At 42.0% G+C, this 72,089-nt stretch overlaps 4 protein-coding genes across 4 annotated transcripts; 3 read left to right on the forward strand and 1 right to left on the reverse strand.

The window, feature by feature from the left end:
* Positions 1–454: 454 nt before the first annotated feature.
* On the reverse strand, positions 455–5,512 carry cnpy4 (canopy FGF signaling regulator 4; the record flags this gene model as incomplete). Its single annotated transcript, XM_080742253.1, has 6 exons — positions 455–564; positions 1,760–1,877; positions 2,272–2,394; positions 3,258–3,354; positions 4,077–4,203; positions 5,422–5,512. 6 exons carry the CDS (start codon positions 5,510–5,512, stop codon positions 455–457), a joined length of 666 nt encoding a protein of 221 aa, XP_080598379.1.
* Positions 5,513–14,770: 9,258 nt separating this feature from the next.
* Positions 14,771–27,586, forward strand: LOC308298192 (calpain-5; the record flags this gene model as incomplete). Its single annotated transcript, XM_080741747.1, has 12 exons — positions 14,771–14,935; positions 17,471–17,602; positions 18,595–18,800; positions 21,110–21,302; positions 22,179–22,372; positions 23,952–24,034; positions 24,792–25,243; positions 25,475–25,597; positions 25,972–26,168; positions 26,416–26,534; positions 27,066–27,202; positions 27,410–27,586. The coding sequence occupies 12 exons, from the start codon at positions 14,771–14,773 to the stop codon at positions 27,584–27,586; spliced, it is 2,178 nt and encodes a 725-aa protein (XP_080597873.1).
* A 13,866-nt stretch (positions 27,587–41,452) lies between these two features.
* Positions 41,453–44,104, forward strand: LOC308298611 (transmembrane protein 272-like; the record flags this gene model as incomplete). Its single annotated transcript, XM_080742254.1, has 3 exons — positions 41,453–41,534; positions 42,135–42,341; positions 43,884–44,104. 3 exons carry the CDS (start codon positions 41,453–41,455, stop codon positions 44,102–44,104), a joined length of 510 nt encoding a protein of 169 aa, XP_080598380.1.
* Positions 44,105–52,891: 8,787 nt separating this feature from the next.
* On the forward strand, positions 52,892–55,635 carry LOC308298612 (transmembrane protein 272-like; the record flags this gene model as incomplete). The annotated part of the gene is made up of 3 exons (XM_080742255.1): positions 52,892–52,916; positions 53,575–53,781; positions 55,376–55,635. The coding sequence occupies 3 exons, from the start codon at positions 52,892–52,894 to the stop codon at positions 55,633–55,635; spliced, it is 492 nt and encodes a 163-aa protein (XP_080598381.1).
* Between the last annotated feature and the right edge of the window lie 16,454 nt (positions 55,636–72,089).

A 72,089-nucleotide genomic window follows, 5' to 3' on the forward strand; every position in this document is an offset into this window, starting at 1 on the left:
ATAAAATACTAATCAAAAAAAAAATCTCCACTATACGATTATTTGTTTTCTATCACAATAAACGATAATAACGATTATCGTCCCATCCCTAGTTGCCATATCTAGTCCTCAGGAAACCCTTACACTGCTGGTTGTCTACCCTATCAGCATGCAAGCTGCCTAACAAGACAGTCTGTGGTACCAGGGGTCCCTAAGGAACAGGGTTAAGAACCACTGTCATAAAGCATTGTGTCACACACATCTAGGAGTGTGGCACTCTGGTGTGAACTATAATTTAAAATCTCTCCTGTAGGCCTTTGACACGAGTTGGCACCAAGAATAAAGAGCACAGTAAATCACAGAGAGATTTCAACTGTTTTCCATTGTGGAGTTATTTGCCTTCTACTCAGCCTGGGGTGAGTTAACAATGAGGTCTTCTGTTGTGGGCTGTGGTTTCTTTGCCGCGGCATTTGGCTCATAGTTCCCCAGTGTCGTGTGTCTTCCCTCCTTCAGCGTTGTCACTCGTTGCCTCCTTGAGCTCTCCTTTATTACCCACGTCTCCTTTCCACACCTCCTTTAGACATTCTGAATGGTAGAATGAGAGAATCATCAGCAGGACCCGAGAAACAGGTTTGAAAACATACAATCCATTCTGACTGGAAAGCAGAATTCAGCTTATATGGCTTGAGTGTTTGCCTAAGAACAGGAGTCGACAGACGGCAGTCACACTTGTCCACCTCCTTTTTACATTTTCTTTTTTTTTTGGCTAACTGGCTGGAGTGTCAGGTGGGGTTTGAGGTTTGTGTTCTCTAACACTGAAGAGCCCAGAGCATAATTTCTTAGCCGTGATACGTGAGCATCACCCAGCCAGACATTATAATGCAGTATAGTTAGATTTACATTGTCTGGGGATGATCTCCATTTGATGTGCGCGTGTCGTTGATGGTTGATTTTGCCTTATTGCCCGCTACCGCTAGGCGTGCTGTTCTGCTCAAATGGAAGGATGCTGCCCTGCCCGTGCTCTGCTCAGCCAGTGCACGGGAGACTGGAGATGTTGCGGTTCTCAATTGCCGGCTCTGAGAAGAAATTCTATAAGACCTGGGGTCTGTTTATGACATTCTACCACAACACACAAACTACATAGTGTGGCGTACTTTTGCTCTGAAACTCCATATATATATATATATATATATATATTCTACATTTTAAGATTGAGGGTGGGGGGAGGAGGGTAGCCTAGTAAACTGACTCCTCCCATCTTCTGCCCTCGCATTCGAATGAAGGCAGGAAGAGACTGGTTTACGAGGCTAGGAGGAGGGTGGGATACAGGAAGGAGTTTCTATTTCTATTTTTATTATTTTTATTTATCTTTGTGATATCTTTTAAAACGTTGTGTATACTCACCCTGGGTTTTGTCAAAAGAACGGAATAAAAATATTTGAAAACAAAGAGATTTCCATTGTCTATCTATTCAATTGCCCAATATGCAGCATGTTGACAGTTATGGACAAAATATCAAAGAAATACAATTATTAACTATAATCAGACTCCTGAAAAACACACTTTCAAGGGCAAGCAACTGGAAGATTGTGTGACTTATTTTACCATACAATGTAAAATGTTAAAACTAAGAAAAAATGTTGAGACCTCAATATTAAATACTTGATATTATTACTCATTATATTATATTGATAAAATTCCCATGTCTACTGCATAAGCATATACTGTATTACGAACACATACTGTATACACTGTGTGAGTGTGTGTGTATCATTCATACCTTGCTCAGATGACTTGAGGACGTGTTCCTCACAGAGGAATCTCTCCAGCCTCTGGTCCTGATGGTGGAAGTACCAGTCCTCTACCAGGTCCTCATACTGCTCCAGCATGGTCTCACACTGCGCACGCACGCACGCACGCACGCACACACACACACACAGTTTATGACACGTAAGTTGTAAATGGAGATTAGTAATGATAATAAAGATAAAAAACACACGCTAGGTTTGGGCAATATGACTTCAAATCAATATCACGATTATTTCACACTTTTGTCTTCATTAATGATTATGTAAAAAAAAAAAGGAAGAGTGAAAGTAGCTGTTGGTCAAGCTAACAATGTATTGCGATGCAACGCGTTGTGAGCTTGTAGATCGCCTATTTTCTCTATTTTGTACATCCCCATTGTACAGCCAAGTATCATACAAGGTTATGTAGAAAAAGTCGATTTGTTAACATACCATACATACAGTATGAGAAAAAAATGCTTCACGCACGCACGCACACACACACCTGTTTCTTCATATCTGACACCTCCACAGAGGGCTCGTCCCACAGCTCATATGGAAGGCCCATATCCACTTTAACTCCCTTGTTGACCAGGTTCTTCAACGTGCTCATGGTCTGACTGGTGCCCTGGGTTGGAACAAGAATAGAACACACAGCTATATAACCATAAAATACTCAGTTATATTATTGATAGTTAGGAACCAAAATGGACCCTTACAGGTCTGTAACTCCGAGAGCATGCGAATGGAAACAAATGGTTCCAATGTACGCTCTCTGCGTTGTGCGGGTCTGTGGCCTTAAAGCCTTGAACCAAGAGATTTTATTTTAATCGGATGAATCTAGGGTTGCAATACCTCCCATAGGGATCCAATGCATCAAAACGTTTTTTTTTGCTATCTGATTGTATTAAACGACTTCAAACTCACCAATATTGTGGCTCTATGGAAAGCTTGGAATTTACTCTTGCTATCTGCAAAGTATTTGTTTCAGAAAAATCCACCGTAGAATTGTTAGGGTTAGGGTTAGGGTTTGGGTTAGGGTTTATTTTCTGTCAAGAAATCCGAGCAGACATGGTTTATTTTCTAAGTGTTGAACTTCGGAAGCGCTCGTCTTCTATTTACGCAGTGTCCCGCTGCCTCCTGCATTATGTGACATTTAGAACCAGCTGGTACACAGGACCGCTGAGTGACTTCCCACAAGCGCTTCCAAACTCCAGCACAAAAAAATAATCACCCGAAGCCAATTTCTTGAAAGTAGCTCCTAACATGTCTACGGTGGATTTTTATGAACCAAACACTTTGCAGATAGAAAGAGGATACTCCAAGCTTTCCATACAGCCCCAATATTGGTGAGTTTGATGCCGTTTAATACAATCAGATAGCAAAAAACTGTTTTGATGCATTTGCTGCCTATGGGAGGTATTGCAACCCTAGATTCATCCAAGTATAAAAAAATCTAGTGTTGCAATTTGCGGCTAGCTTTAACCTTACCTTGGCATAGCGCAGACTGCCAGGTCTCTCTGCGTGGACACTATACTGCAGGATGCCTTCACAGATGTTATCTACAGCCTCTGTCAGCCGTGTTTCCCTGAAACCACAGCAAAGGAGCTCCGATCACTTGACTGATTAAAATGGGTTCTAATTACAAAGTGAACGCTATGGCAAACTAATTACTACTAACAGTGGACCGCAGTCTGAGAGGTGAGAGTAAATTACGGTAATACATTTATTTCTTTAGCGTAATTGTCTATTTAGAGTCTAGCATGTTCACCGAGCATACTCCTTCAAACTCATTCAGTAATACATCTTCACACCAGCTGTGCTGTCAAAATCATGAAATGTTACTTGTTACATTGAACACTAGAACATGTAAATAAAAATAACATTTCTGTTTGGCTTTTAGACTTTGTAAACCAAAAATTGCAATAGGCTGTATGATAAATAACTTAAATTTACAAAGCAATTACTGATATATTTAATCATTTTATACTTTCAAATATTGTTTAGAGTAGAAATAGCTAATCCAGGTGAGATTGTAAAAGATAGGCTATTTCCAATATATTTTCAAATGTTTGAAAATGCATCTCATCTTGGTTCTATTTGTACACTATCAGAGTTGAGATGCTGTCTGCTGTGTACAGAACTTCCCCAAGCACCAGAACCCCTTCTTTAGAACGGATGGAACCAAATGGACATTTGGCTCCATTTGTGCACGGATGCACGCTCATGGATTAGGGGGATCCTTGAAATTAAAATAAAGTTAGAGAACCACTGCAATAAAGTACTATTCCTTGAGGAGAGGCAACTTACGAGGTGTTGTATTTGATCTTGCGCTTCCGTCTGCCAGTGTCCAGAACCTCCCCCAGCTCCAGAACCTCTTTAGAACGGCCCGTCTTATCCAGCGCTGCCTGCAGCTCCAGTGTCAGGAACTTACACACTGTGGACACATTGAGAATATACAAAGCTTTAGTTTAAATATAATAATGAATTGCATTTTTATAGCACTTTTCTAAGTACTGAAAGCGCTTTACAACGGTTTGTTCATTCCTACAGTACGTTGGGAGGCGAATCGGTGAACAGTTGACACCAGCGTCCTCACTTCCCACACCAAAGGTGGCAAGCTGAAACCAACCGAAAATGTGGAGGCAATGTGTGTCTTGCCCAAGGACAATTCGACATGTGACAGGAGGAGCCGGGATTCAAACCGCCGACATGCTCTACCTCCTGAGCTACTGCCGCCCCATTTATACACTTTTCTTTTTACATTCCTGATCATTCAATATTTAGTTTATTATGTGAAAATGGAAATCCATTTTCAGTTTTACAGCCCATTATGCATGAATTAAATCATGTAACTTTCCTCTTCTACCCTGGATTTGAACCCGGTGCTGATTTTCTTTCTTTTTGTGCCATTGAGATAATAGAGCCTGCCTGCTTGCTCAGGGGATAAATTGAATCTTGACCATCAGGTCAAAATCTGTGTCTGATCCTGTGTCTAAGGTGAGACATGACCTTTGACACAATCTAAATCCCTCAATAGAAGAGCAGGGAGACAGACAAAATACAACCACCCCTATAAAATATTGTATCAAAGTACTCTACAATATAGATTGGACAACATTAAAAAGAAGAACAAGAAGAAGTAGAATCAGTTTGAGTTAATTAACTTTCTGTGTAAGATGTTTTATGAAATACTTGAATATTGTTTTAGGAAAGTAAATGTAAGCCACGAGGAAAATACTAATTCATTTGTATGAAATTGAGTTTGAAAAACATTTTGGTTGCATTATATATCATATCACAGCCATTCATTCAATATAACGGGTAATAAATTATGCATGCACTCTTCCACTACACCCCCCCCCCTTACACACACACACACACACACACACACACACACACACACACACACACCATCGTAAAAGCAAAGACACCACATTGATACAGCTCAGCTGTTCAGCAACATAGTTGAGGAAACCATATAACTAATAATAGGCTGCAACAGCAACGTCAGGTAGCCTTGATAAGTTGATATATAAAACTGTCATGACCGTCTGTATTCTTAGTAATAAACGCATTTAGCTGGTGATAATGTTACCATGCATGCAGTTACATACATCATACATGCACAACAGGATCGGCACGTTCCTCATACCCTCGCATTTGTTCGGCAGCCTCTCGTCCTGCTCTGCGAACGTGAAGCTGCAGCGGCAGAGCGAGATGAGAACCAGCAGAAAGAGATCCATTGTGTCGCGTTTATTAAACTTTGGATCAATGCATTTAAGTTTGATTAAAGTTAAGTCAAAGTGGCCACATCATCATCGGCATTTGTCTGAGGGACCAGCCGGGCTAGGACGCATGCGCCTCGCATCGCATCCCCTAGGAGCAGATTGATTTGGGCTGGTGGTTCGATTGAGGATGATAAGTCGATCGTAGAACACATCAATAGATACAAGTCGTTGTTTTTGCTCGATGTAATACTTTATTATCAATTTGCGTCGCATTGTGAGCTTGTATAATCAATGGGATATTCTGCATAATGAGTATTTTTACTTTTGGTACTTACATTTTGATGCCAAACAATACTTTTGTAGCCTACTTTTACTCGACTTGAATTCCAGACCTTTACTTTTAAAGAACATTATTTCTATATTGCAGTATTGATAATTTTAAAGTAAAACATTTTAGTACTTTTACCACATTGTTAGAATCAAACAACTACAGGCCAGGGGAGCTTGTTTATTGTGTTTATGTTGCTCCGCTGGTTCCGCCCACCTGACGCAGGCCGCGATTACGTCACACAGCGCGGGCCGTTTGCGTACAGTACACAAAAGCAAAAGTCTTGTGTACGCCTGACGTCACATAATATAGCATCAGCCAATCACAGGGCGAGGTCGGATCAGGTTGTGACGTGGCGACCATCATAAAAGCTGCTGATGGGCAGGTAGTGTTCATTAATGTTTGAAGAGCATTAGTAGCAGTTGCTTTGATTTTTGCGAACCTACTTTGCACGATTATGGACCAAGGACACAGTTCCAGAACGGAGATGGTTGATGAAGTGACTGCTGCAGCGTCCTTCGTGGCGTCACTTTTGAAAATGAAAGGTGTTGATGAACATCAGCTCCAGATGTTCCAGACATGTCTCCAGGACTCCATGAGCGCCCGCTACCAGCACCACTGGTACCCTGACAAACCCACCAAGGGCTCCGCCTATCGTTGCATACGCATCAATAAGAGGGCGCCTATGGAACCTCTCTTGACCCAGGCAGCAAATCGCAGTGGACTTGCCATTAAGCCTCTGTTGCCTCTGGAGCTGACGCTGTGGGTTGACCCCAACGAAGTGAGCTATCGCATTGGAGAGGACGGCTCTTGTGGCATCCTGTACGCTAGAGCTATCCCGAGCGAGGCCAAGAAGGCCACATCTAGCCCGGTAGCGTCTCCAGTCCCTCAGACTGACCTGCCCTATGACAAGAACCACTTTGTGATGATGTACAGCGGGCCCATTGGAGCCCCCATGAACAACAACCAGAAGGAGGTGTACTACGGACCCATGACCTGCTACCAGATGGACCTGTACTACAGACACTGCTGCCAGATAGACATGTACTATAGACCCAGGATCTGCATCTGCAACTACCAGATGCCCACCATGTCCTACAGACCCTGCTACCGGAGGATGCCCATCTACTAGATCCTGCCATTCAGTCTGTGGTGGGACAAAGACAGGGAGATTCAATTCAACAAACATTTAGTTTATTTCGCTCCTCAGAAACATTATAACAAAACATTTCCCATTGTAATCCAAAATTTGATTCTAGTTGATCGAAAAGGCATATAGGCTGAAGCTCAAAGCTTATTATTGAAATAAACCTAGCTGGCGCTGGGGCCATTGGGCAGGACTTTTGAAAAAAAGCAAAAATAGTGGAAATCAAAACAAAACAAAACAAAAAACAAAATTTTGCTTCTCAAAATCCAACCCTATACGTCCTCGTCGTGAGAGGTGGAAGCAGGTAACGCTGACTAACAGGGCTCTGGTGAAACTTACAAAAAGTAAACTTGTAAATGTAAAAATTATTCCTATTTGGTTTAGCTCAAGTAAATCATGGTTGTTATTAAATACATTTTCAATATGCCTTTCACTAACAATAACAATCTTACTAGTAGGACGGCAAAAACATATTGAAAACTAGTAAGACACCCTAAGAGAGAGAAGCGTCCTTGCCCTAGATGTCTTACGTCATAGAGTAGACCATGAGACTACACTATATGGGCAGTCCCCATATAGACCACATGAGACTGACACAATATGATATAGGCATTCCCAGATTCCCTGTTAGGGCAACCACACTTATACAATCCCTTTTATGCCCATATATGGAGATCCCTGATGTCATCAAAATTAAGCCTCGTGTGGTCTATGACATCAGACATCTATGATGCCCAGCCATATTGGAGAGAAGTTGTCTCTTCTCACTTCCTTCAAGGTGTTACCAATGATACTAGGCTCTGTTCCATTTCATGTAGCACAGTGGTTCTCAAACCTTTTATTTCAAGAACCCTCATAACCCTCAGAGTGTACAAATGGAACCAAATTTGTACACTCTCAGAGTTACATACCTTTTAAGGGGTCATTTGGAACCCCCAAGGAACGATGAGGGTCCCTGGACCACACTTTGAGACCCACTGGTGTAGCAGAGTGTTTCCAGTGAGCCAACATGCACGATATCAGCATCCTGACTGTTTGACCGGAATGGAACACAGCCTTCATTAGTATTATTTGGTAACACCTGAAGGAAGGAAGTGAAAAGAGACCCAACTTCTCTCCAAAATGGCTGCTGTGCATGCAGCCTATCCTAAGGTAAGTTTGCGCTCCAAAAATATCCGATCTACAAGCTCACAACATCGGCAACACAGTCCGTACAATGAAGTCGCTACAAATCAGGCTGAATTGAAGCCATACTAATAGCTGTGGTTAATTTTAATGTGTCAGGATGTTGTGTACTTCTGACCATTTTTATATAGCTCTATATGCTTCTGACTTTTGCAAAAATACTCTTTTGCACCCTATCTAGGTGACAGCCTGACAGGTGGATTACTTTATCATAACTTAAGATATTTGACAAGATGAGTTACTAGACTGTAGCCCAGACCCTGATTGAATTTTTATTGCAAATGCATACGGGAAATTGGCATAATAAATCACTAATCACTGTGACACTGAGGATTTACAGGCTTTCAGGGTGACATTGTTCACAGGTGGGTATGCAGGCCAGATGGTTGTTGAGAGGCCTGTGTGTATGGACAAAGGTGGCGTTTATAAATAGGCATTGCCGTGCAGGAATTTAAATTCAAAGGATTAATACCCTATAACCCTCGCCATTTGCCTTCATTGCTATTTTGCTCTTGTGTTTTCTATTCTAAGATCCCTTTAATAGGTCCAGTGTGTAGGTGTGACAATGATATATGATACAGTATACATATATATATATATATACTGTACGTGTGTGTGTGTGTGTGTGCGTGTGCGTGTATCTATTATGGGGACTGTTCATTGGTTCGACATCCCGTTGGTCCAACCGTCCAACCACGGTTAAGGTTGGGTTTAGGGTTAGGTTTGAAAGTTGAAAGTTTGTTTATTTGACAGGGACAGTACTCATTAATGGACATGTCAGTTTTCACTTCAATGTAAATGAGCCAGAGTTAGCCACAGGCTAATTTTCATCTGTAGTCCCTGGACCTTAGTGGTGATCAACCCCCCAATCCAACCCTTGATGCTGAGTGCCAAGCAGGGAGGCATTGGGTCCCATTTCTATAGTCTTTGGTATGACCCGGCCAGGGAATTGAACCCCCGACCTCCCAGTCTCAGGGCGGACACGAAATGTAATGCCTCAATGCCTGTAATGTCCCCAGTTTACTTTATGATTGTTCTGGTGGGGTCATAGCTTGAAAAGGTTGAGAACTACTGCTCCAGACTAGAGTGTAATAGAAGAGGATCGTTCATCTGATGTTGACAGTGAAGGGGGAGCTCTTTCTTTCTCAGATGCAGGGCAGGAATTTCATGCTGTTGCCCCTCAGTTTGGCCTTGTGCCCCTCAAACCAATGGCATGTCCTGAGGCCTTAATGCCCCAGCTGACTGTACCAATTTCTCCTCTGTCTCTTTCAATATGTAGACACAGTAGACTCTGGTGTCTCTTTCTTGTCATGTAGACACCAGTGTCTTTTGTTGAGAATCTTATCTCCCCGAAGTCCCTATCTTTAAACCAATCCAGTGACTTTGATTGGTGCAGGGCTGAGCATGGACCAGATTGTAAATACCACCATTTATCTATTTCGCTGCAGATTAGGTTATCATCCCTAACACTTAAATTCAACAAATTATTTCAATAGACTAAAATATTGTTTTATTTGATGGCCTTCCTGCCCTGGCATTTGGCCTTTGTGCCCTCAAAAAAATTACAACACCAAAGGCCAAGTGGCCTTGCCCCTCAATTGACAAAATTCCAGACCTGCTCAGATGTCAAGAAACACACACTTGATGACAACATAGCATAAGTATGAAAGAGGCAAGAATAGAGGCAATGAGAAGGAACAATTAGGCAGAGAGGTATTAGGAGAATGGAAGACAGGATTGGGAGGAGAGAGAAAGTGAATGGTGCTTATCGTGTAGAGAGAGAGAGAGAGAGAGAGAGAGAGAGAGGGAGCATGGGAGTCAACCTCATCAAGTTGTTGGAAAGAGAGGAGAGGAGAGGGGTCAGAGAAGGGACAAAATACGCACTGCCTGATAAGCAGAGCCAGCAGTAAGAGATACACACATGCGCCCATGTGCGTGTGCACGGACGCTCATTAACACGAGCACCTAGACACATAATCTCTCACATGACACTCCTCCTCTCTCCCTCTCTCTCTCTCTGTGACACACTTAAGAAATCATCAAATTCATTAAAAGGATCAACGCGGTTGCAAGGTGACTGCCTCACTGCTTATTTTTTGTATAATGCATTTACATGTGCATACAGCACATTATGAACTAATGCATGACACATTACTGCTTCTAATGCCTATTAACCAGTTTTTCTTGTACCCTCTCTAAACACGTTTACCAGATGACACATGGTGTGATGTTGACCATGTTTGTAAAAGGGGACGAGGGGTTTGAAGTAACGGTGTGTATTTAGCAAGCTTTCCACTGCAATGCTATAATTGTGCGTTATGTCCAGGGACGTGCTGGCCAATGGGAAAAGCGGGACAACTCCCGAACGTCTGGTTCATTCCCGGCCAGTCCAGGCCGGCCATTAGGAAAAAATACAAATAAAATGTCGGCCTTCGTTCCATTTTGGGGGCGGGGCGGCCAACAAATTAAATCGTCACTGTCGGGCAGAAACCTCGTATCTTCAAGTTTCAAAGCAAAGCCCTGCTTCATCATACAAGGCCGTTGCACAAAAGTAGTGAAAACAGCAGATCTACAAGCACACAACGCCTCGCACCGCGAGGCGTTGTGTGCTTGTAGATTGGCTGTTTTCACTAGTTTAAATCATTTTTAAAATGATATACAAAACAAACGGTTTTGGACATACAAGATTTTCACCCGACAACGACGAAATATAACTGGCCCACTGTGGCTTCACTTCTCATGATCTGAAATGGCAAATCAGCGCTATAGAGAGATCTCTCTCTATAGCGCGCAATGAGGGCCTCTAAAACTCTTTTTTCCCGGGCTGAATCAGGGGCCCAGCACGTCCCTGGTTATGTCACTCACCGTGGTTCCTATCCAGCTATTGTCTGTCTGGACAAATCTAGGGTTACAGACAGAGGCACTGCTACACACGCACGCACGCACGCACGCCATGCATCATGTATGTATGTAGCCGCACAGCCCGAGGTCACGTGTGGAATCTGACACAGCCGATGTGTTTTTCTCTGTTTTCAGGGTGTTATTCAACTGTAAAAGCTGTTGCATAATACAACTGTACTGTAGACGACTTACTGTTGCAGTTTGTGTACACTGTATGAGAGAAGACCTCAGGAGGACTCTACATTGTAGCATTAAAGGAGTACTTCACCCAAACATTTACTTTATTTCTATAGTTAGTTTGTAAAACATTCCTTAAAAACCCTAACCCGAGAGATGTTATGAATGGAATGTTCAGGGACCTGTGATCAGTTCCAGGAAAACGGTATCAAAAATTTGCTGAAAAAAAAAAAAACGTTTCCAAAATATCACCACAGAAGACAAAAATAAACTTTTAAAACACTTATAGGGACCTATTCATTGTGTTCAACCTATGAAATGCACACTTCTTTTACGGTCATATTTTGGGGAAGGCAGCTGTCCTTTGGGCTTTATGGACAGATATTTGATATAGTTTTGATGTTGTTAAATCATTTTTGGATTCTTCCTTCACCATTAAGGAATATTTTACAGATGGAAATGGACTGTGATTCAAAGACACCACTGGGTAGGTAAACGATAGAAATAGTAATTTCGTGGGTGCAGTAGTCCTTTAAGATAGAATGGAGAGTCGATAATAGTCAATGTGTTGAGTACTATAGAGTAATAGTAATTTTCTTTCTTTTTTACTGCATGTATCACCCACTGTTTCCTAATATCCATAATCCATAATAAAATCCACTTTGGATGTATCTTTTTCATTCAGTGCATTTCGGTTTCAAATGTCACTCAAATTCTTTGTACAGGATGACCCTGACAGCAAGGAGGGAGGCACAGTATGGACATTAGACGGCAAGTCACCTGCTCCCAACACGCGTCCGAGGGGAAGGTAAGGTCCTGTAGCTCACCTTTCCTATCTGATGGAGGAACCAGAAGTGGGGTGACTGTTTCTTTGTTTTGTTTTCCCTCTACGTTCATTCATTTGTCTGGCCTGCTGTGATGTTGATGTGATGTACGTGCTCTTTGTGTTATGATTATTTTGTATTCTTTGGGGTTTTGTTTTTGTGGGGGTTTTTTGTTTGTTTATTCTTTGCTTTTATTGTGATGTATATATTGTTTTGAATGTAAAAATAAAAATAAACATATTGTTAAAAAAAAAAAAAAAGAAAAGGTCCTGTAGCTCCTCTGTGCACCACAGCCTGTCAGCAGTCCTTTAACTGTCGCTGTAGAGACACCGGAGACAGACAGCCACAACAGAGGAGAAAAGGAGGGAACACACACGCTGCTGTATTCACTCACACCTGCTGGCTCTCCGACACTCACAACTGCATGGAGGGCTGTCTGTCAGTGTGTTCCTCATCATAAATAGGACCCCCGGAATGCTTTCCAAGACAGTGGACCAAAATGATGGCGCGGCATTGTTAAAGACCAAAAGGGGGACATATTACTGGATGCATCACCGTGGCGAGGAGGAATTGTGTCTACCACAGAGAGCCAAGAGAATACACAAGTTCAAGTTCAACATAAAGGTAGAGTTTGTATGTTGTTTGTAAACCATGACATCCTTGTGTTACTAAAAGAAGAGGTCTTTTCCAAATGAAGATCCATAATACATGCACATATTCACATATTAACTACACATAGTTACAGTTACATGTGCTCCAACAGTATATTTTTCCTGACAAGCAAAACAGGGTTTATTTTTCTGTTGACCGGTACGGTATCACCTGCATGTGTTCCTTCTGCACAGCAAGTCCCTTTAGCAGACGCCACCCTGTGCGCACACACGCGGGCGCTTGCACACGCACGCACGCACACGCACGCACGCACACACCCCAGCACCTGCTGGCACACACACTGACACAGAATCGCACTGCCTCGTCCACCACTTGATACAAAAACAACATGCACATTTACAGACACGGGCATGCACGCACGCACGCACGCACGCACGCACGCACGCACACATGCTGACTCAGGGTCCTGGCAGAGTTCATATCTCTAATGACTAAAATGGTACCATCACCTCACTGCACCCCTCTGACCTCTCCTGACCCTGTACAGCACCCACTTACCTCTGCCAAACGGTTAACCTACACTTCATGCAAATGTATCTTGTGTCAGTTGGCAGGACTTCACATTGATTCATGTTCTGTACACTAGTGGTTCTGAAACCTCTTCATTTTAAGGACCCCCTGGTTTGGGTGGGGGGGGGGGGGGGTATGCTTTAGGCCACAGACCCTCAGTTACAGGTCTAAGGGCCGATGTATACTCCACGTTTAGAGACGAATTTATTTCGATTCGGCTCAGTCTAAACTACAATATGACATACTCATCATCATTCCTTTCTTTGACAGACTTGCATGCTTAGGTGTTGCAGGGCATCTCTTTCAAAACAATTAATGATCTGGGAAGTTACAACAGTGGACCTAAAGTATTTGATTGATGTATCGCTCCACACGTCCAAGCCTCTTCTCGACTCATGCAGTCCAGAGGACTGCAGACTCTCCCCATCATCCACCAGTCTATAAACTCACCTCTTCACACTCCACCGTACTCCTCATTCCTTGTGTGCTTTCATGTTTGCCTATTTTGAGTTAGACAGACAGTTATAGTTGCGACCGAAGGTCACATTTTAGTATGTGAAACTGCACATGCTGACTGTCTGTCTGTCTAGACGACGTGTACACTTTTTTTTCGGTCTATGGGTTTGCTGCTTTGACATCACGCTTTGACATCACTGTGATGTCATGGGAACCACTCAAACAGAATCCCTTTTATGCCCATATATAGAGATCCCTGATGTCATCAACATTAAGCCCATATCTAACAGGACTTCATATAATATAGGAAAATTGGGAATGCCCATATATGGAGGAAGACAGCCCATAGCTGTGTGTCTAGTTCAGACAGGGATCTCCAAGTATGGGCATAAAAGGGATTGTATGTTGTGATGTCATGGGAACCACTCTAACAGAATCCCCTTTATGCCCATATATCGAGATTCCTGATGTCATCAATATTAAGCCCATATCTAACAGGACTTCATATGGGAATGCCCATGGAGGAAGACAGCCTATATTTGTGTGGCTTGTTCAGACAGGGATCTCCATGTATGGATAAAAAGCGATTGTATGTATGTCAGATGTGATAGATGTCATAAGATTTTCACATAACAAATAACTGAGTAAGCATGTTATTGTTTGGGCTCTCACAGCATATCTTCATATACAGTACATGGATATCCATATATGGGTACCAGGGGTCTCCATATATGGATAACTGGTCCGATATACATCACTGGCCAGATGGAAAAGACATGGCGCGACCTCGCCGTCTTACTAGTTATACTATGCAGCATTGCGGATGTTACTTGGTTACTTGTTTACATGTTATGTTTTATTTTTTGCTTGACCACAAATACAATGTTTTTTTTAGATAGCTATACATAGACTATTCACACAGGCCTGGCTTTGCAATCCAGCCTGGCAGAGATAGGCACTCAGAGGAACGCCCTTTTCTAGTTGGAATGGTAGTCAGGGACTGGGAGTATTGAGAACATTTCTTACTCACTTCTCCCCACCGCTCTGATTTCTCTTCCCCTCCCCACTCCAGAATGCCAGAGAAAGTGTGTGACTTCCAGGGTCAGAACTATCGTCGGCTGAAGCGGAGCTGCTTGGGTCGAGGCGTGCTCTTCAAGGACCCGCTGTTCCCCGCCTCCGCACAGTCCCTGTTCTACAAGCGGGAACCACCGCCCGGAGTCACATGGAAGAGGCCCAGGGTGAGAGCCAAGCATGATTTACACTTTGTCATACCATTGTGTTGTGAGCTTGTAGATCGGCTATTTTAGGATCATACTTCAGAGAGATGTGGACACACGGTACAATCTGTAGTGTTGGTTTAACTTTGAGAGTGAGGTGTACGATGTGAGGATCATGACAAATAACAGAGAGTTTTACTTGTCAGCAGTGGTGGAAAAAGTACAACAATGTTTTACCTAAGTAAAAGTATCAATACTGCAATGAAGAAAAACTGTTACAAATGAGGAATTCAAAATGTACTTGCGTATTAAGTGCAAAAGTATTGGCATCAAAATGCACTCAAAGGACCAAAAGTAGAAAGTACTCGTTATGCATAAATGTCCCATTTCAAGTTTTCAAATGTACAGTATACAAATATATAGAAAATAGCAGATCTATATAATTGTCTATCTGTAGATCGTCTATTTTCAAATGAACAAAATGTATATAGGGTTGAAGAGGTTAATGTAATCAATATACAAAGTAACTAGTAACTAAAGTTCTCAAATAAATGTATTGGAGTCAAAGTAGGCCTACAACATTTGGAACCGAGATGTATTGGATTAGAAGTAAAAGTATTATTAAAGTACAAATACCTCAAAATGCTACTTAAGTAGTATACAGTAGCCTACTTGTTCAAGTTACTTGAGTCATATACTATTTACAGACAGAGGCTTTCTTTACGTTTGCATGGAGTACTGAACATCTGCAGGCTACCCAGGCTAATTCACAAAGTGCGATGCATGTTCCTCATCAAGGGAACAGAGTGCACTACAAAATCCTATCCATTACGCGTCCATTTGTACACTCAAGATCAATTCCAATTAATTTCTTGTTGTCGTGATCATCGAAACATTCTGGCACCACATCACCATGCTTGCAGTCCATCAAACACGTTCCGACAAATGCTAAGAATGAAATGCAAATATCCTTTGGCTCACATCTTCTCTCTCCACACCCACGGATAAAGGCAGTGTCGTCAGTCAACATGTTATATTTCCATTCAGATCTAGTTAATTAAGGCACTTTCTATTAGAAGTATCGTCAGGACAGTGTAACTTGAACCTTCTGAGAGTGTGTGTGGCGCGTGTTGCCAGCTGACCAGGGGTATATTGGTGTGTCTATGCAATGAGCGCCACCTGATTTAAATAGCTTATGTTTGTATGGTGCAGAGAGGAGTATTTAGCGAGGTGGGTGCAGCCGTGTGAAAATGTAGTTTATCGTAGATACACAAGCCTAAATAGCCTTCGTAGTGCAGTAATAATAGCAATGGAATAGAAGTTGACAGTCAAGGTCAAGTCAAGTGTTGAATCTAATTTACTTTTCAAATATTTTAATTGAAAAATATTTGAACTCTTTAAGTGTTCATCATTCAGATTTAGCTTATTGGTTTCCTATTTGCAAAGTTGTTGGCTTGGATCTGTGTTTTCTCAAAGTATGGTCCGGGAACCCCCAGGGGTCTTTCAGGGGGTTACAGGGGGGGGAAAATCAGTTTAAATAGTTTAAAGCTATATAATTTGTCAAATCCACAAGATCACAACGTGTTTTTGAAACATTTTAACAACATGAATCTTGTATGGTGGTCGCTGACATAAATTATTTTCATATAGGGGTCCACAGGCAAATAGTGCATATTTAATTTGGGCGTCCTTTGACATGAGAATGTTTGAGAACCATTGGTTTAGTGTGAGCAGTTAAAGTCAGACTTTCACTATGTTATGACATCCTAAAACTGGCGGGGGAACAATGGGTTAATGGTATTCCTAATGCCCTGCCGGGGTATTCTAAGCGTACATCCATGGGGAGTGCAGTGTAAGGGAGACACCTGTCACCCCTCTCTGTTGCCACTCACACACCAACAGCAGACAAGCAGAACAAAACACTTACAAGTTCATGAGCATTCATACACACACACGCACGCACGCACGCACGCACGCACGCATGCACGCACGCACGCACGCACACACACACACACACACACACACACACACACACACACACACACACACACACACACACACACACACACACTCTGTCTGACTTCATCTGCTGAACTGGACTCGATATGAACTTGATATTATCCCAGGGAAAAGTGTGTTTGTGGCTTTTCTAGAGTTTCATTGGCACAGGTCATGACCCCCGGACTGTCTATGTGTGTGGCAGGGATTGTGTGTGTGTGTGTGTGTGTGTGTGAGGGGTTATTTTCCTATAGCAGTGTGTCTCTTTACTGTATGTCAATATGTTTTACAGTACTGAACAACTGTAAAAATTGCACCGCAGAAATTGCTGACTAACAATGGTGATTTCACGTTTCATGTCAGCCGTTGCCTAGCAGCCCCCACCGAAAAATAAGTGGGGGAGATCCACTGCGGTGCATCTTGCACACGTGTTCAAGGGAGGTAATTAAGCGGGGAGGGTGATATTTGTCACTGCATGTGCTCATTGACAAAGCCGAATGCTGAATTGTTTATTTCTCTCTCTTTCTGTCCTGGAACACACACTCCCCATGCATGCAGGACTTATGTAAGGACCCACGTTTGTTTGTTGATGGCATCAGCACGCGGGATCTGCACCAGGGCAGCCTGGGGAACTGTTGGATGGTGGCGGCCACTTCTTGTCTGGCATCTGAGCCGTCCCTCTGGAAGAAGGTTTGTGTGGGTTTGAGTTTTTGCGTTCTCAACGCAGCAAAATGTATTATATTAAAGGACAACTTTGTTTTTTTACAACAAGGGTTCATATTTTAGATTGTAATTAGGGAAAAGAAAAGGTGAGTGTTATTGCTTTTACCGTACTAAAATATGGGGCATGCGTTGTACGCATGGGGGCATGCGTACAAGTGGCTAAATATGTCTTTTTAGACACAATAAGCCGGCAATTTCTTTATTCATATTTACAGTAACACTTCTAGCCCTCATAAGTCACATCCAACCATGAAAGGTTGCGTTCTATCTTGGGAATGGGCTTATTCTGTGTAAAATGACATATTTAGCCACTTGTACGCATGCCCTCAGCCACTGAAATAAGAATCTCTAAAACAATAGAAAGAAGTAAATGAAATAATTTTAACACTCATCTTTTATATTCTTTAATTACAATCTAAAATATGAACCCTTGTTGTAAAAAAACAAAGTTGTCCTTTAACACATTTAGGCTTATTTAATGCTTTAACTATTGAAAAATGGCAGACATACAAGCTCACAGCTACGAGCTTGTAGATTTATTTTTGAAAAATCTTATTTTGCGGGTCCTTGACATGAAAAAGTTTCAGAACCACTGATTTAGAAGAAGGATTTAGAAGACATTTATAGAATCGGGTCAAAAATATTCAAATACTGCTAACAAAATAGCAGATCCACAAGCTCGCAGCTGTGAGCTTGTATATCTGCTATTTTTTTTTTATAGTTAAAGCATAAAATAATAGTTAAAGTGGTTCAAATTTGTCTTCAGGTCTAAATGCGTTCAAATTATTTTATACATCTCTGCTAAGCTTGTAGATCTGATATTTTTGAACAATTTGTAAAAAGAAAAGCTAGGATTTTCCCTCCAACCCTCCAACAAATCCAACCCTCTGGCTACAGTATACCTCCATTCCTTCATAGATGTGCCCTTCATAACTGCCTCAACACCCTTCCTACACCAGGTGATTCCTGATCACATGGAACAGGAATGGAACCCCAAGTGCCGCTACGCCGGGATCTTCCATTTCCGCTTCTGGCGCTTTGGCGGATGGCTGGACGTGGTGGTGGACGACCGCCTCCCTGTGAGCGAGGACGGCGTGCTGCTGTTCTGCCGCTCCGCCACTCCCCGAGAGTTCTGGAGCGCTCTGCTGGAGAAGGCCTACGCCAAGTGAGTGCTGATGGTAAATGCTGTCTGGTTATCCGATGAGATTGGCGAAGGCTCAATGTAGCCTGACGGCGCGTCGCGGGTTCGAGTCCAGATCCCGACGGCCTTTTGCTGTGTGTCACTCCCCATGTCTCTCTCCCCATTTCCTGTCAAACTACTCGTCTGAACTTTTGGTCAGTTTAAAGGGACGCTATCATGATTTTAAAGGAGTAGTTCACCCCCAAAATGACTTTTTTTCTATTGATTACTCACACCAATAATGATTTGTTTATTATTATTTATTTGCACATTTTTAAAGGAACAAAACATTTGAAACAAATTATATTTGACTTGGGTTGTGCAGGTGAGATTTAAAAAACCCAGTTGGGTTTATAAAGTAATCTCACCTAAGTTAACAGAATAATACAAAATAATCATAAAAATAAAATAAAATAAAAATAACATATAACATAACGACACAAAATAATACAATAAATGAATATGCAGTATGAAAAGTAAATAAATAAAGAAAAGAAAATGGTGTCGGTGTGGGTGCAAGTGTATGTGGGTGTGGAGACTGAAACTTTATTACATCAAGTGGGTTCTAAGCTTATATGTAAATTGATTGAGTGAAGTAGACTTGGATGAAATTGCAATATGACTGTTCCATAGCTTAGCCCCCCTGAACTTGATGGAAAACTGACATAGACCGGTACGAAACTTTGGAAAATGCAGATGATTTTCCTGTCTTGTGTTGAAATGGTGTACATCACTGTTGAGCTGGAAAAAGGTTCTACAGGGCAAGGAAAATGAATCAGGCTGCATCAACACTTTGAAAATAAAATTGCAGGTTTGGTATTTATTTAAATTAAAAATAGATAAAATATTGAGCTGTTTGAAAAGAGGGGCAGAAGGAGCAGACCAATCACTATATGTAGCAATCCTGCAAAATCTTTTTTGCATCTTATGGAGTTTATGTAAATGATTAGGATATGTAGCTCCCCAGATTGTATTGCAATATGTAAGATACGGATAAATTAAACTATAATAAAGGGTTAGGAGACACTTATCGTAAATTAAACTACGAAATTTGCCAATAATGCCGATAGATTTTGATATTTTCTTTCCTACATGGTTAATATGGCTTTGCCAGTTTAGTTTTTCATGTATAATTACTCCAAGGAAAGTTGCTGATGCAACCTGAGTGATGGGGTTATCTCCTATTGAAAGACAGGTGTTAGATTTACTGTACTTTTTATTTTTTGATGTAAATATAATAAAATTTGATTTTTTTATATTGAGAGATAATTTGTTTAATTTAAACCATTTTGAAATGTTGTCCAAATCGTGGTTAGCTTTTGCCATGAGAACAGAAAAATCAGTATGCGAAATAAATAAATTTGTGTCATCTGCAAAAAGTACAGGAAATAAGGAGGACAGCGCTGCAGCCAAGTCATTAATATAAATAAGAAACAATAGTGGGCCTAGTATAGATCCTTGAGGGACCCCACATGTTAATGTGGCACTATCTGAAGACTTTCCATTTACAATAACAAATTGTTGCCTATTATAAATATAATTGTAGAACCATGTGTGGGTGATTCCAGCAAATCACTATTATTACTAATATTTTTGGGTTCTCAATCTTTTCAGGCCGTGACACACCAGAATAATCATATTTTAACTGGGGACCCCCCAAAACAGACGAGCACTAAGAGTTGAGGCATTACATTTTGTATAACACAGTTCTATTGTGAAAATAGCAGATCTACATGCTCACAACGCCTCACGTTGCGAGGCGTTGTGAGCATGTAGATCGGCTATTTTCACAATTTCTGCTTCTAATATATGACAATATACGCAGACAGATAGATACATATATATATGTGTATATATATATATATATATATATATATGGGCATAAATGGACACAGGCAAACAGATGGTCAAAACGGGTCCTATGACAACAGGTATAATGGGGTTTGCATTAAAGGGTGGGGCATTCATTCCCTATTTACCTATCGTTCCCGAGTAGGCCAATCCCCAACTAGACTTGTCTAGTATTTTCTAAATGCACAAATGTTTAATTTGTAATTTTAGAGGTACAGTATTAAAAAGTCCTTAAATTGTCACTTTAGAAACGTGCAGATACAGTACCCTCTATACACTTGAACTTTATGTTGGTTTGTTTACTGTTGAGTGAGGCAAACAATGTTGCACATTAAGTTAATCATCTGGGGACCCCCCCAGATGATTAACTTAATGTGCAACCTGACCCATGCACAGGTTGAGAACCACTGACATGAACCAACACTTTTTGCCCAACACATCAGGTTAAACGGATGCTACGAGGCCTTGGAGGGGGGCAACACCGCGGAGGCACTGATCGATTTCACAGGCGGGGTGTCTGAGCCCCTCACCCTGGACATTGAGGCCCTGACGGAGCACAGTGACCAGAGGAGGGCACTCTTCCACACGCTGGCCAAGGCCCATGAAAGCAAAGCCCTCATCACCTGCTCTATACGTGTACGGCAAATATCATGAAAGCATTACGCTGAATCTTTATGTTATTGGGATGATGATCTAAATACAACACATTAAAGGAACACTACCACGCTGTTGATGTGCATCAAATATTGATAATGGTTATCATAGTCTGTATAGCAGTGGTTCCCAAACGGTGTGGGACTTTTGTGACAAGCAATCAAGCACACATATTATTGAAATATATACCGGTAGGTCTATTCAACTATAGAAATATATTTGAATTTATTATAGCAGTACGTGGTGCACATTAATTTCCTATTCCAGAAGCAAATTCAATACACTAAAAAAGCCACTTTGAACCTGATGCCCCTATTTTTAAATGTTAATCTATATATATATATATATATATATATATATATATATATATATATATATATATATAAAAATAGCACATCTACAAGCTCACAAAGTGTTGCATCACTTGTCAGAGACAGTTTTGATCTCTTCCCCAACTGTCTGTCTGTCTGCTTGCCTGTCTGTTTTTGATTGATTGAAGAATTTATTAGAAGTTTGCAATAGAAAAAAGTACAGTTTCATGACAGTACAAATCACTGGTACAAGGTCAACTAAAAGGAGATCCTAGAAAACCGAGGCTTATTTCCACAGGAACCACACTTTAAGTATCTCATATAACATTGAAAGACAGACAGATAGAACATACTTTATCTAGGATAATATTAGTTTCAAAAGCATAACATCAAATACAAAGGCAGAAAAGAAAGAAAAAAGGGGGGGGGGGAGCATGTTCATCTGTCTTGCGTGTCAACGTCTACATGACGTTGATTGATGCCTGTTGTGTTTGTGTCGGATGCAGGATCCAATCTTAACACCCCTCTCTGTGTGTGTCTGTGTCAGCCAGCCGAGGGCGAGACTGTGGAGACAGTGCTAGACTGTGGTCTGGTGCGGGGCCATGCCTATGGGATCACTGCGCTGAGGAAGCTGCGGTTTGGGGAAAAGCTTCTGAATAAGTGTGGGGTGTCCCGGGTCTTCATGGTGCGCCTGAGGAACCCCTGGGGCACCACAGATTGGACGGGGGCCTGGAGTCAGAGGTAAGGGTCACAGACGCATCCCAGACGTGAAAGATGTGCTCAGGGACGTGCTGGGCCCCTGATTCAGCCGGGGAAAAAAGAGTTGGAGAGGCCCTCATTGCGCGCTATAGAGATATCTCTCTCTATAGCGCTGCTGCTACTCAAAGATTTGCCATTTCAGATCATGACAAGTGACAAGCCAGTGGGCCAATTACATGAATTAGGCCTATATTTCGTTGTTGTCGGGTGGAAACCTTGTATGTCTTTGTATTTATCATTTAAAAAATGATTTAAACTAGTGAAAACAGCCGATCTACTGTTTGTAGATCTGCTGTTTTCACTACTTTTGTGCAAACAGTTGAATTTTTACTTTTGTGCAAACAGTTGATTTTTTTCCTAATGGCCTGGCCTGGACCGGCCCGGCCCGAGAATGAACTAGTTTAAATCATTTAAAAAATGATTTAAACTAGTGAAAACAGCCGATCTACTGTTTGTAGATCTGCTGTTTTCACTACTTTTGTGCAAACAGTTGAATTTTTACTTTTGTGCAAACAGTTGATTTTTTTCCTAATGGCCTGGCCTGGACCGGCCCGAGAATGAACCGGCCGTTCGGGAGTTGTCCCGCTTTTCCCAATGGCCAGCACGTCCCTGGATGTGCTTTACTGCTGAAAACACTCTGCTTTTTTGCAGGTGTTTGGGAAAAACAGATAAATCTCTGCTGACAATTTTACCATGTGAATCCTCTTTTTCCTCTCCCCCAGCATTTTACAATGTCACTGCACTCGGCTATGACTTTTGCTGGCGTTGCTGGCAGTTTACAATGCTTTTGGAATGGTTTTTACTAGATGCCTGCGTCATTGTTGTACACACAGGGACATGTGAGGGAGTATCACCGTAAAGGGAGCCAAAATGGAGCAATAAATGCTTTTGAGTATAGAGTCTGTTCTAGTTGAGTCATGATTAAATGTGAGGTATGTTGGATCTCGCTGTACGTCTGACTGTCAATAGTTTAATGCCAATGACTGCACAGAATAGCACACATTTACTGTTCCGAAAAACAATTATGGAGTGCTGCTTGGACGTCCAAAAACAAGTGATGACGGTGCTCTTTGGTAGGGATCAAAGGCAATCGTCTGGCTAGAAAGTTAAAAGAAAGAAAACCACCTGTTGAAGCTAGGCCTGTCACAATTATTACATAATTGTCTAATCGCAATTATATGACATAATCGCAATTATTTTGTCATAATCGTTTATTATGTGGACAAAAACCCCGTATATTTTCAAACATTTTCAAAAATAGTGGAAAAATCGCGTTTTCCACACTTCTTTCCACTATCAATGTTCTTTTTTTAAGTTTAAAGTTGTCAGATATGTCAGTAATTTCTTTGTATATTTAGGTTAGGTGTCATATCTGCCATGTTCAACTTCAAAGCCCAAAAGCCAAACAGAAATGTAATCGTCAACGACAAAAACACAATTAAATAATTAATCAGCAATTATTTGAGTGACAATCAATCGTCATGTAAAATGTCATAATCGTTACAGCCCTACAGCCTTCTTCAGGGAGTCACGTTCATTGTTGCTTTGTCGCCCCCTGCAGGTCTCAGCAGTGGAAGCAGATCGGTCGTGCTGAGAGGGAGAAGATGGGGCTCGCTGTCCGAGACGTCGGCGAGTTCTGGTACAGTAGTCCAAACATCTACTGACAGTAGATGTTTGGTGATGATGTTTGTGATATTTGCCATGACTTTTATTCGTTCAATTTGTTCGCACTCTTACTTATGGGTTAATTTACTGTACTTTATCATGATGTTAACAGCATTAAGCAGGTCTTCAATGTTTTCAGGCCAAGGACCCCTTAGTTGAGAGAGAGATGAAGCAGGGACCCCCACAATCTGTTCATAGATATAGTTTCATTGTTTGACAGCACGATCAACAGTGTATTTTGGATTCAAGTTGATGTGTGTTTTCAGATATTTAACCACTTGGTCAATACTTAATAAACTTGACCATTCATTGTACTTAGACTCCCCCTACAAAGCTCTTTGGAAAAAGCTCACAACGCCTCGCGCTACGAGGTGTTTTGAGCTTGTAGATCTGCTATTTTTGGCTAAAGTTCTCCGAATATGGACGCTACGGTTCAAGTGGTTAATATAAGAAAGGGGGAAAAACAAGTTTCTATCACACAAAGATTTGGAGGACCCCCTGTAGTAACTCTGAGAACCCCCTGTTGAAGACCCCTGGCATAAAGTTAAAGTAACAGTGTTTTCATAGAGCTCTTCCTCTCAAACTGAGGACTAATTGTTCATCTATTAAATTGCACTGATGGGAAAGCTTGTTGCCAGTAATCTGGGAGGTTCACAGGATCAGTACAGGAGTATTGCACAGTGCACATTGATTCATGCAGTACTGTGTGTGGCTTGCATTCTTCTCCCCAGGATAGAGTTTGAGGACTTCTGCCACTACTTCACGGACGTGGTGGTGTGCTGGCTGGAGGAGAAGCCTGTGCTGTGGCATGGCTCTCACTGGAGGGAGGTGCGCTGCTTCGGGGAGTGGGCTCCAGCACCCACCTCCCCTGGAGCCTCTCCCTCCGCTCTCCTCCGCGGCGGCCGTCCACTGGCCTTGGGGAAGAACGGCGCCAAGCCGGGCACCGTCCAGCAGAGAGGCGACCGCAAGGAGGCCCGGCTCGGGGAGAGAAAGTGGGAGAGAGGGAGAGGAGCAGGCGGAGAAAAGCGCGGGAAGGCGGTCGCAGTCAAAGAGGAGAACTTGGTGGTGAAGAAGGTCAAACGTACGGAGAGCGGAGAGCCTGATGGCAGGTGGGAGGCGCAGTTGGATAAGAGGAGCCGATGTGGAGGCTGCATCAACCACAGAGACACTTTCCTACACAACCCCCAGGTATGAAGGCCACAAACCACTGTCTTCAAACGATGAAACTACAGTATATGGGATCTACGATAAGGTTGTGGGGGTCCCTGCTTCATCTCTCTAAGGGGTCCTTGACCTGAAAACGTTGAAGAGCCCTGCTCTATAACAACATTTGCAATGCTGCTATGAACCAGACGGAAGGAAGAGTTGTGACGCACAGTATGGTAAGAATAACACGTGATTGCTTCCTTGTTGCTGTAGTTCATGTTTGAGGTGTGTGGGAAGGAGGAGGAGGTGTTGATCTGCCTGCAGCAGGAGGACCGGAGGATACGGAGGAGAGACGGAGAAGGAGAGAACTTACCCATCGGCTTTGAGGTGCTGAAGGTGAGGACTTATACCTGTGCGTGTTGTTATGGGCAGCTATGTGACCCGCTCACACATTCATTCACGTTTGTGAGTGCGTGTGAAACGTCTGTGGGTGAATCATTGGTTGCTGTGTGTGTACTGGACTACTGTCCAGGCTCTGTCTCAATTAATTACTTCCCTGTACTCTGAAGATGTGTATAATAAATAAATAATCAGCTAAATAGGAAGACCTTCTAGACCTACTAGCTCACAGTCAACTTTTTATATGCGTTTGGGGGAGTTCGTCCACACGCGAACACCTTTAAAAGAAATACCTGTGTACAGTAGGCTACATGTGGACTAAGCCTCAGACTCTGGCTGCTGTTTCTCTAGCTCCACCCTTCTGTCATCAGGTGGAGGTGAACCGCTGCAGCCGTGTGCAGTGTGTGGTGGAGCAGGCAGCCAGCTCCATCTACATGGACTCCCGTAGTGTGACCCTGAGGGAGACCCTGGCCCCTGGCCGCTACGCCGTGCTGCCCACCACCTTCCTACCAGCCTCTACAGGGCGTTTCCTGCTACGCCTCTTCTCCCATTCCCACATCCAACTCGGGTATGTGTGAGTTTTGCGGGTGTGTGCATGTGCGCAATATTGTCGTAGTTTTTAGTGATATTGAAAATGGAACGGGAACGGTATACTGTATGAGGTGACCACGTTTTGTCACTTTTCTACTGAATGTTATTGCGCAAGTACTGCACACAAAGTCCTCTTTGAATCCTGAATCCTTTCTTTCTTTTTTCTTTTCTTCCCTTTTTGCCTCCTTCCTGTCTTCCTCCCTTCCTCCCTCTAATCCATGTAGTGAGTTGCGGGAGGACTTACCATCCCTGTCTGCATTCCAGTGCTGTCTACCTCAGCCCAGAATGGTGACCACTGTCCATCTCCAAAGGGCGACAGGACTTAATCACCCCAAACATAAAGGTGTGTCTATAGATATACCTGCCAAGTACCTACCCACGTGCTTCCTCCAGTCTGTGGTCTAAATTCTAAACATAACCTCAGTGAAACTACATGTATGCCTAAACCTAAAATAAAGGTTGTTGCACACTGCTGCGTTTTTTCGGCCGAATATAGGAGCGAATTTCAGACCACGCGAATACAAAAATCAACCTCACATTATGTCAATCATGTTTTCACACTGCCGCCCGTTTCGTATTTATTTTCTGCCCAGGGTTGATTTTTTTCCAAATTTTGCAATGTCACCACTGGGTCCCTTGCTCTCTCTCCCTCTCCTCTCTCTCCTTGGCCTGAAAAACTGTTTTGCTGATTTCGGTTTCCAAAAAGCAACGAGAAAAAATAACCAACTAGCTAAATAACCAACTTGGGGGCAAGTGGTCCGCGGAAAAAATGGGGCAGAGTGTGTTTTGGGGTGAGCGTTCCGGGTACCTCTAAATCCAGATTGTTCATTTGATTCTGAAAGTTAACTTTTGCTGTGCTAAATCTGTTCTACAGCCCCGGATGTGTATGCTCTTGTGCGGTGTGAGAACGACTCCTTTAGGACGCGGGTGTTTAAGGAGGATGGAAATCCGGAGTTCAACCTCAGGACAATTTTTTACAGGAGACACCTCAACACACACATCTCTATTGAGGTACTGAGGTGTGACACATGGATGCATGGATATATATAAACACGCACGCACAATGATTATTGATTAATGTTTCTAACCATCACTGTGTGTGTGTGTGTGTGTGTGTGTGTGTGTGTGTGTGTGTGTGTGTGTGTGTGTGTGTGTGTGTGTGTGTGTGTGTGTGTGTGTGTGTGCGCGCGCGTGCGTGCGTCGCTTGTACGCGTGTAGTTATGGAGCCACGGTCTACTGTGGGACTCTCTGCTGGGACGAGTTCGTCTCCAGACTGGAAACTGTGAGAAGAGGCAGAGTCATGTGATTGATCTCCGAGGCGGCCAGTCCCGTTCAGGAAGCAGAGGTTGCGTCTATGTAGAAACATCTTCAAGTGAATGTCTGACAGACTTGTGACTGACAGCCGGTGGTGGACCGGTCGCCCCCCAGCGTTTTTTGTATACTTGTTTACCGAGGTTAAGGTTAGGATTAGGCATAGTTTTACTGAGGTTAAGTTTAGGAATAAGGTTAGGGTTAGGCATAGTTTTACTGAGGTTAAGTTTAGGAATAAGGTTAGGGTTAAAGGCATAGTTTTACTGAGGTTAAGGTTAGGAATAAGGTTAGGTATAGGCATAGTTTAACTGAGGTTGCGTTTAGGAGTACCTGTTGGCGACCGTTCCGAGGTCGCCGGTTTTGACCCGGGGCGAGCATGTTCTGGGGCAAGCGTTCTTGTATTCCAGTCCTGTGTCCATGCGCCATGGCAAACATCTGCCCTACCTGGAGAACACTTGATAAGTCAATAGTGAAACCATGAAACCGTAGTATTGTTTTCAATAGCGAAAATAATAGATATTGTATAATATTCATAACATATTACCACTCTGCTGGACAGATAGTGGTGAAATTGATTTAGCCCATGCAGATGGCATGTAACTTTGGTGCTTAGAACTCAAATACCTACATATAATGTGAAGATTATATAACCACAATTTTGAAAAAGTGATACCTCCGCTTACAAAACGGTTCCCCCATATATATTGTACCCCGTATTAACAAATGGTTAAATCAATAATTAAAGGAGAAGAAACGTGACAATTTGACAAACTGATTGGTTGGGTTGACCAAATACTTGCAATGATACATACACTTATTCCCCCAAATGCTTGTATACATTCTATCAAACCAGACTGAGTATAACTATCTCATAGCTAAAGGTCTACATTCATAAAGTTTACTCTAAGCTAACTGCTGGTTAGACAATGCATTAATGAGCTCAGGAGCTTATCTACCCCCAAAAAAACAGCAGATATTGAAACTGCTGCCAACGTTTTTCATGATTGTTTCCCCCCACATTGTTGATGATGTTGTTATTGTTGTTGGTGTAGTTAAGTCTGAGTGTGTAGGGTACCTACAAAGCACTGTCTTTGTAACAAATACAGTTTGTGAATAAAAATGTTTGTTTTTTTAATTTTATTGTATGGTCTGATTTATTTTAATTTTGTAAGTGATAATTTTTGGCTCTGCATTGTTTGCAATATGTGATTAAAAATTGGGGCAGATAGGATGTTGCATTCATGATTTGTGCTTTGTTTTGTTGCTAAAATAGCCCCTCTGCAAATTTTTTAATACAATCGTAGCCAATCAAAATGGAATATGATTGGAGGCGGAAACGGGCAAGACCTATATGGCGAGTTGTGGGAAAACTATTTGAATGTAGTCAATGTACAACCTACAGCTCAAGAGTTAAAGTCCCACACTTAAAGCCTGTTATAGTGCCACCAGTAGGCTGATTTGAAACGTTTGGGGTAGAGGTTCTTCCTTGGCCTACTACTGGTTTGCCGAATATCCATGAATTCAAGTCTCCATGGGCTGAGTAGTCGGTAGAAAAAAAGTCATTTTGGGGGTGAATTATCTCTTTAAACCATCCTGGTCGTAATTATTCACATTATCGACATTGTGTGTATTTTGCTGACTGGTCTGGCCCCAACAGGGCGCTGTGATTAACAGATGGTCTGATGAGTCACTTCTGCCTGAGTAACCCTCATTAGACAGAAGCAGCTCCTCAGTAGGTATCATGTGTATAGGAGCACCCCCTCCTGTCTTTCTCATGTATTGTTTTTCCTTCGGTGCAAGAAATACCATAGCTGATCTACAAGGTGTTTTCTTGTTAGCTTGTATTGGTTGGATTGGTTATTTTAGCTTTTACTCATACGATAAAGAGAATTCATCAGCAACACATTAATTTAGCCGAATACAATTATAGCCAGGGTCTACACACAGAAGAATACTCAGTTTTAATCGCAGAGCATAGCCAAAATTATTTCACTGTCAGTTACAAATGGATAAATGAACACTGAGGATTTGGGGATCTATTATAAGACTTTAACTTGAACTGCATTTCACACTGTCTGTGATCTTTTGCCAGCAGTCCTCAGCAGCTGTGTAAAGCCTGTATCATAGTCGGGTCCGTGGTGGAAGGCTTTACACCGCGGTGTAGTCTTTACAAGTCTTTTTGAGTCATGAAACTACAACGTTACATCATTCCTCACGGTGGAGAGCTTTCCACCGTGAGTCCCAACACATCTCTCTGTTTTTACTATCAGACAGGCAGGCTCTACACCCCGTTCACTGATTGGTCGACCTGAACCGGTCTAGACGGGGTAAAGGACTTCACCGTGGGCCGTGACTATGATGGCCTGCACTTATTTTCTGACTTGAGGTGGAAAGCTTTCCACCTCAAATTTGCGGTGGATAGGTCTCCACCGTAGACTCTGATACAGGCTTTACTGTTAACTAAATTAACTGTTTTTGGTGTGCAGTCTGTCATTTGTCACTGCCGGGACCTGCAGATAATGTTAGAGAGGCAGGGGCTGAAATTTCCAAAAGGGCCTTTTGGTGAAAATATGGAAAATAGCAGAACTGCAAGCTCACAAGTTTGGAGGTCGGCTATTTTCTGTGCTTGATGATACCATACTGAACGAATACAGGAAAGGTCGACCTAAAACAAACTTGACCCAAACTCGTTTCCCAACGAGTCTGTGGCCTTATGCTAGATGCAGAATAGACCAAAATCTAATCTTTGCTTCTGGGGATCCCTGGAACAAAATATTTTGAAATAGGGGTCCATCCGTGGAACAAAATATTTTGAGATGTGGGTCAACAACACATTTTGGGGGTCCTTAACCACTGATAGGCACATTCTACAAATGTCTTCTAAATCCTAAGAGTTTTCGGGGGAAAAAAAACGTATGTTGCTATCATTGTTTCTCAAACTTTGTCATGTCAAGGACCCCCAGAATGATATGTACCTGTATGTATAAAAACGGCATTCATGGTCTGAAGAGGCCAAGAGGGCACGTTTACAGACAGATGAAAGGGCAGGGGCTCAGTCTATCTATGTGCTCGATGTCTATGTGTGCACATGCCTGCTGCTTAGATAGATAGATACCTTTATTTCCCCCTTGGGATAATAAAGGTATCTATCTATCTATCGATCTATCTATCTATCTACTATACTGTGGACAGCACAGGAGTGGATTACCTAACTAGGCCCAGGTCAAGGGGCCCAAGTGTGCCTGCAAAAGTTTCACTTATCGATATGATCTGCTCACAGACAGAAGGACAGAGGCAAAAACAATCTCAATCATATCTGGTGGAGATAGATCTCTCTCTCTCTCTCTCTCTCTCTCACACACACACACACACACACTGTCACACACACACACACACACACACACACACACACACACACACACACACACACACTCTCACACACACACACACACACACACACACACGCACACACACACACACACACACACACACACACACACACACACACACACACACACAAGGTCATTCAGAAATGCAGGCAAATATGTGGAATTCCTTGCAGACTCGCAGGCAACAAACATGCGTGCTCCGCTCCCATGGTCTTTTGTTTTGCAAGGTGCGGCTGTCAGTTCAGTGCCTATCAACCACAACCAGTTGTGTCCAAGTAAGGTAAGTGTGCGATTAACAAGATAAGTAGGAGGACTGTTCAAACAATTAATGCTTAGCCTATTCTCTGGACGCATGTGCTTTTGTCAGGTCTATGCGGTAAAGTTTAGACTTTAAAGAACAGACTATAAAGCTACGTTTTTGTTGAATGTCGCTCCGTTTTGTTGCGTTGAACAGATAGCGGGGCAGTTAAGGAGAACAATACTTCAGTTCTGGAAAGAAGCACCAAAATTTGACAGAGTGTACCTCTTGGGTCATTCTTTAGAAAAATCACATTAGACACTTAATTTTCAAAATGGCCGCCAGTTTTAAAGATGGCCGCCTTTCGGATGTTTTACAGTACGCCAGCCACTTAATATCGAATTTTCATAATATTAGAGTTGTTTTGTAGGTTTTACAACATCCTGAGTTCATTCATTACACTTTTAAAGCAGCCAGAATAACCTTTCTGACTTTTGGTTGGGGTCTTTCTTCACCTGGGACCCCACAGACAGACCCCTGAGCCTATTTCAGTAATCACTCTGCTCCTGCTCCAGAACAATGTTGAATTAGATCTGAAACATGCTCTGAAATAAAAAATGACTTGTAGCAAATAACAGAGGTCTTCCACGGGTGGTCCGGGACCCCTGGGGGGGGTCCTCAGAGCTACTACAGGGGGCCTGCTAAATCTCGACGAGATTTTCTTCTTTTTTCTTTTTTACATTTGAAACTTCGAATGTTTTTATGTATCCTGTATTGTACTTTGATGGTTTATTAGTATTCTCAGTATTATTTATAATGTTTTTTGTGTTAAACAGTTATGGTTGACAGCTGTTACAGCAGGGATTGCAATAATGAAGGTATTGCAACTTTTCACGTTGGGCGCAGAACAACATTTCCATTTATTGCACTGCACTCACACTGACCACACACACACACACACACACACACACACACACACACACACACACACACACACACACAGACACACACACACACACACACACACACACACACACACACACACACACACACACACACACACACACACACACACACACACACCTCTTTGTTATTGTCACCCCAAAACCCTCACCTTATCCTCACCTTATCCGCCCAAAGAGATTCACTACAATACAGTAATTTCAGACATGCAGGATATATTCGTCTTCATCATCATCATATTCAATGTCCAACCTAACAGTGTTGACAGTCTCCTCCATAGCATAGAGTGAAAGGCAGGTTATTTGAGCAGCTGCACCGTCCCTTACAACCTGCTTTGCAGACACATTTGATGAGCTCAAGTAGGCCTACTGCCTTTGGAGCAGGGAGAGCAAGAAACCTGACTGGAATATACCCTCCACTCTCTGAATTCCATCTATTTTCTTCGATTGGTGGAAGCACAGGGCAATTTGTCAGGTATGATTTATCCTGCATTTTGATGGAGTTGGCACAGAGGTAATGTGGTAGCAGCACGAGTTGGAGGTAGGATCTCACCCTCCAAGTTATTTGACAGAAATAGTTCCCATCAGAGTAATCCCAGGGTTGTTGGACCTTTTGAACTGTAAACATGGCATGCAAAATGTTCCGACTGCAATGTTGATGGAAGCTCACCATTTATAAGCTCAGGAGGAATGGCCAATGACCTTTCCAAGGTCCTTGAAGTGGTTAATGGCTTGGTCATCATCAAGTAGGCATTGATCCATGTCTTTTTGGTGATTCCAACAAATGTTCTTCCCCAGTCAGCACCTGAAAAACTATGTACGCAAAGGAACCCTTAACATTTGTAACATCCAATAACTTGAACTCACTCGAATATATCAATTTCCTTTTTTTGTACCCCAGCAAGGACTTGATAAGGAATCGGGGTATCAGCCTCTTCATGTGTTTGCACTTCCTAAAAATCATGTCCCTTGATGAAGGTATCATATTATGATGCCTACTTTGTCATACCTGACACATTGCCCTGAGCTTCCATCATTTGAAAAAAATAGATGGAATTCAGAGAGTGGAGGGTATGTTCCAGTCAGGTTTCTTGCCCTCCCTGCTCCAAAGGCAGTACTTGAGCTCATCAAATGTGTCTGCAAAGCAGGTTACAAGGGACGGTGCAGCTGCTCAAACAATAACCTGCCTTGCACTCCTCCCTGCAAATGCTATTGTGGAAACTGTCAACACTATTAAGGAGGACATGTATAGCAGTGAATTTCTCTGGGTAGAATTATTGACCTTGTGCTCTTTAAGAGGATAGGGTGCGGGATTTGGGGTGACGATAACAAAGAGGTGTGTGTGTTGTGTTGTCAGTGTGAGTGCAGTGCAATAAATGGACATATTAGTCTGCGTGCCCAAAGTGAGAAGTTGCAATACCTTAATTCTTGCAATCCCTGCAGTAACACCCGTGAACCTGTCTGTCTAACACAAAAATGTTATACATAATACTGAGAATACTACTAAAAACTGTTTCAAATGTAAAAAAGAAAAAAAAAATACCCATAAAGATTCGGCAGGCCCCCTGTGGTAACTCTGAGGACCCCCTAGGGGTCCCGGACCCCCTGTGGAAGACCCCTGGGTATTTGCTACTACTTATTTTTGCTTTCAGAGCCCAGTTACAACAACTTTAATGCTTCAGTTATGATCTAATTTAACATTGCTCTGGAGCAGGAGCAAAGTGATTACTGAGATAGGCCCAGGGGTCTGTTTGGGGGGTCCCAGGTGAGGAAAGACCCCAACCAAAAGTCAGAAAGGTTATTCTGGCTGCTTTAAAAGTGTAATAAATGAACTCAGGATGTTTTAAAACCTACAAAACAACTCTAATATTATGAAAATCGGACATTAACTGGCTGGCGTACTGTACAGATGCAGCCATCTTGGAAACATGGCAGCCATTTAGATTTTTCAGTGTCTAACGTGTTTTATCATAGGAACAACCCCTAAGGAGTACTTGTGAAAGGTTTTAGGTTTCTTTCCACTTGTGAAGTATTTTAGTGCAAAAATGCATTTATCTGCCCCGCTAAGACGCACATTTGGATAACACCTGTGTTACCCTACCCCCGCAGGTGTAGTCAGTTGACAGATAACTAGAGTCCTCATTTGCTTATGGGGAGCGTTTAGAGCACCTTTCCAACAGTAGACCAGGATACAGTTGAATTTGCTCAGGTAAATGCCATGTTTACTTTGTTTTCATGTATTCTTCTTCTCACTAGCTATGCTTCTATGCTTCATGTGCTCAATCTATTTTTCCTTTTGTTGTCAGGCTATTGGCTATATAATTGTATGCTATATCGTTTTAGAAGTAGCTATTCCAATGATACAAAGTCAGTCTGTGTTTCTCAGAATGTGTTTCTCAAACTTTCAAATTGCAAGGTCTCTCCTTGACTCTGAGAGTGTACAAATGGAACCAAATTGAACCTGTTCCGGTTCATTTGGTTCCATTTGTACACTGTCAGAGTTACAGATTTTTATGGGTCAATTTAGACTCCCCCTAAAGTTACCCACAGAGTCCCTGGAATCCACTTTGAGAACCACTGGGATAGACTAAACTGTTTCCACCAGAAGCCGTGGGTGGAGGATGGATTGCTACTCTGTGAACTTACTTGGTCAGACTGGCTTTTGCTGGAATGCAGTCCAACGACCTCATGGTTAATTCATGTGCAGATTGATGTGATGTGAAGTGTATTTATTTATTTAATTTTGTATTAAGCAAGTGCAATAACTTTAGTAGGCCTACTGATTGTATAAGGAATGGCTGATACTTTGTACGAATTAAAGGTAGGCCTAAAAAAAAATACAAATAAGAAAGAACATAGCCTATTAGCCTAGGCCCTAGGTTGTCTTAACATGTGAAAGATTTATAGAAATTAAAGAATATTAATGTCCAAAACTTAATTTTAAGTGACAGTGGATATAAAAAACTGGTCTTCAAGGAAAATAATAAAATAATTAAGTGAAACATATTTTGGCATTCCTTTTGATTTCCTTATGACTGACTGTCATCTGAGAAACGAAATTAAGCAATTATACGCTTGAATCATAGACTGTAAAAAAAATGTGGACGGTGCGAAGCCTTTGGTTTCTATGCGGCGAAAATGATGCTTTTTTTGTCCCTTGTATGGGTGTCGCCATCATTGTTTGAATGGTACCCCAGGAATCATAAGGAATCGGTGGTCGGAGCCTCCCGAAATAAAGCACATGAAGAAGAACACAGCCGGCTGGTATCAGTTTAGTTGGCCACACCCCCCGCAACTTTATCATCAATTTTAACATAAATGGGACCATATTTGCACAAAACGCATATCATGGTAATTGAAAGGCAGTTTTTCACTAGCGACAGGAACCATAAAGTATTTATGATGATGTTTATCAAGGTTAGAAAGTCAAAGGGGAAAATGAATGGGGTCCAGTGGAGAAAAAATCTTTTTGGTACCTCGCGGGGGGGAAACAGCGCAACTAGCGGCCAATCATGGGATCTTTCTCTTCCGGGAAAGCTTCATGAATAATCCAGCCAACAACACCCCTGGCTTGAATGCTTTACCCTGGTGCCTCTATGCTGGTGGCTCTGCATTTTCCTGACATGGTTTGTGTCTTTGTCTCTTTTAGAGAGAATTGGGTATCTAATTATGTTTTTTAAGCCGTACTAACCGCCCCGATATGTGACTTTATGTGTATGTCCATGCATACTGTACGTCTATCTATCCTTATGTCTCTTTCCTCATTGGACAATATTATGATGAGCACATGTACAGGGGGGAAATAAGTCATACACTGTCCAGATGTATTGTTACATCCCTATCCGTATGTCCGAAGTGATTGGACAAGATAATGATGAGCACATACAGTATGTGGGTCAGTGACGTGATGCCCCAAAAAATGTGTTTTTAAAAAAACTTTAAATTGCAGGCATAAAAGTTATTTACTTTTGTTCTACTCACTCTCAACCTTATGGAAATACATTTTGTTTTTAGATATTTTATTGGAATCAGACTTTATTCAGCAGTTTGTTGTACTTGTGCCTAAAATCGTCATATGGTGTGACATGAAAATAATTGTTCATAAAATGAAAATGGAGTACATCTTTCTTAAGTTACTCACTTTATCAAAGTCCTTTATCATAACTAACCAGTGATCCACTATAGTTTTTTGAAAATTAATTATATCTGTATATTTTTTTCATAATCGACACTCTGTGTGAGGCCCATGTTCATGATCTTACAACATATTTTAAATGTATTCTGTCAAAACTTTCTCTAAAATTACACAAATATTTGTGACTCTTCCTGATAATATTCTCTATGTAATCCATAAACATTTTTTTGGTTTAATCATTAATAAAGGTATGATTTTTCACTATTTGGAATGTCACACCAAATGATTTAGTGTCACACCGTATGATCATATCTTCATGTGTCAAAGCAAACTGTGTTTTAACCTACCTATTAGTGAGTACTGAACTTTACTGATTGATTAAACAATTACCCAGGATAACATGGCCTTAATATTTCTGAACAGGATATTATTGTAGGGCTTTAACATGGGATAAGAAAGAATTGTAGTAGTAGATGGATGATGAGGATGTGCACAGGAATGCTACGCACACCTAAGTCTTCTGCCGGCCCACGGCAGAAGGATCCTAAAGAGACAATAAGGCGCATAGCCACACTTGGAGCCAAGGCAACATTTTATTAACACCAATTAGTGGAAACAGAACTCAGCATTCAGGTAAGAAAAAAAATCCGAAGTCTCCTGAACTTGAACACAGCATTTTGTGTTGAACAAATGTAATTAGGAATCATGACATTACACCACATCTCCACTAGCTAAAGAGTGCTGGGTTGCGCAACTCCGAAAATAGCTGATCTACAAGCTCTCGCAGCACAACGTGTTGAGAGCTTGTAGATCAGCTATTTTCGCTAGTTTTGTCTCGGGTCCTACCTTAACACTGTCCACTGTCCAGTCCAGTGAGTGAAAGTACAAAAGTATTAGATCAGATTAGATTATACATTTAGACTGTATTGTACATCAGCCAGTCATATTTGGTGAGGGTAGCAAACCGGCTGCCTTGTTGCGGTTCTGCTATGCCACAGACAACCTCCTGCTCTTCGTAGAAAATGCAGTCTCGCCCCTTTGGCTCCTCTCTCCTTGCTGGGTCATTGTTTAGTTTCTCCCTGTACTTTCTCGTTCTCTCAGCACTTGTCATTTTCCAGCTGACAAAAGAAAATGGAATGTATAGTTTAAGACAAAGAGAAAATATTGTTTAGATTGAAACAATATGTTAAGGTTTCTGTGAAGGGGTTTCTGCTCTGTCTGATGAATTTGAAGTATCACTGAATGAAGCTAAATTACATTTTATGTAAAAATGTTTAAAACAAATGTTTAAATGTACAAAAGAAACATGGAACTTTGTTATTTATTGTTATATCTGTAGTTAAATACAGTATAAATCATATGGTGTGACAATCAAGTCATATGGCGTGACAAGCAGACATGTCACACCATTATGATTAAGTGTCACACCATATTACGTTTTCTGCATTTAGGTTTACCTTGAGGCTACTATGTACACATTAGCATGCTAACAGCATGCTAGCTATAACAAAGCAACCTAGATCTACATGGAAATATGACCAAAACTTCAAATAACTTAAGCTTTTTTTAATGAAAAGGTGTCACACCAACAGACATCCAAAGTGGTGAGTTTGTCAAAGTTTCAACAAGATGGCATTTCATGAAAATGTTAAAATCATAACTCACCTCAGACACCTGTCTTGCAGTTGTGCTGGGAGTGCTGAATAGCCTTACAGAAGAAGGACCTCTCTAGCCAATAGGTGTCCAAATAATTGCCTGTTTAATTTGTCCAAACTAGTGTCACACCAAATGATTTTGGTTTGGGGGACAAAATGTTTTTGATCAGAAATGACTGAAAACATTATGCTTTGACTTTGAAAAGATATAGGCTCACAAATAGACATTTTTTTAGCCTAAATTCATTTTCAAATGATTTTTAGCAATTCTTTTTCTTAGTTTTATTCAAGTTCCCACTTTGAGAAACAAGGTCAGGACAGTCACACCATATGAGTTTTGCTATGTTTGGTTGAAAATTCTGAAGAAATGAGGAATTAAATGTTTTAATCTTGAGTAAGTTCACATAAAGCTTAATGTCCTGCACAATATTCAGAAGGTTTTTGACAAATATATTTTTTATTTATACATGTTTGACACCGAGGACAGCGAAAACGTTACGTCACGTCACCCACCCATGTATGTCATGCTACTCAAACCCACACTGTTTCTTCAGGAACAGTATTTTCTAGTGTGATATGTGGAATCACCTTTATTCTATGACAAAACAATCTCCCATCCATACTGATGGGAGTGGTCTCTTGCAATTCATCCACATCCTCAGGGCACAAGAGGTCAGAGAACAAAAATAATGTATGACCTTCGTGGCCACCAGATCTCAACTCAAATGAAGTATGATCTATGAGATTTGTCTTGTTAGACAGCGCTCTCCACCACCATCAACATTAAAAACATGTATAATATAGAAAGAATGGTGTTCCATTCCTTCGAGATATCCAGAGCTAGTTATCCAAAGAGCCTATTTGAATGTTTCAATAACTTTGAGCGATCAGTGGGCCACTAAGCAGCAGTGTGAGGATAGTTGGATTTACATATGTCACTAACCCTATCATATCATAGGAAACATAGGCCTACTTAATACTGCCTTCTGTCTTAAAGGAGTTGTTCACCCCCAAAATGACTTTTCTTTCTATTGATTACTCATGCCATGGAGACTCGAGTTCAATAATATATATATCGTATATATTTTGTATTTGTTGTATTCCTAAGACAAAAATGTGATTATAGTAAATGTACCCCCAATGGGGGTAAATGTATTGTAATCACATTTTTGTCTTAGAAATGCTACAATAACCAAAACATTATTGAACTCAAGTCTCCATGCATGGCTTGAGTAATCAATAGAAAACATTTTGGCTGTGCACTACTCCCTTTAATACTACTATTGTAAATAGCTTTGCAATCTGACAGAATCAGCATCAATCAGCATAATACATCAAGAAAATATTATAACACAGAAACAAAGTGTCACCCAGCCTGTTCCCCGCCATCACTATCAGCCTATTGTGTGTGTGCTTGTTCAGTGGTGTGTATTCTTATTGGCTCTCAGGCACAGAGAGTTCTGTTGTTTCCTGTTCAGCCCGCCTGCTTAGTCAGTTGTCTTCCGGATCCCAGAGTGTATGGACCTACTGTATGAGTGAGCATTCCTCCGTCTGTGCCAGGGTCTGCTGACTGTGTACAGTGTGTGAGTTATTAAGCCTGGCTACCGGTGCTGTGTTATTATCGCCTGTTATTCTTGACTGTTGAGTCAGTGTACTGTTAAATCGTCGGTTCGACCAAGTAAAGCAATGTCCTGGGTAAATCCTTGTTGTGGCATTATTAACCACTCGCCTCCACCATCAAGAAATGCACAATGTCGCCTGAAAAGTTAGTCCACAACAATATATTTGTTTTTAACACTACTACTAGTCATGTTCTTTTGCAGTTACTAAGACTTAGAATGGCTCATGTCCCATGTCCCTGCAACATTGAAAGTCATTATGCATATGTTTCAAACATGATTTGTTCATAAAATGGTTCCTTGCACTAGGGCTGTTCCATTTGGCCTAAATCCCGATTTATTTATGAGAAAAGTTGATTTTCGATTCAGATTTTTTGGTAAAAAGAATATATTTTTTCAAAAATCATGTTTTCGGAAAGGTAACCGGTAACTTCAAAGTTTAATTGGCTTATTCTTTCCTAAATGTTAAAATCATACTATATTTTACATGCCATTATCCAAATTCCTTTTTCCTTTTTTACATTTTCGGAAAAATAAACAGTTTAGCTTTGAGGGGCCCACAATTGAAGTGAAAATCGATTTGTCGATATTCATTTATTTTAAATCTTCCAAACAAAAAAATCTGATTTCAATTTAAAATCGATTAATCGCTCAGCCCTACCTTGCACAATTCTAGTACATTTTATATGCCAATGATGCCAGTTCTGAGTAACTTAAGCTGCTACTAACTGTACATCCCAATTTTTGGGGTCTGTATGTCATTGTCAATGTATGAAAATAAAATCTACAGCTAATGCATTCTTGTATAGGCCTAGATGATTTCTATTTCTACTTCAGTTCCTTGACATGTTTTTTTCCTATCGGTTCCTGTAAGAATCCTGTCCCACCACTACGACTTTAAAACATGTTATTTCCTTTAGTTACACAATGATATCTTGTATTTCAAAGGCAAAGCTTATTATTTGCACACAACCTGTAAGTCTGCATGCCTTTTATGGCATCGACAGGGCAGCTAACTATCTATGATCAATGGTGGGAAAAGTACTCACATTTGTTACCTAAGTAAAAGTATCAATACTGTAATGTCGAAATACTGTTACAAGTAAACGTCTGGAATTCAACATTTACTTGAGTTCAGGCAGACAACTCTTGGATTAATTAGTTGATTCTGTCTCTATTCATTCCCTGTAAGCATAAACATTTTAGATAAGTTATATACCAGATAGAATTACAGGGAATGAATTAAGACCTCCAAAGGGGATCTAGAAACAGAGCCTACAGCTGGATGCTGGAGAGGTGGTGAGATTGCAAAACATCAGCAGCGGTATAGAGCGCGAGCAGAGAAGCCGCACAGCCCGGAGAAAAGCCAGAATGAAGACGTAGGCAGAGAGATTTAAATACCTGCCCTGATAGGTGAAGAGATCATGTGACTGATGACCTGATCAGGGAGGCACGCCCCCAGAGTTGTCTGCATGAACTAGCTACGCAAGCTGCGCCTCATTAAAAGTACAAAAGTATTGGCATCAAAATGTACTTGTAGTACCAAAAGTAAAAGTACTCATTATGCAGAATGTCCCATTTCAAGTTTTCAAATGGATACAAATCTTTGGAAAAGAGCAGATCTACAAGCTCACAAAGAGACGCATTGTGAGCATTAGACTTCCGTTACTGGTCAAGAATATGTTATGTGGAAAAGGTGACCTTACTATTATTGCAAACCATTTACACTGAACCTACAGTAGGTTATAGTATAGTTGTCATAGCTTGTTATACTTTTTCTTCTGTAGGCTAGAGTCATCAACGTTTACAATGTCAAACCGAAATCTGCTACATCACATCCAACATCCTCCTCAACCTCCGACACCCATACTAGGTGAGAAACATAAGCATGAGCTGAAATGTCTTCAATTATCCATGACACAGTTGGTGTTGAGTTTACTTGCAAAGTAAAGATGTTTTATAATGTGTTTCATCTTCCCATAGCGTGTTCCAAAGTGACGTTCTGCATCATGCCCATTGCTCAGATTGCGATAGGTGAGTAGAGCTGCACCTCGAGACCCAAAACAGAAATTTGGTGTCTCCCCGGAACCCAAAGTTAGAAAAATACATTCTGAATTAATCACTTGAGTTCCCACGCAATGCAACGCATTGTTAGCTTGATCTGCTACAGTATTTTCACAAATGTTTTAATCTTTTAGTAAATTTGTGAAATCCTTTTAGAAAAAACATTTTCTCTGAAACTCTTGAGGGAAAATAAATGGGTGATTTAAAGGGCCATACCAGTGGCCTGGCTGCCCTGGCATGTTTAGCCCATGTCATGGTTCTTGACATTACTGTGACCATATTTCAAAGCATACTGATGTTTGTTTGATTTTCTAGAAAGCAACTGCATTAACTTCATATTAGTTGTATCACAATTTCAAATTTGCTTGAGCCAGGTAATCCAACACAAAATATTATATTATATTATTATAAATTATATTAATTTATAATGTTAAATCCTTTCCCACCAAAGTTGGATACTGTCGTGATTTCACAGCTACATATCTACTCTATGTAATGGATGAACAACTAAATTGAAGCAGCCATGAACTCTCTGAAAGTGCCATAGACTCATCCTTATCCCTCCTACAGGTGCAGTGTACCTGGATGAGTGCCCCAGACAGCCCTACATCCCCATCTACTTGATGGTGGTGGGATGTTTTGGCCTGCTGCTGGCTGTGCTTTCCTGCTTGCCATGTACCCAGGAGCCCAAGGACGGCACCGTCAGCCCCCTCAGCCGATTCTGCACTACCTGGAATTCCCTGACCTCTCTTTTCCTCTTCTGCTGGTTCATCACTGGTGAGTTTGAAACCCCTCAGACGGGTGCATTCCTCCTCTGTGTGATCTCACATGCTACCATTCTCTCTCTCTCTATGTACCAGGAGCACAGCGATGGTCCCAGTGCTAGAATATTATGTTTTGGCTGTGTCCAGGGACGTGCTGGGCCCCTCCCTGATTCAGCCCGGGAAAAAGAGTTGGAGAGGCCCTCATTGCGCACTATGGAGAGAGATCTCTCTCTATAGCGCTGCTGCTACTCAAAGATTTGTGACAAAGTGACAAGCCAGTGGGCCAATTACAGAGTTATATTTCGTCGTTGTCGGGTGGAAACCTTGTATGTCCAAAACCATTTGTTTTGTATTTATCATTTTTAAAATGATTTAAACTAGTGAAAACAGCTGATCTACAAGCACACAACGCCTCGCACAGCGAGGCGTTGTGTGCTTGTAGATCTGCTGTTTTCACTACTTTTGTGTGACGGCCTTGTATGATGAAGCAGGGCTTTGCTTTGCGAAAAAAAATTACAAATTTGAAACGTGGAGATACGAGGTTTCTGCCCGACAGTGACGATTTACTTTGTTGGCCGCCCAGCCCCCAAAATGGACATTTAATTCTTTTTTTTTTTCCTCCTAATGGCCGGCCGGGAATGAATGAACCGGCCGTTCGGCAGTTGTCCCGCTTTTCCCAATGGCCAGCACGTCCCTGGCTGTGTCCCATTAGAGAACCAAACGCATTCATACTATTTGGTATCAGTGAAGCGGAGGACAAATGGTCAAGTTGGAATGTTGTCTTTTGCCTCCTTTCTCGTTGGACAATCTTATTCAGATGTAAGGGGAATGTTCCACCTACACACTCTCGATGGCCCTGAGAGTTATGTCTTATTTAAAATCCACTACTCAACCTGTGGAACAGAGAATAATTGCAATAGGAGTACTGATGTTTTGATCCAAAAATAGTATGGTTGTCTTTGATTTTCCAACACTTACTACAGCCAGGCACCCCTGATCTACTACACCATTACTGTATCACCTAATATCACCATGAAACGCAAAGCATGTCTTTATTTCATTTATGTTTATAATTATGAGGTTTCAGCTGATTGAGGGGTGTGTTTACAAGGGATGATTTGCAATAAAGTCAGTTTTCCCCCTTTATGTTACTTACCTATTGTGACCCCAGAAGAATTAGGTATTGTATTACTTTGTTTTTGGAAAAACTGAATGTCTGACTGCTTTTACAGATCGGTGAGTGGAAGGCGATATTTTCACCCCATTCCATTTGTTAGAAAAAGAACTTGAACAGACTTGACAATACCGATGTTCATGAAACTTGGTGGGAATGATTAACACCATTAAATGATTAAAGTTTGTGTTGAAAAGGTCACAATCGATGGCAAAATTGTGAAATGATATGTAACTACTCATGTGTAAGCTGGAAGTGACATATCTTCACAGTTGCATACTGTTGGCGGAGGCATGCAATCTTTCTAGTTCATTATAATATAAAATAACTTTTCAAAAACACAGGCATTCTAAAATATTTTTCCCCCCTCATTTTCTCCAGGTAACGTGTGGATCTACTCCATCTATGCGCCCAACTACAATAAGTCTTCAACGTTGAATTCAACGTCGTTGGATCAATATTGTAACAAGACTCTCTACCTGTTTGCTTTCTGGACCACTACTCTGGTCTACATACTACTGGTTCTCTTCCTGTTAGTTGGCTGTTGTGTCCTCGTTTGCTCCTTTCTCCTTAGCCGAGCTGACCCTGACGATGATCTCTAAAGAGGTCTGACCCCAGACATGGAGGAGGGTTCAGGATATATATCATGGGTGTACTGCAGGGGTCTTCCACGTTTTAAGGCCAAGGACCCCTTAGTTGAGAGATAGAGATGAAACAGAGACCCCCACAGCCTTTTCATAGTTTCATTGTTGGACAGCACTATCCTTAGTATATTTTAGATTCATGTCAATTTCAGATATTCAACCACTTGAACCACCAATAAATCCTTAATAAACCTGACCTCCGTACTTAGTCTGCTCTTTTTCCCCCTCTATACACCAAACCTCTTTGCTGAAAATAGCCGATCTACAAGCTCACAACGCCTCGCGTTGTGATGTTGTGAGCTTGTAGATCTGCTATTTTTGGCTAAAGTTATGTGAATATATTATGGACGCTAGGGTTCAAGTGGTTGATATATAAAAAAAGAGAAGTTTCTACCACACAAATATTTGGAGGACCCCCTTTAGTAACTTTGAGGACCCCCTAGGGGTCCCAGACCCTCTGTTGAAGACCCCTGGTCTACTGTACACTATTAGATTTCTATGGAATTAAAGAACTCTGGGTTTTGTATTATGCCTGATTGCATGGGTAGGGCCAAATTATTTGGGACAACAGGAGTGAGTACCAATTATGTGACACAAAGGTTGAAAATGGGTGACGTAGTCCTTTTAAATGTATGATGTTGGGGCTTTAAAGAAAAAGATTGCGCTCCACAGACACGTTGCTACTCCTAAAGGGTTTCCACAGTTTGTCTAAATGAAGTCTATGCTTTAGCTATAACAGTGGTTCTCTCGACCTTTTCAGGGACCCCTCCCCACCCTGACAAGCACTAGGAATTGTAGAAGTTTACAAGCTTGTAGATCAGCTATTTTCATTTTTTTGCCTCTTTCTTTTAATATTTATTTGACAATTTGGCCAATGTTTGACCAGTTTTTATAGGAGTTTGTTGATTACCTTTGACGCATTAAGTCTTTGAGCAGTGCCAGCTGCTCCACCATTTGACGAGTGTATGTATGTATGAGGCCACACACATACAATATGACCGACCGTATGCAGCCTTGAACAATGCACATAACTTATCAAGACAGATTCATTGCTACAGTGAACTATGGTATAGGACTATAGGCTATTCCCTATTGTAACTCTGTATTTGTTGATTACTTTGTTACTGTTTTACTGCATTCAATCTTGCTTCCAGTGACACACACACACACACACACACACACACACACACACACACACACACACACACACACACACACACACACACACACACACACACACACACACACCAGGAAGGAGGGGTAATAAACGCAGGACAGGAATGAGGGGTAGGCCTAATGCAACCTCCTGTGAAGTCAGCAAGAATCGCATTTGAACTCAAAGAAAACTACACAACTCTCACGGAACACTACAAAAACAATTTCTTGACCTTAAAGGAGTAGTTCACCCCCAAAATGACTTTTTTTCTATTGATTAGTCACGACATGGAGACTAGAGTTCAATAATATTTTTATTTTTTTGTCGCATTCCTAAGACACAAATGTGATAACAATAAATTTACCCCCATTCGTTCCGGATGGGGACCCGTCCGGAACGAATGGGGGTAAATTTATCCGGAATCAATGGGGGTAAATTTACTCGAATCAATTTTTTGTCCTAGGAATGTGACAAAAACCAAAGAATATTATTGAACTCTACTCTCCATGGCATGAGTAATCAATAGAAAAAGTCATTTTGGGGGTGAACTACTCCTTTAAAGTCACTGCACTAGGTGTGATGCACTGGGGTGTGATGTATTTCATTTCGTTTCCTTTTGTTAACGGTTAAAAAGCTCTTTAAAGTCCAGTCATGAGAATACTGAATGAATACATACATCGGATTGGCCACATGAAATGCATTTTATTTAAAATATTTATACGAGCTAGGGTACTGGAAAAGGTTAAGACAATACGGTCTACAATAATAAATATTCTATTTGTTCCATTCTTATGTTTTGTCTAAGTCTTCAATGTTTTTATCTTGCCCTATATTCAGCAAAGGCCCTATGAGTCTGGCAAAGTCTAAATAATTGTTCCTAAGGGTTAATCAGACACGTGAACAAATCTCACCAGATGTAATAATGCCTTTCATAGCGCTTTTCCAAGTGCTCAAAGTGCTTTACAATGGTTTGTTCATTCATACATTGGGAAGCAAAGTGGCAAACAGTTGACGCCAGCGTCCTCACTTCCCACATTCTCACACCAATGGTGGCAAATTAGCTGATGCCGACCGACTCATTGGAGGCAAATGTGGGATTCAGTGTCTTGCCCAAGGACACGACATGTGGACAGAACCACTGGCCCACTTAATTCGACCTGCTCTACCTCCTGAGCCACAGCTGCCCCAAATGTGGAGATAACCAATGGCATGTAGATCAAGTAACAGGAGAAGACAAAGACAATCTGCTGGACAGGCAAGGAAGCACAGTAGAATCCAGGAGTCATCTATGTTTTTCACCCCAAGAACCCCTATTAGCCGGGGACCCACAAGCCCAAAAGGAATAGGGTAGGACCTGTACTTTTTATTTCTGTTTTATCTATTAGTTTGGTCAATAAGGTCCACAGAATGAGAGGCCTGCTCTGCCGTAAACATCGCGAAAAAAAGTTATGGACATTTGTATATTCACTGTCCCATTGACTCCACTAGAAATATAGTCTGCTTTAATTAGCATGTGAGGGGTCAAACTAGGGATACTTCATGATTCTGAATCCATTGCAAGCATTTGTTTTGCATAAAAAACATTCCTTGGGCTAGATTTCGGCAGCCCAAAACTGTGAAAAGTGGAAAAAAAAGTGATGACTCATCACTTTTCACAGTTTTGGGGGGCCGAAATCTAGCCCAAGGAATGTTTTTCATGCAAAACAAATGCTTACAATAGATTCAGAATCATGAAGTACCCCTAGTTTGACCCCTCACATGCTAATTAAAGCAGACCTTTTTTTGTTTTTAAAATATTTCTAGTGGAGTCAATGGGACAGTGAATATACAAATGTCCATAACTTTTTTTCGCGATGTTTCCAGCAGAGCAGGCCTCTCATTGGACCTTAATGGTAATAGATAAAACAGAAATAAAAAGTACGGCAGAAAATCACAGGTCCCCTCCCATTTTGGTGACTGGGTCCCCGGCTATATATGGTATCTCTCTGAGAGAGATACTATATATTGTATAAAATTGTGTTGAAGATAAAACCCTTTCATAGACTACATATATACTGTAGCTTCATGGACTTCATCTGTGTTGTGTAAATTAATGTGTGTGTCTGTTTACACATCTTTTCTATTAATGTTGGATTCATGTTCATGTGTATTCTCAGATATTTAAAGTAGTAATTCACCCCAAAATTACTTATTTTCTATCAATGAAGCCTCGAATTCATAGCGATTGTTGTTGTCGTATTCCTTAGTCAATAATTTGTTGACCGTGTCATTGGTGAGTAGGAGACTGAGTCTCTGCCGCCGGTCATCAAATGATTGGCTTAGGAATGTGACAAACACAAAACTCATGATTTCTTTTGGGGGGTAAACTACTCCTTTAACCACTTAAACCCCTCAATATTACTTTCTAAACTTGACCTTTGGCTCTGTACTTGTTGATCCGCTATTAACGGATGCTGTTCAAGTGGTAAAAAAAAAAAAATATATATATATATATATATATATATATATATATATATATATATATATATATATATATATATATCCTATCACACACATAGCCTCCAAAATCATGAGTGATGTCATGTGATTATAAATAAATGTTCATCTTGTTTGGCCTCTTCCCCTGTAGGCTTGCTCACTGATACAATAGGAAGTGCAACATGCTGTATACAGGGGATGCAGAGTAATATGAGGGTTTAGGAAGAGCATAGCATACACATCAAAATATGAATTCATTTCACTTTGAAAGTAAAGTGTTACCAACGTAACATAACACACAGACAACTTCATAATATAATAGTTTTTTTTCCCAATAAAATAGATTTTAGAGCTGTCTTATTCTGTAGTAACCTGACTTTCGCCAGATAGTTGCAGCAGTGCATAACGCTCTGCCTTACATCTGGGATCTCTCGGCCAGACTCTATGTAAGGGGCGGGCCATTTTTTTAATTTCTGTAGCAGGTGATTGGATGTGGCCGTTTCTATCACAGTCTGGGAGTGCCAACTCCAACCACTCATATTGGCCTGTCTGCATGACGTTGCAGACAGGCAACGTCATGCACTCAGGCAACGTCACTCTATTGGCTCAGAGCCGCTCAGAGCCCGCCCATAGCTGCCGCTGATTGGTCCGGCCCGGGACTTTACGAGTGTTATCAACGCTGGCGGACCGAGCCCAGATGGTAAAGCAATGCAACGCAATGCTGCCACCATCTGGCGAAAGTCAGGTATATTCTGTAGCCCATCTATGGGGTAAATACTTTCTGAGCTGCAGTGGAATAGTTCTTACAATACCACTGGTTGGCCACCAGGTAGAAGTAGTGACAAAGCCTCTGCCACTGCTACCAGGGGAATAAAGGGTGGAAAAAAGATGTTTATTATGTTCTATTCTGCTCAAAGGTGCAGTCGCGAAAGTGTTAAATAGTAATTGTCCCCCTTCCTAATGAATGAATTATCATTGTAGTGAAGACGATCTGTAAGCTCAATTGTAAATTGTACATTGAACATTGAAAACGTATAGATCACAATTGATTAGAGTTGTTGCCCCTCAGGGCAACCACACTGTAGTACTTTATTCCATCTTCCTTCCATCGTTCCATTAATTTGTGTGTTTCCCCATGCTATTTGTTGCCATTTGTGTCATAAGACAAAGGAACTCAAGAAGCTCTTGAAGAAACTGAATACAGAGTCTTTTTTTTTTTTTTTTTTACTTGCAAAGCTTATAGGGTCCCAGAAGTACTTACGTATGTTTAGGTGCATATACACCTGAATCGACTCTAGACTTTCAGCCTCAGCCTGGTCTGGCATCTGTTGAGAAGGAGCACAAAAAGGGACTGGACAAGTAAAGCTGATTTATGTCAGTTGAGATAAAGGGCTCTATTTTGATTGTCTTAAGTACCAGCTCTTATGCCTTAACTTAAAGGCCTGTCCATACTTTCTCCGACCACCAAACTTTTCGTCGGAAAGGTCTGGTTCAACTACAAAATGACATCACTCGCATCTTCTGAAAAGCATTACCCCTAATTAGAGTTCAGAAAACTGCACGTTGGAATGGTCGGAGACAGTATGGACAGGCCTTTAAGTTAAGGCATAAGAGATGGTACTTATCACAATCGAGCCCAAAAAAGTGTTAAAAGTGTCCAATAGTGATAATGACAACTAAATTATAATAAGACTCAATCATATTCCATGATCCACAGCCTCACCATCAGACCTCACCTCTGCATCAAACTATTGTCACTCTGGGAAAGGATTACTTTCTAAAATAATTAATACATGGGATATAAACAAAATACCCATCAACCTATAAGTCATTTGAACCTCATACTGTATATCGGCATCGTGTTATTGCTGAAGGGAGTGACACAAAGTAACTCATATTCACCTCATACATTCAAAATTACCCATCAAATCCTCAGTTTTCAGTACAGCACCTGTTCACCTTCATGGAAACCACAACTATTAAAGCTACATTGATAAACTAGTTTAGCTAAGAACTTATTCTCCTCGTGTCCTCAAGTAACACTGTCCTCTGAAAAGCCATCTGTCTTTAAATAATATGTAAATATAACCATATGAAGTAAAATACACACCCATTCACCTTTGCAGTGTTGCAATGTAAGATGGAAGCACTGTCTGTACCAATAAAATAATTTAGATATTCTTTTTGACAAGGGTCTCCTTTTGGAATGTGTGGCGCAGTGGAATAGTAGACACTGTATGTCACATCAAGAGTCCATTAGTACCAAGCCCCCAGAACGGCTTGTACATATTGAAGCCATCGACCATAGTGGCCAAAGCACATCCAGATGTGCCAATATCCCCCACAATGCACCTGGATTCAGCTTCTTCCAGGTGCTTCAAAAAACCACTGAGCACTTGCATTGAAATGAATAGCTGGGGGCGGGGCTATCCGCTCTCTATTATATATATATATATATATGTAACGGAGGTGATCCGAACCACCCCACCCGGCTTCGAACCCGGGTATCCGGCGTGTAAGTCCAATATCTTAACCATCACGCCAAAGGGATATCCCTATGGAACGAGAGCAGATACTAGACTTTTGACGCTTCAGGCTGGGGCTGCGACTCTCTCCGCCACACTCACCCCCCTTTGACCTCCTCCTACGGGGAAGCCCGGTTCCGGGTCACGGCACCCATGTAACGGAGGTGATCCGAACCTCCCCACCCGGTTTCGAACCCGGGTCTCCCGCGTGAAAGTCCAATATCTTAACCATCACTCCAAAGGGATATCCCTATGGAACGAGAGCAGATACTAGACTTTTGAGGCTTCAGGCTGGGGCTGCGACTCTCTCCGCCACATATATATATATATATATATATATACTCTATGATTAGTACTTTATACATTTGGGCGTGGCCTATATGTGTTTCTGGTAATAATATTAGTGTCGTTGCTTGTGTGATTAGACAACACACTATTGAATTTAGAAACAGCAAAAACACAAACTGTATAATGCATCTCTGGGGAAAAAAACAGCAGACACATTTCACACCTTAAGGAGAGGCTCAAATGCTTGTTGAAACAGATAGTGTTTTTAGGTGGTTCTTAAAAATATCCAGCTCTCAGGCCATGAGCTATGGTATGGTATGAGGAATCCTGGGTTGAGTTAAGGATATGATCAGGAGATATTACAATGCAGAATGGATAAATATTTGTGAGTCTTCTGCTAAATTCAGGAGTGTTGGGCAGGCATGCGTGAGGTGACAAAGGAAAGGGGCTGGATTAAAAATTTATGGGTATATAATTATGAGGACAAGGCTCTGCCCCCATGCTATTTGTTGCCATTCGTGTCATAAGAAAACGAACTCGATAAGCCCTTGAAGAACTGAATACAGAATCTTGATTCCAGGTAGGTAAGTGTGTGTGTGTGTGTGTGTGTGTGTGTGTGTGTGTGTGTGTGTGTGTGTGTGTGTGTGTGTGTGTGTGTGTGTATATATATATATATATATATACACAAGTAAAATACCAAGTAAAATAAAAATACAGAATATGTATATATATATATATATTCTGTATTTTTATTTGACTTGGTCATATACAAAGAGTCCCAGAAGTTCTTATGTTTAGGTGCATATACACCTGAACAAATATTGTGAGAAGGTGAGCATTGTCAGCCTGGTCTGGACTGCAAAGCATATACTAGAAGCAGATGCTGTGTGGATAAAATCTGTAGGAGTACTGTGTGTTTAACACACGGACGGACAGGCAAGGCGCAACAACATCTCGGCCATGAAAGAGACAATGAAAAGCACCAATAATTTTAGCTAGACTCTGTTTCAGCAAAGATCTCAAATTCAAACCCTGCCATAGGCCTATGTGTAGGAATGCTGTTGTACTCCAGATAAAGCATGCGCCCTGCATGGAGAAGTTTTCAGACCTACTAGTGTACTGTAAAACTATCAACCTCTCTGTTCAGGAAACACACACAAAATATTATTCGCAGCACACAACCTGTAAGTTTGCATGCCTTTCATGCCATTGACAGAGCAGCTACAGTACCTATGATCAGTGGTGGAAAAGGTACTCTCATTTCTTACTTATGTAAAAGTATCAATACTGCAATGTAGACATACTCTGTTACAAGTAAATGTCTGTAATTCAACATTTATTTGAGTAAACTAAAAGTACAAAAGTGTTGGCATCAAAATGTACTTAAAGTACCAAAAGTAAAAGTACTCATTATACAGAATGTCCCATTTCAAGTTTTCAAATGTATAAAAATCTTCTGAAAATAGCAGATCTACTAGGTCACAATGCAATGCATTGTGAGCATTAGATGTCTGTTGCTGGTCAAGAATGTGTTATATGTAGAAAAGGTGACCTTATTGCAAACCATTCACAACTAGAAGCAGTGCTCTTCCGAGCACAGGTCTCCACCAGGCCACACAAATCGGCCTGTTATAGCGCCACCATGAGGCTGATTTAAAAAATGTGGGGCAGAGGTTCTGAATTAGCATCCAGGGAGTGTGTGTGCTCAGTTTGGCAGCGATCGGGCCAACGGCGCCGGAGATTAGCTGGTAACAACCAGGCCACACAAATCGGCCTGTTATAGCGCCACCATGAGGCTGATTTGAAAAATGTGGGGCAGAGGTTCTAGATTGGCATCCAGGGAGTGTGTGTGCTCAGTTTGGCAGCGATCGGGCCAACGGTGACTGAGATTAGCTGTTCACAAACTGCGAGGACGCACGGACGCACGCACGGACGCACGGACGCACGGACGGACGGAGGGGAAAACATACTCTCCCTCAGCCTTCGGCTGGTGGAGACAATGAACCTAGGCTATTGTATAGTTGTCATATCTTGTTATATAATTTTTCTTCTGTAGGCTAGAGTCATCGACGTTTACAATGTCAAACAAAGATCTGCTAACGAGATCTATACATCACATCAAACATCCTCCTCGACCTCCAACACCCGCTGGACTAGGTGAGAGACATAAGCATGAGCTGAAATGTGTTCAATTATCCATGACACAGTTGGTGTTGAGTTGAGTTTACTTGCAAAGTAAAGATTTGTTATATTGTGTTTCATCTTCCCATAGCATGGTCCAAAGTGACATTATGCATCATGCCCATTGCTCAGATTGCAGTAGGTGAGTAGAGCTGCAGCTCGAGACCCAAAGTCTCCACAGAACCCAAAGTTACAAAAATACATCACTTGAGTTCCCACCCGACTCAACGCATTGTGAGCTTGTAGATCTGCTACAAATTTTTAAACTTTTTTCTGGAAAACATTTTAATCTTTTTGTAAATTTGTGAAACCCTTTAGGAACAAAAAAAATCTCTGAAACTATTTTGGGGGAACAAATGGGTGATTTAAAGGGCCACACCAGTGACATTTTTGTGACCACAAATGGTAAATGGTGCATTTATATTGCACCCTTATCCAAGGCGCTTTACAGAGAATGCACATTCACACACACATATTCATACAGAGGAAACCATGCAAGGCACCAACCTGCTCACCGGGAGCAACTAAGGCTAGGGCTCCACCAAAATGACGGCGTCGTGCCGGCGTCGGACGCCGTCAAAAAATGAACCGGGGCGAATTTGAGCGTCCGACGCGGACGTTGACGTCGGCAGTGGAGCACCCTTCATTGATTAAAACGGGAGCGTTCCCAGCGTTGACGTTGACGCGACGCTCGACGCGCCCGGTGGAGCCGGGGGGTAAGGGATTCAGAGTCTTGCGTGAGGATGGTACCGCCCGCCCATTAAGAAACTGCTATAGACTCATCCTTACTCCTCCTACAGGTGCAGTGTACCTGGATGAGTGCCCCAGACAGCCCTACATCCCCATCTACTTGGTGGTGGTGGGATGTTTTGGCTTGTGGCTGGCTGTGCTTTCCTGCTTGCCATGTACCCAGGAGCCTGAGGACGGCACCGTCAGCCCCCTCAGCCGATTCTGCACTACTTTGAATATCCTGATCCTTCTCTTCCTCATCTGCTGGTTCATTGGTGGTGAGTTTGAAAACTTGGTTTCAAAATGAATGGATATATGACATACTCCGACGGGTGCATAATTCCTTGTCCGTGTGTTCTCACAAGCCGCCATTTTGTTCTCTCTGTGTACCAGGAGCTCAGTTCTTAACTGCAAGGGTCCCAGTGCTCTCCACTGATACAATATTATATTTTGGCTGTGTACCATTTTTCAAAAGTGTACAGTATTTCATACCCTCTCCCTGATGGTCTTTGGCCTCTTTTCTCATTGGGCAATCTTATTCAGATGGAAGGGGAATGTTCCACTGGCCCTGAGAGTTATGTCGTCTTTAAAATTTGAGAAAATCCACTTGAATAATTTCTATAGGAATTGTGTGTCACCTCTTGCACATTTTCAAAGTACTGATGTTTTGATGCAAATATAGTATGGGTTGTCTTTGCTTTTGACTTCCTACACGGAAGCACGACACACTCAAAGCCCACAGCTCACAGATATTGTGGTTAGTTATCGAAACTCCACTATACTGTGTGTGTGTGTATGTGTGTGTGTGTGTGTGTGTGTGTGTGTGTGTGTGTGTGTGTGTGTGTGTGTGTGTGTGTGTGTGTGTGTGTACTGTACATAAGTACAGATTCTGAGGATTTGTACTTTGATTTGAGTGTTAGATTTGTTGGATACTTATTACTCTTACTCAAGTACATTTCCAAGACACATATTTGTACTCTTACTCAAGTACATTTCTAGGAAGGCTGAGTACTTTTAGTTTTTATTATTATTATTATTTTCCAAAAATGCAATTGGCCATGCTGTGTTCGTCAAAGAAGGAAACCTATCACAGTAAACTGGGATCTACGTAAAAGCGGAAATACATCTTCCCCTACCCATATAAGGAGAACGCCAAGATAGCCACGCTCGCTCTTGTTTATCAAGTCAAAACAAAACCGCTGCAATGGCCTTATCCTAAGGCCATGTTTGAGTTTGCGGGAGTGAAAAAGAAAATGCAGACAGACAAAACAATGTATATTTTCAAATGCTTATTGTGTTTGAAAAAGATAAACTACATCGCTGCTTAGAACAACTCCACATCCAAGGTCCTATAAATTAATTGTGAAAAAATACAGTAATTCATTGATATAAAAAATAACATTTTACTCTTAATCTTACTCTTACTTTTACTTCAAGTACATTTTAAAGCACGTAGGCCTACTCTTGAATACTTAACTAGCCTACATTTAAAAGTAAGTACTTTGTTACTCTTACTCAAGTAACATTTTGACTGAGGTAGTTTTGACCAGAAGTATTTGTACTCTTACTCAAGTACTACTATACAGTATGTACAGTATATAATGTCACAGTGTTTGTACAGTGATATTGAGACCAGGAGTGCTCGTTTTCTACCATGACGGAGGCGCGCCGACTCAGCGCCGTTAGAAGTTGTAAACCAGGGGGCCAGAATAGTAAATATTGTGGGGACTGCTTCTGCCATCAAAGGTACTAGCTGTACTAGAAAGCGAGCGCTCCTGGTCTCAATCCCACTGGGTCTCAAAAACACTGTAACACATAAAAAATACGATGCCATAAAATATCCCCCCCCTCCCCCCCCCTCATTTTCTCCAGGTAACAAGTGGGTCTACTCCATCTATGAACCCAACTACAATAAGACTTCAACGTTGAATTCAACATCATTGGATGAATATTGTGACAAGACTCTCTACCTGTTTGCTTTCTGGACCATTACTCTGGTCTACATACTACTGGCTCTCTTCCTGTTAGTTGGCTGCTATTACTGCTGTGCTGGCTGCTATCGCTGCTGTGCTTTTTGCCGCAAGGCTTATGTGTCTGCCACTGCCGAGGAGGCCGCAGAGGAGGCCGCCTAGGAGTTCTGACCAAGACATAAGCCCCTTTTCTACTAGCCTGGCTTGGCCAGACTATACTGTACCTCTGTATGATGTAGGCTACTCACATGTTTTATGTTTAACAGTGAAACAGTTAACCTTGAGTTCTTATTTATAACACTAGAAGCTGGCGTCTAGTCGGCGACCTGGCCAACTCGGAACAATGTAAATAGGGAATGAATGCCCCGCCCTTTAATGCAAACCCCATTATACCTGTTGTCATAGGACCCGTTTTGACCATCTGTTTGCCTGTGTCCATTTATGCCCATATATGGAGATATCTGTATCTGTCTGTCTGTCAGCGTCCATTTTATGTCCATATATGGAGATCACTGCAGATATAGTTCTGGGTCCATTTTATGCCCATATATGCCCATATATGGAGATATCTGTCTATCTGCGTCCATTTTATGCCCATATATGGAGATCTCTATCTGTCTGTCTGTGTCCCTTTTATGCCCGTATATGGAGAACTTTGTGATTCTGCGTCCATTGTATGCCCATATATGCCATATATGGAGATATCTGTTTATCTGCGTCCATTTTATGCCCATATATGAGATCTCTGTCGCTTTTTGTTTGTTTCTTCTTTAAGCAGAATACGCAGCCTGCTTAAATCTGCATCATTCAAGTCACCCTCCCAGTCCCACGCTTTGTTGCTTGTCTTATGTTTGTCTTTGTCTCTTTTATTTTCTTTTTCTTTTTTGGAGCGGGAGAGTGAATTCAGCTTGAGTTTTTTTGGAGAACTTGTTTTTTGTCAGTCTTGTGCTGTTGATTTAGCTTGTCTTATGTTTGTCTCCTCCGTCTGCACCTCAGCCAACCCAGATCTCGACTACTGATCCTTGTTCTCTTCAGCAAAAGCTGTAAAGTAATTTAAATCTGCATCATCGATGTCCTCCCAGTCACCCTCTTTGTTGCTTGTCTTATGTTTGTCTCCTCCTCCATCTGTTTGTCTGTGTCCCTTTATGCCCATTATGGATATCTCTGTATCTGTCTGTGCCTCCGACTGTGTTGCAGACACAGTGCCGGTTCCCCCTTTAAAGGAGTAGTTCACCCCCAAAATTACTTTTTTCCCATTGATTACTCATGCCATGGAGAGTAGAGTTCAATAATATTTTTTGTTTTTTGTCGCATTCCTAAGACAAAAATGTGATAACAATAAATTTACCCCCATTCATTCCGGATGGTGACCCGTTTCGAAACGGGTCACCATCCGGAATCAATGGGGGTAAATTTACTCAAATCAAATTTTTGTCTTAGGAATGTGACAAAAACCAAAAAATATTATTGAACTCTACTCTCCATGGCATGAGTAATCAATAGGAAAAAAGTCATTTTGGGGGTGAACTACTCCTTTAATGCAAACCCCATTATACCTGTTATCATAGCACCCGTTTTGACCATCTGTGTGCATGTGTCCATTTATTCCCATATATGGAGATATCTGTATCTGTCTGTCTGCGTCCACTTTATGCCCATATATGGAGTTCTTTGACCATCTGTTTGCCTGTGTCCATTTATGCCCATATATGGAGATATCTGTATCTGTCTGTCTGCATCCATTTTATGCCCATATATGGAGATCTATGCAGACACAGTGCCAGTTCTGGAAAATCCTGATGTCAGACATCAGAATCCGAACCTTTCGTGCTGGTTCCAGAAAATCGTGTATCGGGTCGGGTCGAGGCCGAGCACTCCACTACCTGCTGCGGTGGGGAACGCGCGTGCCGAATTTGAAATAGGGAATGAATGCCCCACCCTTTAATGCAAACCCCAATATACCTGTTGTCATAGGACCCATTTTGACCATCTGTTTGTCTTTGTCCACTTATGCCCATATATGAAGATCTCTGCACACACAGTACCGGTTGCGGAAAACTCTGATGTCAGACATGGACGAACGGTTCTCGAGATACGCGGATTACATACATACATACACACTCACAGAGATTTTTTGTTGACTCATGTGGCGTACGTGATGTCAGAGCCTTTTATGAAGTGATGTCACAATGAGTCAGCGCTTGCGCCGATTTCCTCCGGAACAGCCTGATGTCAACAATCAGCCCCGCATAAGGAGATTCCGAACGTTTCGCGCCGGTTCGGGAAAACCGCCCATCGGGTCGCGTCGAGGCCCGGCACTGCACTCGCGTGCCGAATCTGAAGCCGGTGGGACGAACAGTTCTCGAGATACGCGTATTACAGACAGACAGAGATTTGTCGCATATATAGATAGATAATCTAATGTGTTTTATCAGTGACCTATGGAGTGGTGCATGTCAGATAAGATACAGTATAAATGATGGATGTATATGGCTCTTTTAAAAGTCGATTCTTTTATGTAACTATAATAAACTATAATATCTATTGTAGGCCAGAGTACACCAGTACAGTACAGCTGTGTGTTGTGAAAGGACCTCATTGTAAAGTAGTCTGGCATGTCTAAATTGTCTAATCCATGCAGTTTTAACATAATTCTTATGTGTTATGTGTTTCAATTCAATTGTACACTGTGTGGCCCTTCACTTACTTTATCGAAGTCAGTAAGGCCCTCTGAAAATAAATGTTGCCCACCCCTGCTATGGGGCTTTTAAGCCGTGACATCATTTTGTAGTCAGACCTCCAAGCAGATTTATTGTCAATATCTGTCCCTCGCTATTTCAACAGATCCGAGACAAAAATAACGACTAAAGTATAATTCTACCACTTTCCTTTCAACAACAAAGGAGAGACAGCCGCTGATACGAACGACCTACGGCCTGGTCGCGACCTAGGCCACGACCTGGAGGTCGTAGGTCCCGGTTCTGGAGGTCGTAGTTCGCGGTACATACTTGTTAGGTCGCGGCCGGTCTAGTTTCGCGACCCCCGGCCGTGGTTGCGCCACCTCGGTCGTCCCCGGGCCGTTGTTAAAGGTCTTTTTGCAGAATATTCTAGAGCAGCAGCGCTATTCAACCTTTTGAAGCTTGTGATTGGCTGAACCGGAGGTAGGAAGCGCTCCATTGTAGTCACTTGGACCGCGCGAGGTGCACCAAAACCTATCCTTAACCCTAACCCCAACTCTAACTCTAACCCTAACCTTAACCCTAACCCCAACTCTAACCCTAACCCTAACCCTAACCCTAACCCTAACCTGCCGACACTGAGTAGCTAACCTGCCGACGCTGTTGAAAACGAGCGCTCCTTCCCTTAGCAAGCGTAGAGTTTCTAAACTCGCGTCCCTTCCCTTAGCAAGCGTAGAGTTTCGATCGCGGCGCTCCTTCCCTTAGCAAGCGTAGAGTTTCTAAACTCGCGTCCCTTCCCTTAGCAAGCGTAGAGTTTCGATCGCGGACTTCCCAGGTCGCTGAATTACGACCGAGATCGCGCAAAACCTCCAGAACCGGGACCTACGACCTCCAAGTCGTGGCCTAAGTCGCGACCAGGCCGTAGGTCGTTTGTATCAGCGGCTCTTGCTGGAGAAAAGAGAAGAAAAATGTGTAAATAGTAAAAATAGTAAAAAGATTCGCTTTTTTGGGGGGCAAAAGTTCTCCTCTGCCTACAAAATGATGTCAGACTTAACAGCCCCATATATACTGTATATATTTTTTTTAAATAAGTAATTGAAAGACTGTGTGTAATAGTTGCTGAAACATGCAATTCAACGAGATTTCTACCCTCATGACATGCATTCATATGATGAAAGTAATGACCAGCTTGTTCTGCTGCTGTTTTATTTAAAGGTGTATTGACCCAGGGCCGGTTCTAGGATTATAGTGGCCCTAAGCTAGACTTTTTTCCCCCAAAAATCAGGGGTGAAAGTGGCTTGAAGTTCTTGCCGGAGATAAAAATCAGGGACACCTCTTGGCCACGGCTGAATAAAAATCATGAAATATGAAAATGAATGATAGTGATCCACAGATAAGCCTTAATACTTTTGATGGTTTAATCTGTTAAAAAGCCTGTGAAAAGAACCTATAGTAGCAAGTTCACATGTTTAACACTTTCCATGCTACTGTTTACTGGCCTGCTCTATTCCCATGCCACCATTATAGGCTACTATTTTCACCAGTCTTTCTAGCTCTACTGAGAATTATCAAAAAGACAAAAAAATGTCTCCCAGTAGGTCTATCTCAAATAAAGTGCAACTCGTGCACTTTCACCAGAAGTTAACCAGGGGTTTCAGCTATGTTTGGTTCTTGCGCTATATTAGTTTTAAAACTGTCTGCTCTTCCCCAGAGTGGAACAAAACAAACAGAAACAGGAGAAATTGGCCCTTTTGTGAATGACACTTCAAGCATTTCTTTCTCTTGAACCTTTTATTTTTTGGCTTCTGTGACATCATACATGTACTTTGTATAAAGTATTGTTGTCAGACAAATCAAAACGAAAAAATATATAAAAAAAGATTTTCTTTGTTTTTTTTTATAAAGAAATAATGTTTAGTGTGAAAATCTCTGTAGTTCTATCTATATATATATAGGCTATACTTTATGCTCCGCCCCAGGACACAGCCGCGTGCACAGCCGCGTGCACACTGCACGCAACGCGTGCACGCAGCGCTCAAACAGTAGCAGTCACACACGCGCACACGACACGCGCGCACAGAAGAAAAACACCACGTTTTCTGATGTTTGTTTGGCTACTATGCAATGGAATGGAGTCTTCCTAGTGTACACACAGCGCACGCTCATAGTAGGCACACGCGCGCACACACGAGTCGACACGACGACGCACGCGGCATGCTCAGTCACACGCACGTCGTGCGCGCACACGTGGAAGAGAAGCCCAAATAGCCCACGTGTTGTTTCTGTGCTAAAAACACCACAAAAAGAGGACATCTGGTACAATGACTCACACAGGACGAGGGATTATCGGGCTATCATCTTCGCTGGCGACCCCGCCTGTTGATCGGCCTAAAACCACCAATAACTGGAATATAAACTTTATGCGTCGTGTGTAGTGGAGATAACAAGCTGATCTGGCCGATAGTCAGCTCCCAAAAGGTTTCTCTCTTTCGGGCGGCTAGGGAAACGCTTGCATTTCGCGAACATTTCTTACCTTTTGTGAACATTAGATCCTAGGATCCCAGGTAATGCAAGTCTCTAATCTGTTTACTTGTGAAGCGTGGAAGAAAATCGAAGCAGCGCGTTGAAACAAGGAGTTTAAATTGCTCATCTTTTCAGATGGCCCAATGTTTTTAGCGTGGTCACGTGGTATAAACATAGTGGGGAAAATAATGCACTGGCTGACAACATGAGCGATATAAACATAATGTTTACATTGTCAAAGCAAGTGTCAAAAATAAAATGATAAAAGTTGAAAAGGGGGAACATATATACAGTTGGAGGGGGTACAGCATTTTGTAAACAGCTATGTGGCATTGTGTCATTTTATATATATAGGCCTACAGGGTATAAAGCTTTTGGAACAATTAGCAGCATTGTTTTTCCTCAGTACAATTTAGATAGAATAAGAAAAAAGACTCAGATGTAAAATGCATTTATAAATAGCTGCTCTGTTTCATACTGTATGTGCAGCAGGTATAGATGTCCATCCACACACACACACACACACACACACACACACACACACACACACACACACACACACACACACACACACACACACACACACACACACACACACATATGAGTAGGCTGACCAGGTATGCAGACACACATGCTTCTGGGATCTCATTGAAGCTGCAGTTTAAATTAATGGCCCAGCAGAAGTCGCTGTTTCACCTTCTACCGGTCCGGTACCAAAAAACCTTCAGCTGTTTCTCCTTCCTCTTTGGCCGAGCTGACCCCGGTGATGATCACTAAAGAGGTCCGACCCAAGACATGGAGGAGGGTTCAGGATATACATCATGGGTCTACTGCAGCGGTCTTCAATGTTTTCAGGCCAAGGACCCCTTAGTTGAGAGAGAGATGAAGTAGGGACCCCCACAACCTTTTCATAGTTTCATTGTTTAACAGCACTATCCTCAGTATATTTTAGATTCATGTCAATTTCAGATATTCAACCACTTGAACCACCAATAAATACTTAATAAACTTGACCTCTGTACTTAGTCTGCTCTTTTCCCCCCTCTATTCACCTTATTTCTGGCTCCGCCCCGGCTTCCTGTTCATATCCTGAAACAGGCTGAAAAACATCATTTGGTTTCCTGTGTCCTTGCATTAATAAGCAATTTATTAATGCAATTTATTAATGCAATAAGCAATTTGTGTCAAAATAGTAGTTGCTTATTGGGCTTACTTTCTAATATTTTTAACACATCGGGTGCCCCTGGATTGCCCCATTTATCCCCTCTCGCTGCCCAGGCCCACCACCATTGTATTGAATCCGGCCCTGCTGCGTCAATGCATGCGTCATGACGTCACTTGGTCACATGAGCGCAGACAGGATGTTATTGTGTAACTTTCTGTATAGACCAGTGTTGATCATAGCTGTTAATTGCCGATCAAAATTTGGACATTTTGCCGCACCCCGCCACAGTTTTAGCCATAAAACAAACATCAGAGATAAAGGGCGTTAAAGATGGGGAAATGCATTGGAGTATACGGAGAAAAACAGCCGCGCGATGCTCTCAGCGTCGACTCGAAGCCTGGGCCTCCAGAGACATCAAAGAGATTGGCGTGTAGACACCTCGTGGGCATCCCATGAGCATATTTGTCTACAGTCGCAGAAACCCCATCTGAAAATATGTGGTGCCAGGGACTTCCACACAGATTTGTGTTTTAGATTTTTTTCCTCAGTATTTTTTAAATAGCAAATATACAAGCTCACAATGTGTCGCAATGGACCGTGCCATTGGTCAGTAGGAGACTGAGTCTCCTCCGCTGGTCATCAAATGATTGGCTTAGGAATGTGACAAAAACAAAACTATCTCATGATTTCTTTTGGGGGGTGAACTACTCACACATTAATACAGTATCTGACTTAAAGTCCTGTTCGCAATTTGGTGTTAGGGGAGTTTCTCACCTGAACTGAGTCAGTGGGTCCCTAGACATGAATAATCACAGAGGTGCTCGTCCGCCATAGTGCCAGGAATGGCGCAATGGCCATGTCAAATATGGCTGCCATCGGCTATGATGAAAATCCAACTTTTCTGTTTCTGGGTGTATATGCACATGTAATACCTCTATTTGGACTAATTGTGGTGTGGGGAATTCATTTCTGATATTGTTTTGACCATTTTGGGTGATTTGGACCTTAAAAGGTTATGGTCAAGGTCATTTTGCTATTCCGAAGACCGTGGGCCATAACTTGGCCATTGTTAGGAGTAAAAACAGGTGCAGTAGGTCTAAATCAACTAATGCTGACATGTATAATTCATTTCTGACATTGTTTTGACCATTAAGGATCATCTTGTCTTTGAAATATCAATGTCAATGCCATTTTTCAAAAACGATTTTGTTCATTACTTGCACTTTTATAGTATTTTTTGTAAGTTTGTCACTATTTTATAGTAAGTTTGTTTTGTTTATAACAAAAGACATACTAGTGACAAATACAACAAGTAAACATCCACATTTAACTTTAAAGGGGGGTTTTAAATGGGTGTTTAAATGAGCAAATAAGACTATTTACGAATAAAAGTGACAAATAAAATCACACAACAAAAGCACACACAAAATTAAATAACAATTTCCCTCAAAGTGCACCATATTGTGATTGTGTGCATCCAAGTTAGTATGATGTGTTTTTACAGGATGGATTTGCCATTGTTCCATGGCAAAATATGATGCACCGATATCCATCAGCAAGGCAGCCATATCCTCGAGAGTCGAAGTGTTCCTTGCATCCATCCATGTTCCATTGGTTCTAGTCTTTCCTCAGGTTCCTTGGCTGTTGCAAGCAGGTGGCAAGACATGCACTAGAAAGGTGCCTTGTTGGTATCAGCAGTTGTACTTCTCTGCAACCAATGCTGTGTCTTGTTCTGTCAAGGTCTTTGCCTCTCCAAAGTGTGTTAGATATTGTATTTGGTCAGAAGCCATAGCTGCATGCTTAGTCCCCACCTGGCCCATGCAGTCATCTCCAGTTTCCAAGGCATATGTCCCCTGATCACTGTCTTGGCTAGTGGTGCTCCAAGATGAGAGACTGCTTGATGCTGTAGAAGCATGTGCCGCTGCACACCTAGTGCCATACTGCTACCAGATCTACTTAATCCCCAGTGCTTGGAAGTATCACTACGACAACTCTCTGGCGTCCACTCATAATCCTGGCGACCCATTATTCCCTCCATTAGGTTACGGTTATGGGTAGGTTTAGTTATAATAGGGCCAGTTGACTCCACAATCCACATGTACCAGCAGCTTGGTGACAGCCTCCTCAATCTAGTTCAATCTTTGGGATCTCTTCACCTCCAGCCCCTTTTGCAGGGAGCCACTCATCATCATCAGAGATAACAGACGCACCCATCCCTCATCAACTTTACAAATTCTGGGTGTCTGAGGAGAACACACAGCTCTCCAGCTGTGTGTTCGGAATATGGTGTCCATTCAAGCTTGTGGCGATGTAGGTAGAACGGCTGCCTTGGAATCTGAAGGTTCCAGGGTCGATTTCTGGCTCCTCCTGCTTATTTGTCGAAGTGTCCTTAAGCAAGACACTGAACCCCTAACTGCTCCCGGTGAGCACCTTGCATGGTTTCACGGTGTGAATGTATGTGTGAATGTGTGTGTTAATGGGCAAATGTGAAATATATTGTACAGTGCTTTGGAGAAGAGCGCTATATACTGTAAATGCAGTCCATTTACCATTATCAGCTCTGTTGTCTCTGTTGATGATGTCGCTAGTGGAGAAGAGATCCCAGACATCTTGAATAGGATTGAGGAGGCTGACACCTGGTGCATGTTCAGCCTCCATTATAACTAAGCCTATCCTAACCTTCACTAACCTAATGGTCAGAATAATGAGATGTCGGAACTATGAGCGGACCCCAGAGAGTTGTTGTCTCCTTCACATTACTGCTATATTACACCCCATATTTCCAAGCACTGGGGATGAAGGAGATCTGGCAGCAGTATGGCTCTGGTGAGACTCACTTCTACTGCATCAAGCAGTCTCATCTTGGAGCACCACTAGCCAAGACAGTGATCAAGGCACATATGCCTTGGAGACAGGAGATGACTGCATGGGCCAGGTGAGGATTAAACATGTAGTTATGGCTTCTGACAACAAACTTTGGAGAGGCAAAGACCTTGACAGAACAAGACACAGTATTGGTTGCAGAGAAGTACAACTGCTGAGAACAACAAAGCACCTTTCTAGCGCGTTTCTTGCCACTTGCTTGCAACAGCCAAGGAACCTGAGGAAAGACTAGAACCAATGGAAAATGGAACAGGACATGACATAAAGGCTTGTCCTGTTGTCCAGGACAAGTGCCCATACTATGGAGTGGAGGGAGCAAGGGGGGTCATTAGCCGTCCTTTTGTTATTATTTCAATGTATGAAATTTTTATCCGGACAAGTGACTTTTGTCCCCGGACAAGTGAATGGGAAATATACTTGTCCAAAGGACAACTGCCTCAAAAAGTCAATGTCAAGCTCTGATGGATGGAAGGAGCACTTTGACTTTTGTACACTCCTGCCATGTCTGAAACAAGACACTCGACACTGATGGAGTTCTGTGCATCATATTTTGCCATGGAACAATGACAAATCCATCCTGTAAAAACACCTCATACTAACTTGCATGCACACAATCACAATATGGTGCACTTTGAGGTAAATTGTTATTTAATGTTGTGTGTGATTTTGTTGTGTAATTTTATTATGTCACTTTTATTCGTAAATAGTCTTATCTGCTCATTTAAACACCCATTTAAAACCCCCCTTTAAAGTTAAATGTGGATGTTTACTTGTTGTATTTCTCACTAGTATGTATTTTGTTATAAACAAAACAAACTTACTATAAAATAGTAACAAACTTACAAAAAATACTATAAAAGTGCAAGTAATGAACAAAATCGTTTTTGGAAAATGGCATTGACATTGATATTTCAAAGACAAGATGATCCTTAATGGTCAAAACAATGTCAGAAATGAATTATACATGTCAGCATTAGTTGATTTAGACCTACTGCACCTGTTTTTACTCCTAACAATGGCCAAGTTATGGCCCACAGTCTTCGGAATAGCAAAATGACCTTGACCATGACCTTTTGAGGTCCAAATCACCCAAAATGGTCAAAACAATATCAGAAATGAATTCCCCATACCCCAATTAGTCCAAATGGAGGTATTACATGTGCATATACAGAAAAGTTGGATTTTCATCATAGGCGATTGGTGGCCATATTTGATTTGGCCATTGCGCCATTCCTGGCACTATGGCGGACGAGCACCTCTGTGATTATTCATGTCTAGGGACCCACTGACTCAGTTCAGGTGAGAAACTCCCCTAACACCAAATTGCGAACAGGACTTTAAGTCAGATACTGGATTACATAGCCTTCAAAACATGAGTGATGTGATTATAAATAAATGTTCATCTTGTTTGGCTTCCTCCCTGTAGGCTTGCTCACCGATACAACAGGAAGTGCAACATGCTGTATGTGCAGGGAGGTGAGTAATATGAGGGTTGAGGGAGAGTAGGCTACACAGCAAGACATTTAGCCTATTCATTTCACTTTGAAAGTAAAGTGTTACCAACGTAACAACACACACATACAACTTCATAATATTATAGTTTTTTTCCCCCAATAAACTAAAATTGATTTATGATCTGTTCTGTGCCCCATCTATGGGGTAAATACTTACTGAGTTGCAGTGGAATAGTTGTTACAGTAACCCTGGTTGGCCACCAGGTAGAACTAGTGGTAAAGCCTTTGCCACTGCTACCAGGGGAATAAAGGAAAGAAAAGACGTTTATTATGTTCTATTCTGCTCAAAGGTGCAGTCGCAAAAGTGCTAAAATAGTAATCGTCCCCCTTCCTAATGAATGAATTATCATCTTTAAGCTCAAGATGCATTGTAAACTTATAGATCACAAATGATTAGAGTTGTATTCCATCTTCCATCGTTCCATTAATTTGTGCGTTTCCCCGTGCTATTTGTTGCCATTTGTGTCATAAGAAAAGGAACTCAAGAAGCTCTTGAAGAACTGAATGAAGAATTGTTTTTTTTACTTACAAAGCGGGACACTTCCGGTTATCAGCAGAAATACAAGCTCACGTCGCAAATGCCGCTCGCCTTCTGCGCAATGCACAGGGATGTTGGAAAGTTGTGGAGAGTTCCAGAAGTTCTTACTCATGTTTAGGTGCATATACACCCGAATAGACTCTAGACTTTCAGCCTCAGCCTGGTCTGGCATCTGTTGAGAAGGAGCACCTAGGAGGGACTGGACAAGTAAAGCTGATTTATGTCAGTTGAGATAAAGGGCTCTATTTTGATTGTCTTAAGTACCAGCTCTTATGCCTTAAAGGTGATACACCATGCATTTAAAAAGTATTTATGTCATATTGTTTATGTACAAACGGCAGCAAATCTGGACAGCCTGTTTTGAGAACCCGTGGGATGCTTTTAACCTCCACCTTCCCAAAACCAGAGAAAGACACAATGGTCTGAAATGGGACTTTGTGAGGATAGAAAGGTGCTAGTGGGACCCCAAAAAAAGGTTTTAAAATAGGAAAAGTGAATTTTCATGGTGTATCACCTTTAACTTTAAGGCCTGTCCATACTTTCTCCGACCACCAAACTTTTCGTTGGAAAGGTCTGGCTCAACTACAAAATGACATCACTCGCATCTTCTGAAAAGCATTTACCCGAATTAGAGTTCAGAAAACTGCACGTTGGAATGGTCGGAGACAGTATGGACAGGCCTTTAAGTTAAGGCATAAGAGCTGGTACTTAAGAAAATCACAATCGAGCCCAAAAAAGTTTTAAAAGTGTCCAATAGTAATAATGACAACTAAATTATAATAAGACTCAACAATCATATTCCATGATCCACAGCATCACCATCAGACCTCACCTCTGCATCAAACTATTGTGACACTGCATTCCTTTCAATCCTGTCATGCCCTTCATTAATCACTCATCGTGCTCATAATTATCTGTTTTGACTATCAAGTCTTCCTCCATTGTTGGCACCTCATCAATAAAGACTACAACACCTGTTCACCTTCATGGAAACCACAACTATTAAAGCTACTGTGGAGTTTCACTTTGACCGCCCGACAGGTGAGCATAACAGCAGAGAGAGACGGGGATAGAGACAGAGGCACACAGAGACGGCCCCGCCTCCCACTGGGATCCATCGTTGAAGGGTGGTACCTACCTATCTGCTTACTTAATCAGCTTGATTGGAGCCAGCTATACAGGAGCCACCCCAAACAACTGCCTCTGTCTCATTCCTCACTGGTTCCCTATGCTGCTAGTTGTGGCTCACGCGGTAAGGTGAAAACTCTCCACGCATTCTCTGTTCATGAACATTAATGTGACCTGCTCAATAGTAATTCAGCTCTCGTTTACAGGCAGCTAGATGGACTCAGATACTCAACTAATACTCACCTGAACTGGCCTGGAAACAAGGAGCTTAATCACAGGAAAGCGGATAGCGAGCGTACCCTGAAAAAGGATGAATCTAAGTTAAAGAAGTAACCGTTTATGTCCTGTTATTTTCCGTATTTTAAGTACTCACCTGAGGCCCTACTTCTAAAGTACTCACCTGAAGTCCTACTCTAAATGTCTTACCTGAAGTCCTACTCTAAGTACTTACCTGAAGTCCTACTCTAAGTACTTGCCTTGAAATGACGTTTGAGTTGCTCTGCTGCTATTTCTTTTCTAAATAAACATAGCCCGTTTTTGGGTGACTGTCACATGCTGGTATAGTGAGGACCCAAAAGCAGGACAGCCAGGCAGGTTTTGCATCAAAACCCCATGGTTGGGTGTTTTAATAAACAATAGTTGAACACTGAACAGAACAGAACGGAAAAGAAATCACAAATACAAACTAACTAATGCAGTGACACCAAACAATGACTCAACAAGGACTGACTGGGGAACAAGACTAATATACACATGAGGACTGATTGTCTCCACCAGCCGAAGGCATGGGGGAGAGTATGTTTTCCTCTCCGTCTGTCCGTCCGTCCGTGCGTCCGTCCGTCCGTCCGTCCGTCCGTGCGTCCTCGCAGTTTGTGAGCGCCAAATCTCAGTCGCCGTTGGCCCGGTCGCTGCCAAAGTGAGCACACACATTCCCTGGATGCCAATCTAGAACCTCTGCCCTAAATTTTTCAAATGGGCCTTTTCTTTTTTTTTTTTCTTATAATTTTTATCCCACAATTTTGTAACCCATTTTTTCACCCAGTGCTAATTGTCTCCACCAGCCGAAGGCTGAGGGGAGAGTATGTTTTCCCCTCCGTCCGTGTGTCCGTGCGTCCGTCCGTCCGTCCGTGCGTCCGTCCGTGCGTCCTCGCAGTTTGTGAGCGCCTAATCTCAGTCGCCGTTGGCCCGGATGCTGCCAAAGTGAGCACACACACTCCCTGGATGCCAATCTAGAACCTCTGCCCTAAATTTTTCAAATGGGCCTTTTCTAGCGCCACCTAGTGGCCGATGTTTCGCGTCCGTGCGTCCTTGCAGTTTGTGAGCAGCTAATCTCAGTCGCCGTTGGCCCGGTCGCTGCCAAAGTGAGCACACACATTCCCTGGATGCCAATCTAGAACCTCTGCCCTAAATTTTTCAAATGAGCCTTTTCTAGCGCCACCTAGTGGCCGATGTTTGCAAAACACATTTCTGTGCCCTATTCTTACAGATTTTGTCCAAAAATCCTACAAATCGGTAGGCAGTATCTCGACAGTCATGTGATCGACACGGATCTGTCCGATTTTGCATATTCCATCCTGATTGGCTAAGATTGGCTTCCAAAGTTTGTAGGATTGCGTGCGTCCTCGCAGTTTGTGAGCAGCTAATCTCAGTCGCCGTTGGCCCGGTCGCTGCCAAAGTGAGCACACACATTCCCTGGATGCCAATCTAGAACCTCTGCCCTAAATTTTTCAAATGGGCCTTTTCTAGCGCCACCTAGTGGCCGATGTTTGCAAAACACATTTCTGTGCACTATTCTTACAGATTTTGTCCAAAAATCCTACAAATCGGTAGGCAGTATCTCGACAGTCATGTGATCGACACGGATCTGTCCGATTTGGCATATTCCATCCTGATTGGCTAAGATTGGCTTCCAAAGTTTGTAGGATTGAGCCGTTTTGAACAAAATGCCTCAAATCACAAACGCAAAGTGCAATTATCATGAAATCGCGCACACACGTTCCCACTAGGCCGAGGAAGAAATGCCACGTATTTTTTTTTAAATCAGCCTCATGGTGGCGCTATAACAGGCTGATTTGTGGTTTTACCTATAACTCCACCGATCAGTTCACCAGGACGCACGGTCTGGTGGAGACCTGTGCTCGGAAGAGCACTGCTTCTAGTTGCCTATGTAATCCTGGGCTCTGCTCTCCCTCTGCCGCGCCAAGGGAGACAACGGACTGACCTCATGCTTCCTTCTATGCATGAGGAGTCCAAGTTGCTTCTTTTCACCTGACAGTGGAGATTTCCCTGGTTTGGACATAGCGCGTGGAAGGAACACGTTATTCCAACCAGTTCCTTTCCCCTCCATCAGGCGCCCCGGCTGGCCAGGGGGAGGCATTATTGAGACCAGGATTACGTGCATGTTTTTGTGAGGGTATCAACCCTAGGAGACACGGGGAGAACATGCAAACTCCACACAGAAAGGCCCTATCGCCAACCCCACCTAGGGTGTGGGCGCTGATGACGCGGAGGAGGAACACGACATCGGCCAACTAGTGGCCGATGTTTGCTAAACACATTTCTGTGCACTACTCTTACAGATTTTGTCCAAAAATCCTACAAATCGGTAGGCAATATCTCGACAGTCATGTGATCGACACGGATCTGTCCGATTTTGCATATTCCATCCTGATTGGCTAAGATTGGCTTCCAAAGTTTGTGGGATTGAGCCATTTTGAACAAAATGCCTCAAATCACAAACGCAAAGTGCAATTATCATGAAATCGCGCACACACGTTCCCACTAGGCCGAGGAAGAAATGCCACTTAATTTTTTTTAATCAGCCTCATGGTGGCGCTATAACAGCCCGATTTGTGGTTTTACCTATAACTCCACCGATCAGTTTCAAACTTTGTAAGCGCACTCCCTAGAGGCTAAGGATAAACCTTTGCCCTGCCGACTTATGTAAAACTAATTTTTGGATATTACTCCTTGAGATTTTATCCAAAAATCATGCAAATCGGTACACAGTATCTCTATAGTCATGTGATCAAGTCCGATCCGTCTGATATTTCATATTCCATCCTGATTGGCTAATATTAGCTTCCAAAGTTTGCAGGATTGCTCCGTTTTTGAACAAAATGCCTCAAATCATCAACGCAGCTTGCGATTACCGCAACATTTGCCATACATATTCCCACTAGGTCAAGGAACAAATGCTACCTTTTTAACATTGTCCTGTTATAGCGCCACCAGCAGGTAGACTTTAGCAAAACACATTTTTGGAAAACAATGCTTGAAATCATGCATGCAGCGTCCGATTGCCATGAAAGATCTAAGGTGAAGAACATATGCCACCCTTTTTACATTGGCCTATTATACAGTAGCACCACCAGGACGCACGGCCTGGTGGAGACCTGTGCTCGGAAGAGCACTGCTTCTAGTTACACATGAGATACAGCTGGATAGACAATATAGAACCATGACAACTAGAACATGAACACAATACATAGAAATACAAGACCTAGACAAGACAGGCAAAGTCTGTGACTGTGACAGTACCCCTCCTCTAAGGACGGCTCCTGACGTCCCACAATGTCCATGATGAGGATGGAGAGGGGCATTGAGAGTTCTCAAAATGACAGTTCAGGTTGACAAAGGTGGTTAGGCAGGGGAAAGGGTCTGAAACCCCCAGAGCATTCTTCCACTGCAAAACAGGAACAGTATATTGAGACGTGGTCCAAAGGGCAGGGAAAGGGGCCGATACCCCCCCAGAGCTTTCTTCCACTGCCGGACAGGAAAGGAACATAGAACCCATGGGGCTGAAGAGAAGCTGCATCGACACTCAGTGCTTCCACAACCAGAACTTCTGAGGAGTGATCGGAGCAGCAAACCAGGACTTCGAGGAGCAACACCAGAACTCCAGGACCAGGACATCTCAATCTAACCTGTCTGTGCTTCGGTATCCCTCCAACAGTCAAACCAGCCAGCGCATCAAACGACTTGGCCCCCCAAAAGTCAACTAGCTGGAGCTTCAGATGTCCATTTCACCAGGTGTAGACAGGCTGGGTCTGGGTGCTGTCCGCTGCGTCCAGTGTGGTCGAGTCATTCTGTCACATGCTGGTATAGTGAGGACCCAAATGCAGGACAGCCAGGCAGGTTTTGCATCAAAAACCCATGGTTGGGTGTTTTAATAAACAATAGTTGAA

Source organism: Nannobrachium achirus (assembly GCF_963921795.1).
Source record: "Nannobrachium achirus genome assembly, chromosome: 14".
NCBI lineage: Eukaryota > Metazoa > Chordata > Actinopteri > Myctophiformes > Myctophidae > Nannobrachium > Nannobrachium achirus.